Below are 72,089 nucleotides of genomic sequence, written 5' to 3'. Positions count from 1 at the left end.
GAAAGAAGGAGAAGGATAGTATTTACTCTTATTAGCTGATCCTTACTAGACCCTCCAAAGCCCATTTTCCTAATTTCATTTCTGTTTCCTACCTGTATCCTACAGCTCTGGGAAAATGAATGGAATCTTTTTTTTTTTTTTTAATCTTGTTGTGTCCTAGTGTATTTTTACTTATCTATGTCTTCCGTGAAACTGTAAGCTTGAAGACAGGAATGCTGTGTTACGTGACTCTATATCCTCAGTGCTTAACACTGTTCTCAGTATAAACTGTGTTCAATGTATGTCTGTTGAATAAAAGAATGGATGGATACTTCTTAGAGTAGTAGTTTGCCCACTGAACCTGCCATAAATTGCATGTCTTCAGTTTCATCCCTCTGGGTGTATATTCTCCTCTTTGCTTATATCTATCAATTACTTCAAAATTGAAATGGTAATTAATTTCCTCGAGAAATCTTTTCCCAATTAACCTAATCTAAACTAAACAGTTACTTTGCATATTCTCAGTGCATAAATTGTGTATTCAATTTGTATGAATTTAAACTATGCTTAATAAAATTCTGTAAGTATTCTTAGTTCATGATATGTACATAAGTTTTCTGTCCTCAAGTATAACAAGACATTGTACATGCTGAGCAAATATTAACAGGCATACATAAACTTTAAAGTACATCTGAATATGCAAATATCAGAGGTCAGAATCAGAGATCTGCTACCTCTGTGACCAATGGGGTAGAAATTTTCATCAGTGTCACTGTTTTGGATCATGTAAAACAGAATTTCATGAATTAGTGACCTTCAAAATGTTGAAATAACACTCTAAAGATAATACATCATCAGTATATTGTTAGTATTTAGATTTTGTCTGCTGGCAAAAACAAAGTGGCTATTTAATTATGAATGGTGCTGTTTCTTCATTATGGTCATTGAATTTTATAAATTTGGTGCAATTACTCATATCATTTTTATAAACATCTAGCAAGTAAATTATTTGTTTGAGAGTTATTAGAAATTAAAAGCTGAATCTTCCATGATGAGTTCAGGTTAAATTTACAAGAGTGAAGTTGTTTTTCAGAATGTAGATAGGATATAAATTAAACCAGGAAGCCTTAGGTCCCAGACCTGCCTCTTACTAGCCATGGCAACCTACTTGTCGAAGTTGTAATTTAATCGTATGTGAGAAAAGTAAAGAAACAGATCTGCCCTTGTAACATTCTGGGGTTGCTTTGAAGACCAACAGGGGTATGATCTTGGTGTAAAACTTGGGCATTTCTTTTGTTTGTTTTAATATTTACTTTGAGCCCTCTTTCTGTTCCATTGATAGGAAACTTAACCTTGGCTCTTCTGGAGTTTCATGTCCTTGCCCCCAAAAGTTATGCTTGAGTTCTGGCATCTTATGTGGTGTTAAGACTTGGGATTTCCTGGGAGTAGGCGAGTGAGTTATTGGTTGGGAGTCCACAGCTCCCAGTGATGGGACATCCATTCTGCTGCCCTGCATGGCCCCTTCAGAGCCTGAGGCTCTCTCCTGCTTCCAGATAACATTTGAGGTGCTAAGATATTTTGCAAATCTGCCGGTAGCCCTGCCTGCCTATTCATGCCACCATTTCTTTGTCAGTTCTTGCTCACATACAGATGCAGTGTCTAGAATCTGGGCTGGGAACCTCCTTTGCTTTCAGAGTCAATAGATGCCCTCCCTTCAGCTCAGAACTCAGCAGAGTCACTTCCTTTTCTGGGGAAGGAACAGGGAAAGCTTTATTGTCCCCAGTCCTCATCCCTCATTTCGTTGCCAAGACATGTTGTCTCTACCATCGAATCCTCTCCAGCTCTGGGACTCATGGATTTCTTCTCTTTTGCACCTTGTCACAAGACTCTCCCAAGACTATGAGTACAGGGGCTGTACTGATTAAGTGTGAGGGAACAGATATAAAAGGATGAAAACAAAATCCAGAGGTATCTTAAAATATTTTACTGACAGTTATGAAAATGCTCTGATCCTGGGAGACTATGCAGAGTGGACACAGACTAAACAGAAAACACTCTACTAGCCTTCTCAATAGGGTCCTGAGAGGGAATTAAGTGCTAATGTCTTAGACATCCATTGAATGTAATAAATTATCTTATCTCTCTTATACCTAGAATGATATTAGCCATGCTCTCCCCTTGGGGGAAATGAGAAAATAGTTACTTAAACCAGCTCCCAAGAGGACTAATTATTTCCCTGAATTTGTTGAGAAAGACCTACCAGATTGATAACTGTACTGAAATTCAAGTGAGGAGACCCTTAGCTAAAAAAGCAGTACAAAAATTGTAGCAAAAATGCATAGATATCTACTCCAGGAATGAGGGGTCAAGGAAAGTGTTCTCAGGAGTAAGTGACAGGTATGAGATTTAGAGGCGGGAGTCCTGAACTCTAGAGAAAGTGATAATACTAGTGCTGTAGATGCTTTGGCAGTGTGGAGAATAGAAGCTTGGAACGGGGGGAAAATACAAACAGGAAATGGGAATTCTTTTGACACCTGTGCTTGTGTTGCTTGAATATCTTGTGAAGACATGAAAAATATCCTGGACCCCAAATTGTGGCGTGCTACAAAACTAACCCTAATGTCCTGCATCCTTTAAATAGAGGTACATGGGGCTTCCCTGGTGGCGCAGTGGTTGAGAATCTGCCTGCCAATGCAGGGGACACGGGTTCGAGCCCTGGTCTGGGAAGATCCCACATGCCGCGGAGCAACTAAGCCCGTGAGCCACAATTACTGAGCCTGCGCATCTGGAGCCTGTGCTCCGCAACAAGAGAGGCCGAGATAATGAGAGGCCCGCGCACCGCGATGAAGAGTGGCCCCCACTTGCCGCAACTAGAGAAAGCCCTCGCACAGAAACAAAGACCCAACACAGCCATAAATAAAAAAATAAAAAAAAAAAAAAAATAGAGGTACACAGATTAAGGTCCAGATTACAAAGTGGAGAGGGAATATGATCTTTGAAGTCAGACAGGTGACCCAGGTTCATTAACTATCCACCTCCAACATTAATTTAGCTTCAGATGTGATTTGATCATCCATAAAAGTAGAAGCTACCATTTACCTTGTAAGGTTGTGGGGAGATTCAAATGAGATACATATAAAGAGCCTAAGACAGTGTCTGGTATATAATGGATGATCAATAAGTGCTCCACAATTAGACAAGTATACACACTATCTTAAGAAATACATTTTAAAAACTATAAAATGTTTCATCTTTTCCACTTTTCTAGCCTTTTGAGAACTACTCAAATGATAGGCACTGGTGGATGAAAAGAGGGAAAGAAAAACAGGGTTTCAGGATCCATGACTTTCCTGTGAAGTATAAAGAGCTATTTTGTGCCTCTTCCTATTTATTTCTTGGTGAATAGATTGTTTGATTATCTATTTTGTGGGATTAAAGTGGCTGTGTGGGGAATTGTTTTTCTTGTGGGTGTGTATGTTATGTATATAGTTCTATTTTTATAAAGTGCTGATCCTGGTTGATATAGAATACCTTTAATTTTAAATGACTCTGTGTTCTTCTGGAATCCTCTTGTATCCACAAAGTCAGTAATGGAATATCATTTAAATAATGCATCATGGTGAGAACATAAAAAAGTAGTTAAGAGAAGCATTTTGGAGATTGACTTAAAATACATTGACTTTGAAATAAATATACATCTAGTATAAAGAACAGATTTAGCTAAATATACATACTGGCTTTACTAGCAGATACCACTTTGGGAAGATATGTGTTTTGGTTTTTAAAATATTCTAGTTTGAGTTATGTTGTATTATAGCTTACATAATACTAATTAGATGCTGGCTTAGCAATATGTGTTAGTCATAAAATTTTGTCTACATTCACAACAGAAATCTGATAAGGTGAAGAACAAAGTGACAATTCACATGTTTAAAATCTTGGGGAAAACATGCTATGTATCACTTAACACTGCAATTGTTCCATGATGTTGAGGGGAAACAATGAAATTGTTCCATGAAGATACTGAGGACTGCTAGGTTAACAGTGACTAGACTCAGGCTTTATTTCTTGAACTGAGCTGGATGGTGGTCTCTACCCACAGCTCTCTGAGCCATGATTTCTAACAAAACAAAGTGTGGAAAGCATCCAACTCACAAATATTTCTTGCGTTTCTTTTGGTGAAAGGAATGGAGATTCCTTAATGCAATAGACTTCTTTATTGTGTTGAAAAATTAGAAAAACTCTGACTTTATAAACTATAGTACTTGTGTTGAAAAATTAGAAAAACTCTTACTTTATAAACTATTTTATATTGGGTATTTACTACTAGCAGTTAATAGATAGCTAGATATATGATTTGACCTGCTGTATTTAAACTATACCTATTATGTGTTCAAATAATTCAAGTTAATATCCAATATTGAGAAATTATAAAAATTATGGTTTTTTCTTAATCTGTCAAGAATTTCAATGCTAAAGTCACCTTTAAAATAATAAATATAAGGTAGCTTGTTGGCTGTTCAAAATAGTTTAGAATCATAAGAAGTGTGTGTTCTGGGGACTTCCCTGGTGGTGCAGTGGTTAAGAATTCGCCTGCCAATGCAGGGGACATGGGTTTGATCCCTGGTCCGGGAAGATCTCACATGCCGCGGAGTAACTAAGCCCGTGCACCACAACTACTGAGCCTGCGCTCTAGAGCCCACGAGCCACAACGACTGAGCCCATGTACCACAACTACTGAAGCCCATGTGCCTACAGCCCACGCTCCACAGCAAGAGAAGCCACCGCAATGAGAAGCCCACACACCACAACGAAGAGTAGCCCCCATTCACCGCAACTAGAGAAAGCCCGCGTGCAGCAACAAAGACCCAACACAGCCAAAAATAAATAAATAAATAAATAAATTAATTAATTAATTAATTTTTAAAAAAGAAGTGTGTTCTGTTTCCTTGTCTGCACTATATTTGTGGTTTGTTCCGTGTGCTAAAGAGAGAGAAGCAGATGTGGCTGGTGTCAGAAGGTGGGATATGTGTCTGTAATAAGAGAAAAATGCCTTAGGCCATGTCTTATTACCAGCTTCTGTTCCCCTTGAAGTGGTCTTCATTTTTGCTTTTCATCCCCAGCCAACTTGACTTCTGACCTTCCCAAGGGCCTACTCTCTTATTGGTTCTGGGGTGCGCTCTGGGGCTTTACCTATGCCTGAGTCCAGCTGTTCAGAGAAGGTGTGATTTTGTCCATCTGTGGTGCTAGTGCTTATCTTACCTTCCCTCTCTGAGAAACGAAGGAAGTGTCATCTGTCTTCTATTTATTAATAGCTTTGATGCCTTTGTGCATACAAGAAACACAGAGAGGGACAGATCTAGCTGGGCATCTATATGAGACATAGGCCAATGGATTACATCAAGAGAGATGTGAAGATGATGACACCATCAAGGTGGTGACATAGGTTGTTCCTGACTTCAATACCCCTCACGATAAGACCAACTAGCAACTGTCCATAAACAATACACGACTGAGAAAATCCCAAAACCCAGGGGTGAGACTGAAGTACCTCCTGGACAACAGAGACCAAGGACTGCATTAGAGGAGTAAGAGTAGCTGCTATACTCCAACACATTGCCCCTTTCCCAGGCTTGCACAGAGCTGCACCATGAGGGCACCCCTGAGCCTGCACTTTCTCCAGTGGGAAGAGAGACCAAGGTGAGCATCTAGCTCTCCCACTGTTGTGGGATGCTTCCCAGGAGGCTCATTCAGATCTTGTGACATGGAGCTCACTGGGGGAATCTACAGGGCTTGACCCCTGGGGATCAGAGAGACAGAAGGGGGCTGGGGCTTACAGCAACCAGCACTCAGATCTTGGTGGACCACATTCCTCCTTGCAGCATGGCTGAGCATAAATCCCAGCCGGTGGCTCTGCCTATCTGCAGAGTGAACCAGTGATCCTATCTGGCCAGGAAGCTTGGTTGGCAGTTCTGCCTGATTTGGGTCTCTAGCCAGCTAGGAGCTATGGAGCCTGTTCTATAGCCCTGCTCAGGCAGAAAAACAAATTTGCAACCCTGTCCAACTGCTGAGTATAGCCTCCAGTCCTGTCTAACCAGGAAGCATGACCGGAGAATCTGGGCAGTCATGGAGTCCATCCTACAGCTGTGTAAGGGCGGGGAACCAGGCCAGCAGTACTGTCCAACTGTCGAGTACAGTCTCCAGAACTGCATAACATGGGAGCATGAATAGTGATGTGAACAGCCTCAGAACATAGCTTATGGTCCTGCCTAGACATGGAGCACAGCCTACTGCCCCATCTCACAACAGAGGCTAGCCTATGGCCTTGCCTGATTGATGAACATAGTTTGCAATCTCATCCAGGCAGAGAGCCCAGCTAATGAACCTGCCAAATTGTGAAACATAGCCTGTGGCCTTACCTGATTAGGGAGTCTAGACAACAACCCTGCCTGAATGCCCCACCCAACTGTGAGATACAGCTGGAGAACTCTTCTGACCATGACCCAGCCAGCAACTTCGCCCAACAAAGGAGTACAGCCAGTGGCCTACCTGATCCAAAACCCAGCCTACTATCCCACACAACTTGACAGCATAGTCTACATCCCTGCCTAGTGGCATAGCACAATCTGAGGCCTTGTCCATCCGTGAAGCCCTATGTGCAGCCCTGCCTGAACATGGAATCCAGCCAGCAGCATCACCCAGTTGGGGAGCACAGCCTGAGACCACACCCAACCAGAAATGATTGCAGAGCCCAGCTGATAGCCTTGCCCAATTGCTTAGTCCACCCAATGGCATCACCCTGCCAGGAATGCAGCATGAAACTTCTGCAGACCAGAGGTAATTTCAGAGCCAAGCTTGAGGCCCCACCTGACCTTAGAGCACAGCCAGCAGCCCTGTCCAATTAGGGAGCCACCCAGCTGCCCTGTTTGAATGCAGAGCCCAGCTAGTAGGCCTGCACTACTGTAGAGCCCAGACAGTGGGTCTCCCCTCAACCTCAGAGCATGGGAAGTGGTCTTGCCCAGCTGGAGACCCTGATAGCAAGCCCCACATGCCCATGGGTACTACCAGCTGACCTATTTAAAACCTCAAGTGAAGCTGACTCGTAAAGGTCTGTCCCAGCTGAAGCGAACCTGTAAAGTCTGGAAGAGAAGACTGCTTACTCAAATGTGCAGGCCAATGCAAGGAATCAAGGATCACAAAGAATCAGGTAACATAACACCACCAAAGGAAACTAATAAAGCTTCTAATAACTGACCCTTAAGAAGTAGAAATCTATGAGCTGTCTAACAAAGAATTCAGAATAATCTTCCTAAAGAAGTTTAGTGAACTGCAAGAACACACAAACAACTAAATGAAATTAGGAAAACGGTGCATGAACAAATGAGAAGTTCAACAAAGAACTTTACAAAAAAATAAAAAATAAATAAAGAGAAATTCTAAAGCTGAAGAATACAGTGACTGAACTGAGGAATTCAATAGAGAGCTTCAACAAAAGACTCAACCAAGAAGAAAAAAGAATCAGTGAACTAGAAGATAGGTTATTTGAAATTATCCAGTCAAAGGAGGAAAAAGAAAAAGAATAAGAAAAAAGTGAAGAAAGCCTATGGAACTTTTGGGATACCATCAAATGGAATAATATATTCATTATGGGAATCCCAGAAAGGAATGAATAGTAACTGAAGTCTATTTAAAGCAATATGGCTGAAAAAGACCCAAAATATATTGAACCCAGAAGAGCTGCACCAAGACACATTGTAATTAAATTGTCAAAAGTCAAAGAGAAAATTTTGAAAGCAGAAAGAGAAAAGTGACTTGTCACATACAAGGGAACTCCCATAAGACTGTTGGTGGATTTCTCAATGGAAACTGCAGGCTAGAAGACAGTGGGATGATATATTCAAAATATTGAAAAAAAAAAAGTCAGCCAAGACTACTAACCTTCAGAAGTGAAGAAGAGATAAACACTTGCCCAAATCAGCAAAAATTGAGGGAGTTCATGACCATTAGTCCTCCCTTACAAAAAAACGCTAAAGGGTGTTCTTCATGTGGAAAAAAAATGAATTAACACCATAAAAATATATGAATGTGTCAACCTGGTTAAAAAATGGGCAGAAGACCTGAATAGACATCTTTCTAAATAAGATGGCCAAAAGGCACATGAGACAATGCTCAACGTCATTAATCATCAGAGAAATGCAAATTAAAACCACAATGAGATATCACTTCATACTTGTCAGGATGACTATCATAAAAAAAACCCCAAATAACAAGTGTTGGTGAGGATGTGGAGAAATGGGAGCCCTAGTACACTGTTAGTGGGATTGTAAATTGGTCCAGCCACTATGGAAAAAAGTATGGAGGTTTCTTGAAAAACTAAAAATAGAACTACCGTATGACCCAGCAATTCCACTCCAGGGTATTTATCCAAAAAAACAACAAAAACATTAATTCAAAAAGATAAATGCACCTTAGTGTTCATAGCATCATTATTTACAATTGCCAAGATATGGCAATTGTAACACACACACACACACACAATGAAATATTATCCAGCCATAAAATAGACATCTTGCCATTTGTGACAACACGGATGGACCTAGAGGGTTTTATGCTAAGTGAAATAAATTAGACAGAGAAACACAAGTACTGTATGATCTCACTTCTGTGTGGTATCTAAAACAATTGATTTCATAGAAATAGCAGAGTATTGATTACCAGGCACGTGAAATGGGGGAAATAGGTGAAGGTGGTCAAATAGTACAAATTTTAGTTTTAAGATGAAAAATGTCTGAGGATGTAATGTAGTGCATGCTGACTATAGTTAACAATATTGTACTGTATGTTTGAATGTTGCCGGGAAAGTAGATCTTAAAGTTCTTACCACACACACACACAAAGTCAGTATGTGAAGTGATGGATGTGTTAACTAATCTTATTTTGGTAATCATTTCCCAATATATATGTATATCAAATCATTATGTTGTATACAAACTTATAAAGTATTATATGTCAACTATATTGCAATAAATCTGGAAAAATATATTCTGTAATATATATTTCAATAAATAAACAAATTTTATACCCAAACTAAGTGTGGAAAAATTTTGAAAGAGGAAGAGCAAGGTTATGTGTTTCTCTCAATTGTTAAGAGAATTACTTGAAATAAATATTTTATAAGATCATAAAAAAGGAAGAGAGTGAGATGTGAAGATTACCTAGGAGAGTTTGCTTCTGTTATTATCATTTTATTTAGATATATGGTAATATCTATCACAAGGTAATTTCTTGCTTTTTACCCAATCCTTTACAAAATTTTGTTTTTAATGGAACTGGGTCCTATAGTCCTATTGACTTGTATATAGTCAGGCTTAAATTAAAATTAATATTCTCCTTGTTATCTTCAAGAAACTCACAGTTCAGAGCTTTCAGGATAAATACTAGTGAATTTTCATTATATATATTTAGTATTTTCATACTACAGAGTTTTCAGTAGTGTTGACACATGGTGTAATAAAATCATTTGTTGTATTAATTTATGAATAAGTGAATAAAGCACTATCTAAAACTGCTCACAGGTTACAAAGACAATCATTGAAACAATATTTCTGTTCACCAGTGGGAGGTAGCAGTGGAACGATTTCTCATGGATACATTTATATTTATTTGTGTATACAAATAATTTGTGTATATAAACATATGCACATGAATAAGAACTCAAAGCAGATTTAAATAAACAGAAATATTTACAAAATGCTAAAAAAATCAAACCAGAGGTGACTCAGAAATCTACTGAAAACACAATGAAATCGCTCACTTAAAAATGCAAGAAAAGACATTGTCTATTCCATCCTCAGAACTTCATTTATTTTAAAAATGTAAATCCAGTTTTATTGAGATATAATTGTTATAAAGCACTGTATAAGTTTAAGATGTAGGGAATAATGATTTTTTTAAGATTTAAAAAAATTTTTTATACAATTTTTAAAAGTTACTTTCCATTTTCAGTTATTACAAAATATTGGCTGTATTCCCCTTGTTGTACAATACATCATTGAGCCTATCTTACACCCAATAGTTTGTGCTAAGATGTTCAGCATAATGATTTGCTTACATCATGAAATGATTACCACAATAAGTTAGTGAACATCCATCATGTCACATAGATACAACATTAAAGAAATAGGAAAAAATTTTTTTCTCATCCTAAGATGAGAACTCTTAGGCTTTAGTCTCTTAACTACTTTCAATTATATTTATTATGGTGTTGATTACATCTCTAGTACTTAATTATCTTATAACTGGGAGTTTATATTGAATACAGGTCTTTTTTCTCCTTAGTTAAATTTATTCCCTGGCATTTTTATTCTTTTTGATGCAATTGTCAATGGGATTATTTTCTTAATTCCTCTTTTTGATAGTTTGTCAATGTATAGAAATGCAACAGATTGCTGTATATTAATTTTGTATCTTGCAACATTACTGAATTCATTGATGAATTCTAGTAGTTTTGGGTGGCATTTTTAGGATTTTTCTATGCATAGTATCATGTCATCTGCAAACAGTGACCGTTTTACTTCTTCCTTTCCAATTTGGATTCCTTTTGTTTCTTTTTCTTGTCTGATTTCAGTGGCTAGGACTTCCGATACTATGTTGACTAAAAGTGGTGAGAGTGGGCACCCTTGTCTTGTTCCTGATCTTAGAGGAAATGCTTTCAGCTTTTCAACACTGAGTATGATGTTAGCTGTGGGATTATCATACATGGGCTTTGTTATGTTGAGGTATGTTCCTTCTATACCCACTTTGTAGAGAGTTTTTTTTTTATCATAAATGAATGTTGAATTTTGTGAGACGCTTTTCCTGCATCTATTGAGGTGATCATATGATTTTTCTTCTTCAGTTTGTTAGTGTGGTGTATCACATTGTTTGATTTGTGGGAATGGTGGGCAGGGCTAGAGGCCAGGTGGTCCTGGGGCTGATGCCTACCCACTGGTTGCTGACGCTGGTCCTGGGGCTAGTACCAGCCACTGGTGGGTGGGGCCAGGTCCTGGGGTCTCTGGGTGCAGTGCCTGTTGGGTCCTGGAATTGGTGTTTTGGCCCATTGGTGGGCAGGGCCAGGGTGCAGGGGTTCCTGGGTCTGTTGCCTACTGACTGATGTGTGATGCTGGTCCTGGGGCTAGTGCCAGCTCACTGGTGTGTACAGCCATGTCCCAGTGTCTCTGGCTGCAGGGCTCTGGGGGTCCTGGGGCTGGTGCCTGCACAGTGGTATGAGGGGCCTGGTCCTAGGTCCTATGGTGAACAGGGCCAGGTCCTGGGATGGCTGTGGGCTTAGGGGATTTTAAGGCAGCAGGCCTGCTGGTTGGTGGGGCTCTGTATCCTTTCTGCTTGCTGCTTGGCCTGAAGCGTCCGAGGACTTGTGCTGACTGGCTGGTGGTTGGGGCCAGGTCCTGGGGCTAACAAGCTCGAGGGTGGATTCCAAAATGGCGCCTGCCAGCACCAGTGTCCATGTGGTAGAATGAGCCCCCCAAGTGGCTGCTGCCAGCATCTATTTCCCCATTGTGAGTCCCGATTGCTTCCTCCCTCTCCAGGAGGCTCTGCAAGTTTGACAAGTGGGTCTGACCCAGGCTCCTTTCACATTACTGCTTCTGCCCTGGGTGCTGGAACATGTGAGATTTTGTGTGCACCCTTTAAGAGTGGAGTCTCTGTTTCCCACAGCCCACTGGCTTTCCCCAAATTAATCCTCACTGGACTTCAAAGCCAGATGTTCTGTGGGCTCATCTTCCAGGTTCAGGACCCCTGGACATGGGAGCCTGATGCGGGGCTCAGATCCCTCACTCCTTGGAGAGAACCTCTGCAATTGTAATTATCCTCCTTTCTGTGTGTGGGCCGCCAGGTGGTATGGGTCTTGACTATACTGCGTCTCTGCCTCTCCTACTCATCCTGTTGTGTTCCTTCTTTATATCTTTAGTTGTAGAAGATCTTCTGGTCTTCAGGGTGTTCTCATCAATAGTTGCTGTGTAAATATTTGTAACTTTGGTGTGCCCGTGGGAGGAGGTGAGCTCAGGGTCTTCCTACTCTGCCATCTTGGCCACTCCTCCCTAGAACTTAATTTAAAATCGAACAAAATTGAGCAGTTTGGCCTTTTTTAAAGAATTGTAATGCACTTTCCAAACAACTTTTATTTTAATGTGATTCTGGCTGATAGTTCCTAAAATTCTAACATTTGGGTAATGGAAACATGATTTTACTTTCATGGCCCACTGAACAACATCAGAAAAATTTAATTTTGGCAACTAACCTGTAAGGAGAATGAAGTAATTGCCATTTTTCATTTTTCTTTGGATTTCTGACACAAGCCTAGCGATACTGAGTGAAAGCAGTTTGGAAGGTAGTAACTGGGATGTTAGTATAAAGCAATATTATAGCTTTTCCCCTCAAGTTTCCCCAGATACAGTATCTCTGAAAGAAAGGCTTCCACTAACCTATTTTGACTGTGCTCTCTGGTATCAGAATCCTTCGTTTAGGCAGAAAGCCCGTCCTCACCAATTAATATATTTAAATGGATGTGAAAATTTATTCTCAACACATTCAAAGGATATTACCTGAGCTCAATATTATATCCATTCATTCTAGTGTGAAGGTTGATTCAGTATCTTAATAAAATTGTCTGGAAACAATCTGAAAAGCTGCCCAATGGTTAGAAGTTAAGAAGAAGAAGAAAAAAGCATTATTTTATGATCTTTACCCAAATTGCATAGCAAAATGTTTTCCAAACTCTAGGAATCTGACTAAATCCCTTTGGTGTTGAGTTTTAGTCAGCACATGCCCAAGCCGTTTGCATCCTAGGAAACAAATGTAGAGCACATGTTCTGAAACAAGTTTTTGTGAGAGTAGTCTGCACCCTGGAGCCAAGAATCTGAATCTTGGCTGTAAACAGCAGAAGGTTTAAAAAATGTCTACTTATAGAAATATAACATTGGTCTTGAGTGTCTATGCTCTTTCCTTAAAACAATGGGAAATCAGTTTAATGAATGAGAAGAGCGTGCCATACTGCAGTGCTAAGTCATAGCAGTTTGGTGGCATGTGTTCAACCATGTGACAGATTTTGTGAAACAAAATAATGTTGCATTTTCAACAGTAACTAAAACCATGAGGCAAGGTTTTTGGCTTCATTCGTGGCTTAGTGATCAGGTCAGTGGACCAAATGCTTAAAAAAAACAAAACAAAGTAAAACAAAAGGCATTCATATTTATGGGAATGTTAACTGTTCTAATTAACCCCCCAAATAAGAAAACATTAACATTTATTTTGAACGATTTTAAGTATGGTATATCTTTTAAAATTTGGTGGAGGGGACGAAGTTAAGATTAATTCATGACTGAAACAAGATATGCCATTTTGTTTAGATGTTTGAGAAAACATGATGATGCAATAAAGAATACCTTATTGTGTATGTATATTGAAACCACAAAGAATCTCATTGTAGAGGTTCATGGGTAAATGTAAAGTTTGATAAAGATCTTTTTTCTACTTAATTTTACTCTTAAAGAATGCTTAGGTGATCTTGTAGGTAGGATGTCATCGTGCTGACTACTTCACAGCTGTTTATTACTCACCATTTTTCCATTGTATGATTAGGTCTGTTGAAATTTGTGGTTTGGGTAAATTATATTGATCATAAACCAAAAATCACAGCTTTGTTTCCCCTTTGAGTGAATAACATTCACTGTGATCCTGATGGCATCCTTAGTCCTCAATGACCATCTCAAAAATTTCGTAAGCAACAGTTTATAGAGTATAGGTACAGAGTTAAAAAGACCTGAGTGTTAATTCCAGCTGAATCATTTACTACCTCTATGAAGGTAGGCAAGTCATTTGACCCTGAAGCCTCACTTTTCTCCTATGTAAACGGGGAGAATACTACCACTTACCTGGGATTGTAGCGTTGAAGATTAAATTAGATAATGTGCCAAGCATTTAGCACTCAAGGAGTGTAATTCTTCTTCATGGTGAACATGGTAAGAATGGATAATTAAAAACAAAATAACTCAAAGGGCGTGAATTGCTGAGTAAGAATCATTGGCAGGTCTTCACACCTGATGGAGGGCAAACCAACAAGTAGAGTCACGGTCAAGGTTAAGGGTGAACAAAACTGACTTGTGGATTCTTCTTGCATCACGCCAAATCCCCCTTCTTTCTTTCCTGCCAGTTCAAATCTCAGTAGTCCTATTTTATTCTCCTCCAAAATAGCTCAAAGCAAAAATAGAATAAGGGTGGATCAAGAAAGATGAACTTTGGCTCCAAGCCCTGGTGATGTCAGGTCCAATTAATTGTATTGTGCAAATTCAGTATGATTTTTAAAAAATTTGAAATAATTATTTGAAGACATATCATTTGGCTATTTATCCTACAATTGTTTGCGGCCAGGTAAACTATTCACGTTTTCATATTTATTTTTACATGGTAATGATTTGCTATGCAATTCATAGACAGTGTCATTTTTTATTTTCACATGGCATAAGGACAGATGGTTACTCTGACATTTACTCAGTGTAAATGACAGTTTTCCAAGTAATAATACCTAGTGGATTAGATAAAGCAATTTATTGGAAATAAAGAAATGTGGATTATAATAAGAGGTACAATCACATCAAACTCTTTACTAATATTAATACCATTTTCTGAAAAGAAACACATTTTTCCTTCTTCACCTCTTTAATGGTTCATGAGGGACTATTAAACAGACGCCTAGATGCACAAATATGAAATATGTTTATCTAACTTCTAGGATGAGAATGTTGTCCAGCATAAATTGGGTTTTCAGATAACCTCGTGGATAAGTGAAAAACAAAAGTGTGATTTAAAGAATAATCCTTGAAGTTTAGATGCTAGTGATCTGGAAATCCCATAAGGATTAACTGTCTTGAAAAATTTATACCCTTTTCTCCTTTCATCGAATGAAGTGTATTGTGAACAAGCAACCTGTCTCTGAGAATTTTGTCACTTATGTTACCAGCTGGTCCCAATCAATACACAGATGAAAATCCAAAGTTCAGACCATCCACATGTTCATAAAAATGCAAGGCAGTTCTTAAACATTTATTAAGAACTAGCAATGTGTTAGGTGTTAAAGAAATGGGGGTGGGTATCTTAAGACTGTTGGTAATGCCAAAGTTTTCCTCACAGGAACGATACATAAAAATGAAAGCCCTAATGTAGTAGTTCAACTATGACACACCTTCAGTTGGAAGAAAGGTGACAGTTGGATAATTCCTCTGTGCTGACTGGGACACAGGCCATTTGGTTTGCACAGAGAGCCTGATTGAACCAATAATGCAGTTGTCAGAAAGCTTCTCTGGTTTTCCCCTGTTGCTAATTCCTGTATTGTGATAAAACTTGCACCTATGAAAACCTAGCCACAGTCCTTTCTTTACTTGCTCTCTGGACTCACCTACTGTTCAACACTTTGCAAGCATTTCAACCTAAACAAGAAATCTCAGGATATCAGTACTCTGTAGGGAATAAATGCTTATGGTTCCATGGCCTTAAGAGTCCCTGCATCTGTTTCTTTTTGAGATAAAAGAAGAAACTTCAGTTCTCCAACTGTAGTGCAATAACTAGCTTGAGGTTGGGTGTTTGTAATCATTCTCTAATAAAGCTGACTCTATGCAGAATTACATTTTCTTCCTTCACCTTAACCCTAAAACAAATAAACATTTCTGAGAATCTCAATCCATAAAACATACTAAAATGTGTTTCAATCATTTCTCTTTTTATTGACTATTATAAAAACCCGAGAGAGTGATGGACTTGAGAAAATTGCTAGATCCTGAAATGCATAAAAATACACTGAAAGTCTAACAGTGTATGTCTGTATGTCTAATAGTGCAATGCATTTGATAAATCTACATTATTGCTATTATTTGGTCTTTACTTTTCCTACAGGAGGAGAAATGGTCATCAAAAGAGTTCAACAAAAAACAATTTCTTAAAATATATGTACTTTTCTATAGCATATGGATTAAGAACTTGATCTCTGGTCTCCAACAGCCCAGAAATGAATCTCTGTTCCATCATAGAAGAGCCAAATGTCTTTGGGCAAGCTGTTTACTTCCTCTAAGCCTCGGTTTCCTCAACTGTTAAAATACTACAAACTCTCTGGTAGGCAGCCTCTGAGATAGCCCTGATGATCCCTACCTCCTGGTATTTGCACACTTGTGTAATTCTCTCCTCTTGAATGTTGGCTGGGTTGGATGACTCTCTTCTAACGAATAGAATATGGCAAAAGTCGTAGAATGTTATTACCAAGGTTATTATTCCCAAGGTTGAAGTTTCTTTCTTGGGGGTTCATTCTTGTAATTTCTCTGAGGGGAGCAAGTTGCCATGTTGTGAGAAACCCTGTCAAAAGGCACATGTGGCAAGGAACTGATGTCTCCAGGCAATAGCTGGTGAAGACCCGAGGCCTGCCAAGAGCCAGGAACGGGAGCCCGAGGCATCTAGCTAGGCTGTGCCTGACTTCCTAACCCACAGAAACTGTGAGATAATAATGGTCATTGTTTGAAGCTCTAGGGGGTTAATTTGCATACAGCAACAGGTAATGAATCCAAACCAGGATGATAATAACAATCACCTTACAAGAGGGTTGCGATGATTAAGTGTGATATTTGAACAGAGTCTAGCACAGAGCCTGACACAGTGCAGTCTCTGTAAGTGACGGTTGTTGTTCCTGCCATTGAAAGGGAATTGCGATGGTCTGAATATGTTTGTGTCCCCCCAGAATTCACTTGTTGGAAACCTAATCCTCAAGGGGGTGGTATTAGGATTAGTGCCTTTGTGAAGGAGGGCTGACAGTGCTCCCTCGCCCTTCCACTGTGAGGAATCTGTCACCCAGGAGGGGGCGCCTCACATGACCATGCTGGCACCCTGATCTCAGACTTCCAGCCTCCAGGTGTGTGAGAAATTTCAGTTGCTTATAAGCTACTCAGTCTGCAGGATTTTGTTATAGCTGCCTGGACAGACTAAGATAGAAATGAAAACTTCTTAGTTTTAATATTTTAGAACAGAAGAAAGTTAATTATGCAAAACATGTTAAATTATATATATAACTGCTCTTTTTCTGTTTGTAAAGTCTATTTATAAGCCATGTCCTTTACTACTCATTTTCCTTTCTGTAAGAGGGAAACCTTCCTTCTGTGGTTAATCTCACATCATTCTGGGATCAAATTATTCAGAACACTTCCCCAGGAAAGCATCTAGTTATCTATATAACCCACAACCTCCAATCCACAGATACTGTCCAATATTTTGAGTTACCTACACTAAAGTTTACCATCCTGGAGAAAAAAACCACTACTACTCTTTTGTGTTTGTGGCACATGATCATGGAAATATGTGCATCATATTTATTTTAAAATCTGTGTGTGTGTGATTTTGTTACAGTGCATTATCTAAGTGTTTTTGAAATTTTATCTGGAGACTTAGATTAATGAAAATGGCTAGTAACTTTGCAGAATTCATTCCTTTTTCTAGACATCTCTTTTACAGCAAAAGCCCAGCTTTCAGAAGACAGATAGCCCTGGCAATTGAGAATTCTGATGGGGTCATTTGAGTATGTCCAGCATCTCAAGGAGTAGGTCATGTTTCAAGATAGAAAAAGAGACAAAGAGAATTTCCCTTGCCTTTCCTATGCTTCTTCCTGTACCCTTTCATGTAGATAGATGGAAAATATTCCTTTTACATGAAGTGGAAAAACTTGGTATAAGACCAGAATTTTTAAAACCCCCTCACACACTTTAAAGTGCAACATCATCATTCAAGTGCCATAAAAGTCAAGGAGTGTGCCTGGGCTGCGGTTCAGCAAGGATTGTGGCCAACATGTGGATTCCACACACATTAACAGTGCAATTGGGTTCACTATTCAATAGGTCAGGGACTCTTCCTCCAGTAAGATTTTCATGCTTAGCTGACAAAGAGTGAAAGAAAGCCATTAGTGCACTTGACCTTTCCCAAGGAGGGGTAGAAACCATGAAGGACGGACCCTGGAGATGTCTGTCTGCCAAGTCCAAACATAGTGTTTAATTCAATAGATTAGCAATAGCTAAATAATCCCTGGAAATTCCATTTTGTTCTCACAGGTTTGGCTTAGGAGTTCCACACACACCACTTTACAAGAAGCCACTAACTATGTTGCCTTTGGATGTTTTAGGTAAATCAAATTCATGCTTGGAGAGGCTGTGCAGTATAAAAGAAAGATACCACTTGACAGTTTTCAGTTCTGCTTTTGGCCCTGTCTTTCTGTGTGACTTTAGGCAAATTTCTTAATCTTTCAGTGCCTTACTTTTCTTATCCATAAAATATCTGCCCTCCTTCAAAGGGTGTCTGGGGGATCAGGTCTTGTCAATGAGGGGTATATGTACTTTTATAATGTCATTAGTTAAACTCTTTTGACTGCAAGTTATAGATCTCTAAGTCAAATGAGTGTAGCAAAAATGAAAACAAAAAAATATATATGGATTTTTTTTAAGGATATGAAACTCCTCACAGAAGTAAAGACTAGATTATACTCGTGGCTCAGTAACAACTGTATCCAGAGATTCTAATGTTCTTATTTTTACTCTCTTATAGGTCATCTTTAGTCTTTTGTTCTTTACCTTTGGTTTCCATTGCTTGTATTCTTTACAAGGTAGGCAAGAACAGCTAATAGCTCCTAAGTTTTAATGCCTTAGCATGGATCAGATGCCTACCAACCAATAGTGATGAAGGGAGATGGCTATGGTAATTGGGGAGGGGTAGGAGGGGGTGGTAGGAGGAGAGTGCTGGGCAGATAACACTGTAGGGCTGTAGTTTATAGAGGGCCTCAGACCAACTGTTCAAGACACAGAGGAGGGAAAGGATAGCAAAAATGTGGAATGGTTAAAAGTACTGCCAAATCATTTGAAAAGCAGAGAGTACCAAAGCACTGGTTTTTAGCCCTGACCGAATGTTTAAGTCACCTGGGGAGCTTTTTAAAAACCTAAAGCAATAGTCTTTTGTCTACTGTCAACGGAATCACCTGGGGAGCTTGTAAAATTTGTAGACTTCTCAGATCTATGCAGACCTATTTAGTCAAGGGCTGGGTTGCAGGGATGGGGGGTCCAAGACTTTGCAGTTAAAACAAGTTCCCCAAGGATTCTTTTGCACCTGGACATTTGAGAATCATTGCTCTAGATCGGTGATTTCCAAGGGAGGATTCCCAGATCAACAGCTTCAGTTTTACCTGGGAACTTATTAGTAAAGCAAATCCTCAAGTCCCACCTCAGACCTACTTAATTAGAAACCTTAATTGAGGTAGAGCCCAGCAACCTGCGTTTCAAAGATCCTTCCAAGTATTTGTAACACCCACTAAAGTTTGAAAACCGTTGCTCTAGACCTTTTCATTTTTTAAAAATTGTAAGATCTTAGTGGCATGCTAATAATTCTTGCAACAGTTTCAGGCAGGTTTGGGATTTCTTCCAGAGAATACAGTTGAGATTGTTCGCAAAGGGAGATGAGGCTAATTACCGTCCAAGTGCAATTTTGATGGCTTCTAAGAGTTACCAATGGATGCGCTTTGGGTGAGGATATTGCTTGGTGATATATATGGGTATTCAGAGTATTTCAAATATGGATAAAACACGATTTTTTGTTTTTAAACAAATGCTCATGTGGAAAGAGAGAATATATAAACAAACTTCACAGGATATGGTCAGAGAGCTAGTCACAGATGTATTAGCATCGTGTGAGCAGCAGAGAGGAACAATTGATATAGTTAAGCTGACAACACCTCAAACTTCATGAAACATATCATCAGGATGGGATGTAAGAGATTTATTGGGGGAGAGGTAGAGAGATGCCTATAAAGGATAAAGAGGGGGAGCAGGAGAAGGTGGGGAGAGTCTTCAGACCATGATGCAGGTCTGACCCCAGGAAAGGAGAGAGGGAAGGAAGGGGGAATGAACAGGAAGAGTCTTGGGCTGAGACTTCTCCTTGAAAAATTTAGCTAGGCTGATGGGCAGTCCTTGAGCTAATGTCACCCCTTGGAGGAGTCCTGCATCTGGCGGGAATGGGCCTGCATCAGTACCCCTACCATGCTCAGTCATTGTGTGGGGGCAGCCTGGAGGAAGCATGGCCTCAGCACAAACACAGGGATGGATCTAGAGAGGCAGCAGCCACAGCCAGCAGTCAATGATGCTCCCACCAAGAAGACACCTGAGAGGTGTATTTTCATTGCTGCCATACCAGCCTTTAAGAATAAGCTCTGAGGAGAGAAGAAAAGTATAAGAAACACCCCTGGCAAGGCACCAGAAGAAAAAGGCAAAGGAAATAAATTAATAAATTAGCATTTAAAATAAAATAAAAAATTGAACAATCAAATTGATTACGGTTTCAGAGGTGAAAGTGGGCTTCCTAGAATTAATACTTGATAGTTTCTTCTTCAAGGAAGCTCCTCATGGTATACTCATAAAAGTCAGTGAGTTAATGGTACTTACACCTTAAATTTGACAGATCTTCAGTATTTTCTAAACCTAGCTGTGCACAGAAAAAAATTGGGTTGCTAGTTAATAAGTCAGATTAGTAGGCCTCTCTGTGACCTACTGATTAGACTCTTCAGGAGCTATAACTTAAGACTTTTTTCTCTATTGGAGGAAAAGTTTTAATGGTAGAGAAAGGGTAATATAATCAAGAGAAAACTAAGGGAGGAAGGAAGAAAAGAATAAGATGATATAGAAAGATCAACAGAAACATACAAAGGAAAACTACTAAATAACCAAAGGTAAATAGAGGGAGGTGAAAGAAAAGAGTTGGGTAGAGAGAAGAAGCTTAAAGGAAATCTCAAGGTACTCAGTAAACAATCACACGTATGAATAAATCATAATAAAGTAAAAATTTGTGATACCAAAAAGATAGAAACTCAAAGGTTAAACCTTTAATGGGTCTCTGAAAAAAGAGGGACTTGGTATAACATTTTATGAAAGTAGGTAATGTAAAGAGAAAAATCATTTGTCTTGGAAACTCAACTTGGGGCCCTTAGGACAGTCAGAGAGGAAAGTCATATGAATGAAAGTTTTTGGTAAGGAATTCCCTGGCAGTCCAGTGGTTAGGACTCCGCACTCTCACTGCTGAGGGCCCCGGTTCAATCCCTGGTCGGCAGAACTAAAATCCTACAAGCTGCATGGTGTGGCAAAAAAAAAAAAAAAAAAAAAGAAAGTTTTTGGTATAAGAACGACCATGTAGATTTTTAAAAAAGGTTTGTATAGCTTGGGTGGGCCAGTGCATGATCATCATGAATAGATGAAGGAAAATTGGGATAGAAATGAGTGTCTCTCCTTCAAAGAATTAGCGGGAGCAGGGAAGTCCTTTAAGAATTTGGTGGCTTTCCTCTATACTAAAGAGTTGATTCTGAAATTGCATCAGCCTCAGAAAACACATTTCTGGTCATGACACATCCCAGATCCAGTGCTTTCAATAGCCCTCCATTGCCCAAGCCTGCCTTTGAGGTCCTCCATGTTATACCCATTTCTTACCTGTCTAGCCTCATTTACATGACCTCCTCCCACCAAACCTACAAGGGATTTGGAAATAGTAACACAACAGTTTGTGTAACAATAGCCTGGAATTCAGTTTTGGAATTTTTTCTAGGACAATTCAACTCCCATATTACCTATGTGAGAAAATTTTGACATGTGAGTTTCTCTATGATCAAATAGTTAATTTGTCAATAAAATAACCAAAGGCACAGCTATGCCTAGCTATGAGTCACTGTAGTTGAGTTTATACTTCTCTTGTTATTTGTGTCTACAAGTAATTTCATTTCATATACTTCTGTATATCATATAAACCCCATAATACATTATCATTATTACTTTAACCAGCAAAACGATTATTTTAAACTTAAAAATGTCATTGAACACATTTATTTCTGGGGCTCTTTATTCTTTTCTGAAGGTCCAAGTTTCCATCTGGAATAATTTCCTTTTATCTTGAAATTTCTTTAGTATTTCTTGTGGGGCAGGTCTGCTGGTGACAAATTGACTCAGATTTTGTTCATCTGAAGTTCATCTGAAAATGTCTTTAGTTCACTTTCAATTCTGAAGGATGTTTCTGCTAAGTATAGAATTTTAGATTGATTTTTTTCCCCCATACAACACTTTAAGATATCAATCCATTAGCTTCCAGCTTCTGTTATTTTTGATAATTCAGCTTTATTTCTTATTATTGTTCCTCTAAATAAAATGTGAATTTGTGATCTGACTTAAGATTTTTCTATTTACTTTTTGTTTTTGGGAGTGTAGCCAGTATAGGTCTAGATATGGTTTTCATAATATTTATTTATGCTGCTTAGGGTTCCCTGAGCTTCTTAAATCTATGGGCTGATGTCTTCCATTGATTTTGAGAAAAATCTCAGCCATTATCTCTTCAAATAATTCTTCTGCTGTATTTTCTCTGTTTTTTTCCATCTGGAATTCCAATTACAGATGTATTAGACCATTTGTTATTGTCCCACATGTCTCTAAAGTTCTTTTTTCATTCTTTTTTCAACTCTGTGGTTCAGGTTATATTATTTCTATTGACCTATGAGTTATCCAGTTACTTCTTTTACTGAATCTAGGCTACTGTTCAGCCTGTCCAACAAATCCTTAATTCAGATATTGTGTTTTTACTTCTAGAACTTCCATTTGATTCTTTTAAGAGTCTTCATTTCTCTGCTGAAATTCTCCATCTTTTTCTTTAAATTCTTTAAAATTTGTGTTTTAATTTAAAGTCCTTGTATGTTAATTTCTACATCTGAGTCATCTGTGGTTTTGCTTCTATCGATTTAAAAAAACTTTTGCCTTCTCTAGTTTCTTTGCTTATAATTTTTAATTGTATGGTAGATATTGTGTTTAAAAGACCCATAGAGACTAGCATAAATCTTTTTTTCCCCAGAGAGGGCCTGCTCTTTCCTCTGTCAGATATCTAGAGAGGGAATGATCTCTCTGATCCAGTCAGGAGCTGAGCTAGGTCTGAGATGGTGTTGCACATTTATTAAGTTCAGTTCACCTTTTGTGCCAGATGTCTTAAGGGCAATATCTGTTATGTGTAATACAGGCATCTCTCTCTAATGAAACTTTGGAATCTGTGCACCACTAGGACTGCAAGAGATCTTTCTTTGCTTTCTAGCCCAGCACAGAGCATCCTGAACCACCATGAACTTGTGGGAGAGAATCAATAGCAGTTGGACGGAACCAGTTCTGCATTTGGGACTGCTCTAGATTCCAGTCCTTCAAGCAGGCTCATGTGACCAGTAAAAGATTTGCTGATTTCTCCTTCTCTTAGGTACCAGCACTCCCCTCCCCATGGCTTATGGCAGGCAAGATACTCTGCTTACCTGTGCCCAGACTTGGCAATTACTCCTATTGATGAAAGTAGTAACTGACCTTAGACCAACCTGGAAGGGCTCATCCTTCTTTGAAATTCAGTTCCTTTAGATTTCTTTGAGTACATAGCTTTCTGGTGGCTTAAAAAAATATGTCTGTGTGTGTGTGTGTGTGTGTGTGTATATGTATATATATATATATATATATATATATATATATATATATATATACATATACACACACACACACACACAAGTACATGTATGTATGTGTGTGTGTATATATGTATATATATATATATATATATACACACACACACACACATTTTATACCATCTATGTCCTGGAGCTCAGTTTCTTCCTGTTCTACCCAGTTAACATGTGTATCTTTCTTACAGCCTTGGTTGTACAGGAGTCCTTCTGCCAGCTTCCAGTTAGTTTTCAGTGAGAACTGTTCTGCATGTAGATGTAAGTTTATGTGTTTGTGGGGGGAGGTGAGTTCCATGTCCTTGTACTCCACGATCTTGGTCTCTCTCCTGAACTCAGTTTCAATAGAAAAATGATTACTCTAAAACACAGAAAATATTAATGAACTATTTTCTTTTTTTTTTTGGCTGTGCCACGCAGCTTGTGGGATCTTAGTTCCCTGACCAGGGATTGAACCCAGGCCCTTGGCAGTGAAACCATGGAGTCTTAACCACTGGACTGCCAGGGAATTCCCAATGAACTATTTTCAATCTTTCTCATTTTGGGTCCATTTGAATGATTAATGGGAGTGTTCTCATCTCATTTTTATTTTTCTTTGTAGGCTTTGTTTGATTGTCTAAATGAAGTGGAAAAGTACTTTTGGCAACATTTTTAAACTAGGGATTTCAAAGCAGATATTTGCTAGAAGTCACTTTCAAGACTTTGTGCTTTAGTTGCTCCAGTCATCTTTTTTAATCATTGGAGTCCCTATGTTACAAATTCAAATCTGTTTTCAGGAAGAAAAATAATTTAAACTGGACTCTAATTTCAAACATAACTAAAATCTATAAAATTAGAATTAAAAGGAAACAAATTTAGGGAAGTCATAAAAGTATTTGGAATCACTACTAACTTTAGAATTTTACTTAGAAAATATCTAAGCTTATTTAGAAAGTATCTGCTGATAAGTTTCTGTGTGTGTACAAAACCACTGGGTCCCAAACACATTCCATTTTAATCTAATAAGAGAATACATAAAAACCTCACCCTCTTCATGATTTAAACTAACAGACCAAGTCACAGCACTTAGGAGAAGATATATTTATTCCAGTATAGTTAATTTGGAAGATTTGGGGGCTACATCATAGTTTACTTCTCTTAAAATTTTTATTTTCTTTTAGATGAAAATCCCAGTTATAGTTTATAAGTTGTTCACAGCAAGATTATATAGTAAACCCACTGAGTAGCAATCTGAATTCTCGGCAGAGCAAGAGACTGGGAAGTAGCAGCACAGCTTGCAAAGTCCACTTTGTTCCTTTTGCATTATTTAATTATCTTCTGGGCTTTAATACTCTGGCCAGCAATTATTGTTCTGCCCCATATAAAATTGTCCATGGGCCAACCGGAAAAAGCTTCCCGCGTTCCTGAATCTTGCCAAATTACAACAAATCTGTCTCAGAATAAGAACAGCTGAGAAACATATTAATTCTTAGTAGAACAGAGTGCTTGCTCCTACTTCTATTTATCACAATAGCAACTTTATTTTTTTCATATATTTTCTTGATTCCTATATATACACTTGGTATAAAGATTCCAGTTTGACTTTTTCTTGGGTTTGATGCAGAGGTAACTGGTATAGATAAAAACTTAAATAGAGAGTCTTAGGGAGGTACATACAGGATTTGCCCATGAAGTCCTAGAATGCATTGCCTAAGGGCTGTGGATCACCTGAGCAAGAGAAAAGAATTATTGACTTAAGAGCGGGTAAGCAATTGCGTGAATTAATTTAACCTGAGGAAACGGACATTTTCTGTGCACTACTTTTCCAGCTTGATTTCTATTTGATGATCACACTTGGCAGTATTTTAAACAGATACAGATACTGAGTTATACTCCAAATGGATATTCAATATATTCTGATTTTTATCACATGGCTGCATATCATTATCATATGCTCTTCTTTATTAACAAATAGAGAAGATGCCTGGAGGCAAGGAAATGGAGATGTGGTGCTTTTGTATATTGAACAAAAACTTTTATTTCTTACTCACAAATTTCATACACTTGTATGTGTATCTAGTTAGGGCCATGTGGACTTAGGCGACTCTTAGTAAGGAAACCATGGCTATGGCCCCTGGCTTTGGAGTTCCCATGTACTGTACTGTTTTTCATTTGTTTTTTTTTTGTTTGTTTGTTTGTTTTTAATTTATGGCTGTGTTGGGTCTTCGTTTCTGTGCGAGGGCTTTCTTCTAGTTGCGGCAAGTGGGGGCCACTCTTCATTGCGGTGCGTGGGCCTCTCACTATCGCGGCCTCTCTTGTTGCGGAGCACAGGCTCCAGACGCGCAGGCTCAGTAATTGTGGCTCACGGGCCCAGTTGCTCCGTGGCATGTGGGATCTTCCCAGACCAGGGCTCGAACCTGTGTCCCCTGCATTGGCAGGCAGATTCTCAACCACTGCTCCACCAGGGAAGCCCTCATGTGTTTTTAAGACTGCAAATGGCACACCAGAAAAGAGCTTAAAAAGAGAGCACAAAACTCTTTTTTGTTCCCAGTTGGGGAACTAGAGTAAACTGTAATTCAATATTTCATTTTGTCCTAAATGATCTGAACTTGAATAAGTAGTCAGTGTTTCTAATTACTATGAAGTATTTCTGTTAAGTTCTATAGTATAACTGTAACATTTTCCAAAAGTCTAATGTTTCCTAAGAACAAAACTTAAAATGTGTTGCCTGATCAGAGGGGAATAGGAGATTGTACAATAAAATTAGAAGTGACCTCCTTGTACTTTCTAAATTCTGTTTGGAACCAAAAGAATTTTTTCTTCATCTTTTCTTTCTCTTCCTTCTTACTTTTAAAGACTTCTCAGCAAAATAAGGTGTCCTGAAAATAATAACCTAACTTTGCTGAGTACTTAGGAGTCAAGCACTCAGTTAAGAACCTCATATATATTAATTTATTAAATTTTTATGAAACACCATGAAGAGGAAACTATTATTTTCTCTGTTTTCCAGTTGAGGAAACTGAGGCTGAGTTGACCAAGAATTCAAACCTGGCCTAGCTGCTAGAATCATACTTTTGGACTTCCATCTAGTTGTTCTTCTTATTGCATATTTTTTGATATCTGGTATAATAAACAAGAAGGCAAGTTTTGGAAATTCCTTCCCCTAAGGCCCTAGAAAGTCAATACAGGGCAGATTTATGAACATAAAGGCAACTAATAACTGGGGGGGAATCCAGTTACTCGCACAGCAAGTAACTGGAGACTTACTAACTAGCTTCATCTTCAGTTTTCCTCTCTGCCAACCACGCCCATTTAGTTACAAAAATACCTCATTGGGAGCAGTGGCTCAACAGGCAAATATTTATTCAGAAATTAGATGAATAAATGAAATGGTTTTTAGAATAATAGATCTAATAAGAAATTGAGAACCAGGTCAATTGTAGATAAGGCAGCCAAGGGTAGGATTTTGTTTTAAAAATCCTCATTTGAAGGAAGGTTTCAGAAAGTAGCTTTAGATAACCAGACATGCTCTGATGATTGAGATTTGGGGATTCAAAACCTAGCTTCAGAAATCCACTCGGTGTCACTAGGGAAAAGGCATTAAGCTATTTTTGTGGGAGGCAGTTTGAGACATATTGGCTTGGTCTTACTTGTCAGCTTTGCCACAGGACTCCTGTTTCAGGCATTACAGTCAATTGAGAACCTGCCCCATATGAAAACACTTCATAAACATCTTATCTTCTAGGACTGGAGTTGCTCTTAGGATATTTTACACATCCTTAAAAGACTGATAGAGTAGATGATAAATGTGTACCTTGAGAATGTTGCATTTTAATTTTAATTTCACTGAATCAGATTCAATTTAGTAAACAATGTGGGCTGAAAATCATTCCAGTAAAATCCCAGATTTAATGAACAGATAACCCGTCTAGTCAATAAAGCAGGTCTTAACTGTAAATCTTGTGCTGGCAATAAGAGAACTATAGTAAATTCACAGGGCTCAGTAGCTATGGCAACTGCAGATTTCAGTCAATACACTTTGATCTTCAACATTAGATAGTCATGTCTGATTGCTGCACACAGTTCTTTTCCCCAAAGAGGTCAATATGTTCTTGCTGAAATACTTCAAAGTATTCTGGTCCTTGGAAATGCCTAAGGGTGTTTATATTAGTTATTCTCATCTTTGATCAATAGTCCTACTTGAAAAGTTATGTGATGCCCACACAAACACACAAACATACACAACCTACAAAGAAAATATAACTTGTGCATATGTACATGTTCTTTGCTGAGAGGATGACCACTGCTGAGTATTTATACATATGATTCCATATCTAATATATATAGACATATTTATATTAGATGCCTGTATATATTTGATATGTTTTATATAAATGCAACCACTCCTGAAAATAAAAAGCCAAGGAAAATATTAGTAGTAGGTATTTTTCTAGTAATTAAAACACATTTTAAATAATGACCTTAAAATGATTGGAGACAATTCAAATACTACTGTCATTAATATTAATTTAAGATAATGACACTCTTATTTGAATAGGTTTAATTAAAACAATGATAATTAAAAACAGGGCAGTTTAAGAATGTGTCTTAATTTTACTTATTACTCATTCCATTTTTACCTAATTATTCAATGAACATCTTATTGAAATCTCATTTTATGTGAGGTACTTCTAAGCACTGCAGGGAATAAAACAGCAAATAAAATATAATGTCAGGAAACACATAATAGCTCTTTAGGGGACATGAGTCACATAAAAAGGTCACATACAAGAACAGACACACTAAGAAGTGCAGATCAATGCTGTGGGTTCCCAGGAAGAAGAGGTACCTTTTTGCAGGAGAGATCAGAGAAAGCTTCTTGGAGGAAGTAGCATCTGATCTGGGTCACAGAGTACAGGGAGACTTTCAGCATTATGGGTGCGGGAGCAGGGATGATCTCAGTGGAGGGGCCAGAGTGCAGAGAGGTATGCAGGTGGGAAGCTCTAGACATCCACTGGGGCAAGGGTGGAACTTCCAGCAATGCAGAGTGGGCATCTGACAAGGGGATCTTGGCCAATCAAATCACGTAAGAACATTTTAGAAAAGAAAAGGCAAATATTAGACTTAGGGAACTGTAATTCCATTGCAAAAAATTAAAAGGTAGAAATCTAACATGCCTTGGTTAATTTTTTTTTTTAATTAGAATTCTAAACAATTCTAAAAATCTGTTTCTCATCCTGAAATACTAAAACATTCTAATGGGTAATACTGTAGAAAAACAGAAGTTTTACCTATTCTTGGAAATAATTTTTAGTACTAGTCCATTAGAACTCCAGTTCTTTTTTTGAATAAGATGATATTTGAATGCAAACTTGAAGGAGGTGAGGAAGCAGGGTATGTGGGTGTCTGGGGGAAGAACATTCCAGGAGGCATTTCTCCTGTTCAAGAACAGAAGGAAGCTGGGGTGACTGAAGCAGAGACAGTCAGGGAAGGGCGGTAAGAGGTGAGGAGAAGGCAGGGCTTGCAGGGCTTGGTAGGCCATAATAAAGACTTTTTGGTTTTTACTCTGAAAGAGATGCCAGGTTGTCAGAGGATATTGGAAAGAGTGCCATGAGCTGGCTTGTGTTTTAACAGGCTCATTTTGGCTGCTGTGTTGACAAGCAGAGACCAGTTAGGATGCTCCTGCACTAAGCCAGGTGAGAGATGGTGCGAATCAGGGCAGCACTGGAGGGGGAGGTGAGATGTACTTGCAGAAATTCTGGATATACTTTGAAGGAAGAGCTGCCTAGATTTACTGATGAATTAAACAAGGGATATGTAAAGAGCATCCGAGGATAACACCAAGGTGTTTGGCCTGAGCAACTGGAAGGAGGACATTAACAATAATTGAGAAACTCCAGTGAGGAAGAATGTGGGTGGGGCATGTTAGCAGAGGAAATAATAGGGTTTCACTTTTGAGCATGTTAAGTCTGAGATACCTGTTAGTGGGGATGGCCAGAGAGCGACTGGGCATATATATGAGTGTTGCATCTGATCACTAGGTTTAGCAAATGAACGTCACTGGTGACTTTGACTAGAATTTGTCAAGTAAAGTGGTGTGGTCTGATTAGAGTGAACTTAACCTTTATAAAGTTTAAAAGTACTAGTTCAGTTTCTGCCTGGTACTGAAAGATGGGCAAAATCCCCAGTCTTAGGACTTTTTGATAGAAATATGGTACCCAGATTAAGAAAGGGACCCCTCCAACTATACCCTATTGAAGTTGGCCTTCAGCTGAAGCACTGGATTTTAAGAGGCACATCAGCCGACTGGAGCGGATCCCAGGGTTGTGGCCAGCCTGAGAAATGATCCACCAGCTGTTTTCTATGAGAAAGGGGAAGGAATCGGTGTGTTCAGGTTGAAAAAAAGTGAGTGGTCTTTGGTAGCTAGGGTCTGAATGGACTTTCACAAGGAGTAAGTCTTCTCCAGAGGGCACAACTTGAATGAAAGGATGGGAGATAATAAGATGCAGAATTTTTTTAAGAAGAAATATAAAAAGGAGGATTGACCTGGCAGAAGCTGGGATTTCTGGTGAATAACCCAAACAGCAGTTCTTCTGAGTTTTCAATTATATTCATCGATTGAGAAAGGAGTTTAGGATCCTTTGCCTCCTGGATGAGAGAGAGATCAAATACTGTCCAAAACTAAGTTTCAAGCACATTTTAAAATGTATTACTGACAGGAGTGCTTCTGTCAAAGATTGCAAGAGAAGACAAAGGTGGCCTTGAGAGAGAACTCATCATAAAAATAGATCAAGCGTAGCCCAGGCTCAATAATAGGGTTTGCCTTCTGGAAAGCAATGACAGTTGTAGTTATCTGGTGGTGGCTAACCTTGTTTTTTGTCCTGAGCCAACCATCCTGGCTGTGTGTTTATGCCCTGAGGAGAAAGTGACTGTGTGTGTGAATTGAAAGAGCCACCCCGCCTTAACAATTCTGGGTCCAGGCAATCTTGCCACAAGCTCTCTGAGAGGCTGCGAATAATACAGAAGGAGTGTCCTCTGTAAGCAGGACACATGTTGCCAGACTGAGATTCCAGGGAAGGCATTCAGTGCCAGTGGCGACAGTGACAGGACGGAGTTTGAGGTTGGAATAGAGTCTTGGTAGAAATGCCTGGAGTTGCTATGGAAATATCTCAGGCAAGCTGGCTAGAGTGATGAGCAAGGACCACGGTCCATAAGAAACTCTGAGGATTCCCAGGAATTTTCTGTGAAAACTGAAAATTCTTACAGTTGTGCAGGTGAGAGTTTGGAACAATTGAGATTCAGCTGTCGATATCAAAGAATTACATTTGCTCTTACTGGCTGGCACGATTTCTATAAGTAGACAGACTTAAATGTAATGAGACCACACTTATAAATAGTATTTAAGGAGACGCTGAAGGTCTCTGTGTGTCATACACCAGAAAGCCTGCATATGTGTATGTTTTGTAAATTGTAAAACATATTCTGCAATGTAAAGATACTACTATCACTCTGTATGTTACATGAGAAATCTCATTGCACAGATGAATGATGACTTTCAGAGTCTCCTTTTCAACTCTGAAGAGTCTGTGAATCCATCAGAATAAAAAGTAGGAAATTTTAACAAGTAAAAAATTATGTCATGCATGCAGACTCTATGATTGGTCGTAGCTCAAGAGTAAGCAGATTTATTCTGTTAAAGCAGAAGGTTTTGTAGACCTGTCATGTCTGAAAGTGGTTAATAAATGATCTTAAGGAATCCATGGCAAATGACTTTTTGATATAATCTTAGACTGCAAAGGTAAGGAAACTGGGGAAAGATAATTCAGATGAAGGGGAGAAATAGAATAAAGGAGAAATTCATCTACTACCCGCCCATGAGTAGGCACACCGTAGTCAAATCCCTATGCTGCCCCGCCTGACATCTTGACCCCAGTTAGTAATGAGGTAAAAGATATTTTGGTAAAATCTGCAACAGACAGATATATGTGACTTTGTATAACTCAATGCACAGAAGCTTGTATTTGAATGTTAATATTCACATTAAGACTTTCAAAGGAAAATACATTAAGTAACTGAAATAGGCCTTAAAAGCTTTATTAATCTGATGTACAGCAGGGAAAACCTGATGACGAGGTGACTCTTGAATTGAAGCTGGGTGGGAGTTTGATCGGGTAAGGAAGAGAGGGGAATATGTATCTTTGTGGTTTGGCTCAAGTAGTTTTGTGTCTTTAATTGCTGCAAAACTTGCAGTTGGAGATTGTTCTGGTTTTCATGTTTCTGGCTTGGGATTGTTGGTGCCATCCTGTCCGATAACTGTCAGAGCAGTGCTTTGCAAGAGCTGTTTTTGCAAGCCTTGTGGTTTGTCGGTTAGTCAAGGTTCAGAGGTAGGTGAGGTAGCCAAAAAAAAAAAAAAAAAAAGAAGTGTAGTTGGGAGGGGAGAGGAAAAAAGGGGGGAAAGGCCATGGTTGAAGGCAAAGGGGAAATTGAGAATCCTGTACCATGTTTGTTTTAGTCTTTTTACAAGACACACTCTGATTTATATTTTCTGTTAATGTCCAATAAAGAAGCACACATATGCAAGGTTATGTGCAGATTTCTTAGAGATGAAACAAAACTCTACAGTGATCTTAGTAGATATTTAATTTAGATTTCTTGTTATTCTACTGAAAATGCTCTTATAGATGAAATGTCTTAAGGCTAGTAAAAGGGGCACCGCAAATCAAACAGATGGGTTTTCTTTTTTTCCCACTTACTTTAAATGAAAACAATTTATTCTTTTCATGCTGGATTAAAATTCCTGCTATATGGCCTTCATCTTTTTTAAAAGATTTTAAAATCCAGGTTCACTGATTTCTCAAAAAGCCCCATTTACATGCCTTCTCCTGAGTTAACATATGATTTCTTCAGTGCAAATGCACATATGCCTAAGAAGGGTAACAGAGGAAGTTCTTAGAAGTCATAACACCTTGCTAAAAATGTATTTACCAAATTGGTATCTTTTAAAATAGGAAATGTTTACTATCATTTGGCTGGTGGTTACGTGGATCTGGCTTATTTAGGTGAGGGCAGGGGAATGAGGAAGAAGTTGGCTGTAGCAGAGTAGGGAAAAAGGAGTTCAGTGCTGGAAAAGGATGGTAAAAAAGGCCCAGAAAGAGGAAGGAGATCATTTGTAACACTTTCTGCTTACTTTACAGATGGCCAACAATTTGAACTTTGTTACTATGATGAGAAAAAACCCACAAATGCTTTCTCTAAATCTTTACAACATTAACTACCCTTGTTGGCCACATGTCACTGGAGCTTAAGGAATTGTCCTGCTTTGATAGCTGGGAAACATCACAACTCCATCTCTCAGAGGGACCCTGATTTAGTACCACTTGGTGGTTGAAGCTCCTACAATGGCTGGAATCATAAACCATTTTGTGTGTGTGTGTGTGTGTTGTTGTTTTATTCCACACTTGTTTATACTCTTTGAATTTGGCCACCATCCAATTCTACAACAATTTATTAAGCACTTTCTTGTGCTAGGTAGGCATTGTGCCAGGTACTGGAGACATAACGTGAGTGACCTAAACAGTTTCACCACCTTTATGGAGTGATAATCTGACCAATACACGTGAAAAGACAGCTTCATCAGCAGCAGTGCCATATCTAATTTCAGACTGTTAAAAGATCCTCCCTGCTCTGGGACCTGGGCTTCATTACCACCTCTGTCCCACTGCAATTGCTGATTGTGGGAGCCTTGGGTGCTCAGATGTTCTTTGTATGACAACCTTCTGATCCAAGCAAGGAGACCAAGGAACATTTTAACTTTCAGAAGGAGACTGCCAGTGGGAACTGATGAGTGGTACCAAGATTCAGTTATCTCTCAAAAATTTAAATGCAGAGAATTTTGTCAAATATCCTCTTGAACTCCTCCAGGTGGCTGAGTCCCCAAGCCCTCCCCTCTATGAAGGAGATGTTTTAAAACAGTTTGAGTATGCTATCACTATCCTAAAGCTCACATTTTGTTTTATTCTCTGCCTATGTTAGCCAGCCAAAAAGAGGGTTTGATTTGCATTTCCCTGCTCCTATATGTTATCAATCGGAGAATGTCAAAAATATGTGGAGGCAGAGACACAAAAGCAGTGGGGGTTTAGCCTTCAGGTACATGCATGGCAGTTAAGTCCTTGTTTACATATCTGCTCTCCCTCCCTGGAGATAGCATCCATTTCTTTCTCCTTTCACTGCCTGTGTCAACTTGTTGCTGGGGCTTTGAGATACTGTGCTCAAATTAAATTGGATGATAGATGTGTAATAGAAATGTTACTTAAAAACAATTTGTAACCACTTTTGTCCTCTAGGTAGAGAGCTTTGGAATCATTCCTAACAACAGAGAAGTAGATTTATACTGTTTCTTTTCTCTTGTGGTGACTGGTTGGGGGCGGGGGGAATGTAAAACAGATGTTCCCTGGGGTCACGCTGCTCCTAAGCATCAGGATAAGGTCAGGCCAGACTCTGCCACTGTGTTTTATGGCAAGTCCAATGCCCTCAGGATTTCTGCAAATATATTTGTGCTAGCCACTTCTGACTCCAGTTTCCTGCTTTTGTTGAATTCTCATTACTCTGCATCTTGAGGCTGCTTCTTTACCTCTGACCTGGCTTCAAGTCAAATATGGGAGCATTTCCTGTTCCTTTATTCTATCCTTTATTCTATGTCTTCCTTATCCTCGTACTGCTCACAAGAGGCATCTGTGACTACAAGACATGCACTGAGATTTGGGGTTACCCAGCGAAGGGAAGGGGCATTTACAATACAGATAACTTGGAATTGGATATTAGATTTATCTGACCTTATAAAATTCTTTAGCTATTTTTTTTCCAAATCAGGTTCTAGCCTCTGACTTCCCTCCACGTTGCCCTCTCTTTACCTCACTTTCTGTCCCCAACAGCACAAATAATTGTCTCACTTTAATATGCAGAAAAATACACCTCTCTGCAACTTAGAATATATTTTCTCTTGGTACATGTTCTGTGTGCACTTGAAAAGAATGTATATTCTGCTGATGTTGAGTTGAATGCTTTATAAATGTCAATTAGATCAAGTTTGAGGGTTGTTCAAATCCTTCATGTCCTCATTGTCTTTCTGTCTACTTGTTCTATCAGTTACTGAGAGAGGGATAGTCAAATGTCTGACTGAAACGTTGGATTTTTTTCTTTTTGCAGTTCCATCAGTTTTTGCTTTATGTATTTTGAAACTCTGCTATTAGATGTATAAATGTGTAAGATTCTTACACCCTGTTGATTAATTGACCCTTTCATGAAGTGACTTTCTTTAGCATTGCTAATATTGTTTGCTCTGAAATTCATCTTGTCTAATATCAATGTAGTCACTCCATCTTTCTTTTGATTAATGTTAGCATTACATTTTTAAAAAATCTGTTCACTTTTAATCTATTTGCATTTTTATATTTAAAAATGATTTATTATAGACAGCATATATTTTGGGTCTTGCATTTTTATCTAATATGACAATTTCTGCCTTTTAATTAAGGTGCTTAGATTAATTATATTTAATGTAAATGCTGATATGGTTGGGTTTAAATCTGCCATCTTGCTATTTGTTTTTTATTTATGCCATATGTTCTTTGTTCCCTTTTCTCTCTTTTTCTGTCTTCTTTTAGATTAACTGAGGATTTTTAAAAAATGATTTTATTTTAACTTCTTTGTTGGCTCATTAGTGGTAACTGTTTTATTTTAGCTGTTGCTTTTGGGTTTAGAGCATACAATTTTAATTCATCATAGTCTATTTTCAAATGACATTGTACCATTTCATCATACAATAGTATATTTCTGTTTTCCCTTCCTGGTGTATGTGCTCTTGTTATCATATAATTCATTTCATTAACTATTATACAGTTAACTTATACATATATTATAAGCCCTACACATTGTTATTAATTTTGCTTAAATAATTATCTTTAAAAAAAGATATAAATAATAATTAAAATTAGTAAAAATTATTAAAATTATATATATATATCATGTACTTATCAATTCCAGTGTTCTTTATTCTTTTTTGTAGATCCATATCTCCATTTGGTATTGTTTCCTTCTGCATTTAGGACTTCCTTTAACATTTCTCATAGTTAGAGTCTGCTGGTGATTAATTCTCTCAGCACCTTCATTAAAAAAAATTTTTTTTTAACTGAGTATAGAATTCTTGGTTGACAAGCTTTTCTTTAGTACTTTAAAAAGTTGATTCACTGTTGTCTTGCTTTCATTGTTTCTGATGAGAAATCTGCCTTCATCCTCATTTTCTTCTGTGTACAATGTGTCTTTATTCTCCAGCGGCTCTTAAGACTTTATCAGTGGTTTGGTGACATCATTGATTCTGGTATACCTTGGTGTAATTTTCTCATGTTTCTTGTCCTTGGTATTTATTGAGCTTCTTGGGTTTATATTTTTCATTAAATTTGGAAACATTTTTGCCCTTCAGTGAATTTTCTTTCTAGATTTAGCATCTAGATTTAATACCTCCTTAGGAATTAGCTTGATTTGTTTTGTTTTGTTTTGTTTTTTGTAATGACATTATGAATTGTGTAAATAGCCAAATGCCCTTTTTTGGTTTAGAAACACATATTTTTCTTCTTTTTTAAGAGGACTTTGCCTAATTTTTCCTCCTTTTTCTACACATGCTTAGGATTTGTCTGACTTATTTTCCTGCTCTAGGGAATTTGGAAATAAGCAGAGATCTCCCTCCTTGATGTCCCTTGCTTTGCCTCTCCAATCAGAATGGATGTTTTCTTGCCTTTTGCTGTGCTCCCATGGTATCCACTACATGCCTCCCTCATAACATATGTCATCATTTGATTACTTGTCTGCATTTTGTAGTAGCCAATACATTTTTTTAATAGACTTTTTTTAAGGGTAGTTTTAGCTTCACAGCAAAGTTGAGTGGAAAGTATAAAGAATTCCCATATACTCCCTGCCCCCCACACATGCACAAACTCCTCCACTATCAACACTTCCCCCACTAGAGTGGTACATTTGTTATAATCCGTAAATGACAATAACACATTATCATCATCCAATGTCCAGAGTTTACATGAGAGTTGTGAACATTAATAAAGGGAGACCTCATTTAAAATGGAATCAGGAAGCCCTGAAGGGGGAGCTCTCATGCACTACCACTTGTTGCCATCTGCAGCCCCCAAACAGGAAGAGATGTACCTTGCATCTCCAACAGAAAGAAGGAGAAAGAAAGATTTACTTTACGACTCCAACAAGAGAAAGGAAGATTTTCTCCTTGCCCAGAAGCAGACCCAGCCAATGAGAAACTGTCACCACCCTGAACTCATGCTTTCCTCCGATCAACTTTTGTTCAAAGCAGCCTCTCCCAACTTTCTCCTTTCTTTTTTCCCCTATAAAGTGATGTTCCTCTCCTTTGTTTGCTGGACTTGCCTGTGGTTTTCCATAGCTTGCATGTCCTGAATTGCAATTCCTCTGTTATCCCAAGTAAACCCATTTTGCTGCTAAAATAACTGCCTGCTTTATTTTAATGGTTGGCAGAGTTCACTCTTTTTTAAAAAATTAATTAATTAATTAATTTATGGCTGTGTTGGGTCTTCGTTGCTGCACGCGGGCTTTCTCTAGTTGTGGTGAGTGGGGGCTACTCTTTGTTGCGGTGCGTGGGCTTCTCATTGCGGTGGCTTGTCTTGTTGCAGAGCACGGGCTCTAGGTGTGTGGGCTTCAGTAGTTGTGCTGCACGGGTTCAGTTGCTCCATAGCATGTGGAATCTTCCCGGACCAGGGCTCGAACCCGTGTCCCCTGCATTGGCAGGTGGATTCTTAACCACTTCGCCACCAGGGAAGTCCTGGCAGAGTTCCCTCTTGGTGTTTGTACATTTCATGTGTTTTGTCAAGTGTATAATGTCAAATATCCACTATTGCATAGTTGGTGGAATAGTTTCACTGCCCTAAAAGTCATCTGTGCTCTGCCTATTTGTCCTTCCTTCCTCCAACCCCCCGGCAACCACTGATTTTTTACTGTCTCCATAGTTTTGCCTTTTCCAGAATGTCATATTTTGGAATCATATAATATGTATATATTTGAAGCCTTTTTAGTTTGAATGTTTTACTTAGTAATATGCATTTCAGGTTTCTCCATGTCTTTTTACTGGTTCATAACTCATGTATTCCACTGTCTGGATGTAACACAGTTTATTTATCCATTTGCCTACTGAAGGACATCTCAGTTGCCTCTAAGTTTTGACAATTATGAATAAAGATGCTATAAACCTCTATGTGCAGGCTTTTGTGTGGACCCGAGTTTTCAGTTCCTCCATGTAAATACCAAGGAGTGCAATTGCTGAATCATATGGTAAGAATATGATTAGTTCTGTAAGAAACTGCCTAACAGTCTGAGATACTTTGCATTCCAACCAGCAATGAATGAGAGTTTCTGTTGCTTCACATCTTTGCCAGCATTTGGTGTTGTCAGTGTTTTGGATTTCAGCCATTCTCTAGTTGTGTAACGATTGTTTATTGTTGTTCTAATTTGCATTTCCCAAATGACATAGTATGTTGAACATTTTTTCATATGCTTATTTTCCATCTGCATGTCTTCTTTGGTGAGGTATCTGTGCAGGTCTTTTGCTCATTTTTAAATCAGATTGTTCATTTTCTTATTGTTGAGTTTTAAGAATGCTTTGTATGTATTAGATAACAATCTTTTATCAGATTTATTTATTTATCTTCTGGAAATATTTTCTCCAAGTCTGTGGCTTACGTTCTCATTCTCTTGACATCAACTTTTGCAGGGCAGAACCTTTTAATTTTAATGAAGTCCAGCTTATCAACCATTTCTTTCATGGATGACAATACAGCTTTTAAGGGACGAGTGTCATATTCTTATTTATATCTTATGCTTCTGGCACAGTGACTGGCACATTTTAGGCACTTAGTATTGAATGAATGAGTGAATAGATTAGTCCCCGCCCTGCCTGCTCAAATAATTCTCTATTCAAAACAGGATCACCTACATTGTTATATTAATAAAAAAGCTTAATGGACTTAACAAGAAAAGAGTTTATTAACAAGTGATTGACTATTTGCTTATCAAGCTGACTCAGCTCTCTGACTTTTGCTATCTCTTTCCTCCATGAGTTACACTAGAATGCTTATTATGTTTACCAACTGTCCCTGCTTCAGATATGAAAGAACTTTCTGTTATACATGGGAAACCTCTAATCATCTTCTGGTGTGATTGAATTCTGAGAATTTGTCTGTTGTTATTCAGAAATTATCTCATTTTCTATAACCCAGAACCTGCACCTGCATATCAAACTTACAGTCGTATGGCATTCTTATCAACTGAAATCTACTCTCTAACTCTTTATAGTATTTCACTATAGGCATCAAAAAAAAGACAAATGTTTGATAATTAATCAGAAAAATGTTTATTATTTTAATGAAATTAATGATATTCAACTACTGATTTATTTCTGAATAAATCCTAAAGCATGGTTAAATATACTGTGATTGAACCCTAAACCTGAGCATGAGTATTACATAGAGATAATAAAAATATTCTTCAAAACAAATATGTTATAAGATTGGAGTTGTGAACACATTTATATAGATGTCTCTCGAAAGTTTAAAAATTAAATCTTATTTAGCAAATTGCCTTGAAAATAAAATATATAATACAGGCATAACTCGTTTAATTACGCTTTGCTTTATTGTGCTTTGCAGAAATTGTGTTTTTTACAAATTGAAGGTTTTTGGCAATCCTGCCTTGAGCGAATCTATCGGCATCATTTTTCCAACACCATTTTCTCACTTCATGTCTCTGTGTCACATTTTGGTAATTCTCAAAATATTTCTGTGAATTATGGTGATCTGTGACCGGTAATCTTTGTTGCTATTGTAATTTTTTTGTTTGTTTTATATTTTTATAAATTAAAGTATGTACATTGTTTTTTAGATACAAAGCTATTGAACACTTAAGAGACTACAGAATAATGTAAACATAGTTTTTACATGCACTGGGAAATAGAAAAAAATTGTGTGACTAGCTTTATTGCGGTAGTACTTTATTGTGGTGGTCTGGAACCAAACCCAAAATATCTCTGAGGGAAGCCTGTAATAAATTAAATGAAAATTTCCTTAGACTGCCCAAACCTATGGTTTTTGAACATACATAGGGCAAAACTATTTATTTTCGACCCCCCCCCATTAATTAGAAATTTAAAAAGACTTAGTAAAGGAGCGTATTACAGTAAAACTTTGTTTTTAAAATCTTTTCCATGAAATTTAAATTGCAATCTACCTAAAACTGTAAAATTATATGATATATAATTGAATTATAACAAACAATTTCAATCAGTGTGTCCTGGAAATCCACAACATTAGCTTCTGTCTATTCTGTATTCCCTTAAGGATATTCAATAATTCATACTTTCATTCACCCATTTGAACTGACTTTCCTCCCAGCTAATTTGAATTTTTGAGATTAAATCGTATGTAATTATTTCATTATGTAAATTTGCCTTTACAGTGTTATCCAAATGTAGGTTTTGATACTATTAATTATCACTAAAAGTATAAAGGATGTAGATGTGTATATTGTAAGTCATTTTTCTTCACTTATTCAGCACTTTCTACATGTTAGGCAATGCAGAGTGCAGCTGGAGGGTGCATGATACGAAGATGAATTCAAGTGTCTGATATTTATTTATTTCATTTCCTATTCTTTTTTTTTAATTGAAGTATAGTTGATTTACAATAATGCATTAGTTTCAGGTGTACAGCATAATGATTCACTATTTCTGCAGTTTACACTCCATTATAGATTATTACAAGATAATGGGTATAATTCCTGTGCTATACAGTATATCCTTGTTGCTTATCTACTTTATATATAGTAGTTTTTTGTTTGTTTTTTTTATAAATTTATTTATTTATTTATTTTTGCTGTGTTGGGTCTTCGTTTCTGTGCGAGGGCTTTCTCTAGTTGCGGCGAGCGGGGGCCACTCTTCATCGCGGTGCACGGGCCTTTTGCTATCGCGGCCTCTGTTGTTGTGGAGAATAGGCTCCAGACGCGCAGGCTCAGTAGTTGTGGCTCACGGGCCCAGTTGCTCCGCAGCATGTGGGATCTTCCCAGACCAGGGCTCGAACCCTTGTCCCCTGCATTGGCAGGCAGATTCTCAACCACTGTGCCACCAGGGAAGCCCTATATAGTAGTTTTTATCTGTTAATCCCATACTCCTAATTTGTCCTTCCCCTCGTCCCTCTCCCCTTTGGAAACCACAAATTTGCTTTCTGTATGTGTGAGTTTGTTTCTGTTTTACATATACATTCATTTGTATTATTTTCTAGATTCCACATATAAGTGATATCATACATCATTTGTCTTTGTCTGACTTATTTCACTAAGCATAATATTCTCTAGGTCCATCCATATTGCTGCAAATGGCAGTATTTTGTTCTTTTTTATGGCTGAGTAATATTCCATGGTGTGTGTGTGTGTGTGTGTGTGTGTGTGTGTGTATATACACACACACACACACACACACACACACACACCACATCTTCTTAATCCAATCATCTGTTGATAGATACTTAGGTTGCTTCCATATCTTGGCTATTGTAAATCGTGCTACTATGAACATTGGGGTGCATGTATCTTTTTGAATTAGAGTTTTCACTTTTTCAGATATGTACCCAGGGGTGGAATTGCTGGATCATATGTAGTTGTATTTTTTAGTTTTTTGAGGAATCTCTATACTGTTTTCCATAGTGGCTGCACCAATTTACATTCCCACCAACAGTGCACAAGGGTTCCCTTTTCACCACATCTTCTCCAACATTTATTTGTAGACTTTTTATGATAGCCATTCTGACCAGTGTGAGGTGATACCTCATTGTGGTTTTCATTTACATTTCTCTAAGGATTAGTGAAATTGAGCATCTTTTCATGTGTCTGTTGGCCATCTGTATGTCTTCTTTGGATACATGTCTATTCAGATCTAACCATATTTTTGATGGGGTTGTTTTTTTAATATTGAGTTGTATGAGCTATTTGTATATTTTGGAGGTTAACCACTTGTCGGTCACATCATTTGCAAATATTTTCTCCCATTCTTTAGGTAGTCTTTTGTTTTGTTGATGGTTTCTTTGCTGTGAAAAACTTTTTAGTTTAATTAGGTCCTATTTGTTTATTTTTGCTTTTATTTCTTTTACCTTAGGAGACTGATCCAAGATAATATTGCTATGACTTATGTCAAAGAGTGTTCTATTTTCTCTTCTAGGAATTTTATGGTTTCAGGTCTTACATTTAGGTCTTTACACCATTTTGAGTTTATTTTTGTATATGGTGTGAGGGAATGTTCTAATCTCATTGTTTTACATGTAGCTGTCCAATCAAGTGTCTGATATTTAACCTCTATCTTCAAGGAGGTAATCTAACAGGGGCAGGAATAGTTCTACACTATGATACTAGGTGAAAAGTAAGGAGTTCTAAGTGACACAAAGAGGTAAACTTACTGTCAATTAATAAGTAGTTTATATTTGAAGTCATCAATGGTCTTTAAAAAGATTCCTTCTCATGAATGGGTTTTATTTTAAGGCAGAACTTTCATTACTTGAAAATAAACTACTTCACATAAGCAAAACATAAACAATGGAATCATATTGTTAACCAATTTTAGCTCTACTAAAATCTTTTTAAAAATGAACTTCACATAATGTTACTATATTTAACCTTTTGGGAACTATCATATTTATTATTCACTGTATAGTGCAACTATCAGAGCCTAATATATAGCACGTTGCTTACTCTGCACTAAATGGCCATAACTGGTCTACTTGGAGTTCTGATTTCTATTTTCTAAAGCTTCTTTTTAAAAAGAAATTTCTCTTTATCTCTCATAACAGCTTTCTGCTATTAAAGTGCTTGTCTCAAAATGAGGGCCTGTCTACAGATAGCTTATTACTTCTAATTTGCCTTTGGGCAGTAAACCAGTTAACCAAGATAGGGATTTCTAAAATCGGAGTTAATGGAATCTGATTACAACTTTCCAAGGAGTGAAATGTTTGAGCTTTAATAAATGTATTTTTGGTAGTTAATATATAATGGATTATTAATCATTTATTTGCATTTTTATTTTTGATTTTGAGTTTAGCTTTATATATAAGACCAAAATTATAGCTTTCCTGCTCAATATTTATAATATGATCCATGGAAATACCTTTCATGAAAACATAATGGCCACATTTATATGTCTGTCACTTGACTTATTAATTTTTTTAAATTTCAGGGAACATGAAAAATAATCTCAAATCATTATATTGGTTCCAGTCAAAGCTGGTATCAATAATTCCAAGTATGTTACTTAAGTGTAACATGGAATATTATACCAGGTGTGGGCAGGCTAAAAATTAGTAGTAATATGGTTGAAAAATTCTCTCATTTCAAATTGATGAGGCTAAAAATGCCATGTAGAATTCTTCCAGTTTTTCCCCTTAGCAACATGATTTTATCTGCCATAATTAGTATAAAGTCTAAAACAAGAGCCATTTACTGCAGAGTTACTCTAAGTGCAGATGTTATTGTGGGGTTTACTGAATTGTCTGCATGCCTAAATGTCCATTACAGAGTTCTCCTAACTAATAACCAGAGTAGAATGTCTACCAGCTTACAGTGAGCTGCTGTGGACTTCATTTTTTTTTAATCATTTGAAAGTTCTTTGACTCTGAATTATAATTTCTAAGTGTATGTTTTGAGAGTTGGATTATCAAAATAAATTTCTATTTATATTGTTAGATCCTCTGCCCTACCCAACCATAAAATATTGTCTCTTAGGATTTAGACCTCAGCATTTAAATCATATCTTAACTCACTCCTATTAGGTGAGCTAACAAATTAATACTTTGTTTCAGTTGTCATCCATTTGCTGAGGACTTAACGATTCCACCTCACCCTATGGAATTTCAAACCATTACACAAATACCTTTTGGGCACTTCTATATTTGTGTATCTCAAGTTCAACATATTAAAACCTAAATTCATGTTCTCCTGCCAAGTCTTGCCCCTCCACTGGTGTTCCAGCCAGTTAGCAATCCAGACCCAAAACCTGGGATCATTCTTTACTGATCTTTTCACACCACCCCACCGAATACCAACTCCTTATTACTAGACTTCAATAAGTATGTTTTCAAATCTATCTACTTCTCTGCATTCCATCTGCCAAATCCCTAGTACAGTACAGGACGATAATACTTTTAATTTAGATACTGTCACATGTTCGTGTTCTCTCCACTTTGAGACTTAGCCTTCCTTAATAAAATTTTTTCCACTCAGTTTTCTTTTTCTGCTTTTAAGTTTTTAAAAAACTTTTTAAGATAAATATAATAAAAGGAACATGTTTAAAGTGCACAATTTGATAAATCTTGATACATTTATTCACCTGTGGTGATGACCATGATCAAGAAAGTAAACATAGCCATTGTCCACAAAAGTTTCCTTGAATCCCTTTGTAATCCTTCCCTTTTGCCCCACCGACCTCGCTAACACCCAGAGAACCACTAGTCTGCCTCATTTCACTATAGATTACTTTGCAATTTCTAGAATTTTATATAAATGGAATCATACATGATATATACATACTTTTCAATCTGGGTTCTTTTTTCACTACTAATTATTTTGAGATTCATCCATGTCATTGCATATATCAGTAACTCATTCTTTTTGGTTGCTGAGTGATAGTCTATCATATGGATATACCACAGTTTATCTCTTCACCTGTTGATGGACATTTGGGTTGTTTCAGTTTTTTGCTACTACAAAAACAAACAAACAAACAAAACAAAACAAAACAAAAGTTCAGCTGCTATGAACTTTCACGTATAAGTCTTTATATAGATGCTTGCTTTCATCTTTCTTGGGTAAATACCTAAGCATAGGATTACTGGGTCATAAGGTAGGTGTAAATTTAACTTTTTATGAAACTGCCAAATTGTTCTCAGCAGTCAGTAAGAATTCCAGCAGCTTAATGTTTTCACCAACACTTGGTATGGGAAGTCATTTTAATTTTAGATATTATAATAGTGATATTGTAGTTTTAGATTATATGAAAATTTACTTAATGATTAATGATATTGAATATCTTTCATGTGCTTATTTGTCATTGGTACACATTCATTGGTGAAGTGTCTCTTTAGATCTTCTGCCCGCTTTTTATTAGACTTCTGCTTTCTTTTTATTGAAACTTCTTTATATATTATGGATACAAGTGGTTTAGCAGATATTTAGTTTTTAAAAAATTTTTTCTGAGTCAGTGCATTGTCCTGTCATTCTACTAACCTTTTCTCTGGAAGAGCAGAAGTCTCAGTGTTGATGAGATACGTGTGTGTGTATTTTAATGGATTGTGTTTTGGTGTGGTATGTAAGAATACTTTGCCTAACAGAAAGTCACAAAAATTCTCTGTATCTTCCAGAGGTTTATAGTTTTAGGTATTATATTGAAGTCTAGAGTCCACTTTGAGTTGATTTTTATATGTGGTGTGAGGTATGAATCAAGTTCATTTTTTTCTCTTTTCCAGTTTTATTGAAATATAGTTGACTTACAGCACTGTGTAAGTTCAAAGTGTACAGCATAATGATTTCACTTACATACATCATGAAATGATTATCACAGTAAGTTTAGTGAACATCCATCATCTCATATAGATACGAAATCAAAGAAATAGAAAAAAAAATTTGCCTTGTGATGAAAACTCTTAGGATTTACTCTTAACAACTTTCATGTATAACATACAACAGTGTTAATTATATTTCTCATGATGTGTATTACATGCCTAGTACTTATTTAATCTTATAACTGGAAGTTTGTATCTCTTGGCCACCTTCATCCAGTTCCCCCTCCTCCCACCTGCGGCCTCTAGTAACCACAAATCTGATCTTTCTTCTATGAGTTTTTTAGTTTGTTTTTGAAGTATAATTGACCTACAACACTGTGTTAGGTCCTGTTACACAACATAGTGATTTGATATTTCTATACTTTTCAAAATGATCACCACTGTAAGTCTAGTTATGATCTGTCGCCATACAAGATATTACATATTTAATGACTGTATTCCCACGTTGTACATTTCATACCCATGATTCATTTATGTTGCAACTGGAAGTTTGTACCTCTTAATCTCCCTGACCTATTTCTCTCCCTCCCCCTTCCCCTCCCCTCTCCTCTCTGGCAACCACCTGGTATCTGTATCTATGACTCTATTTCTGTTGTTATGTTTGTTCATTTGTTTTGTTTTTTAGATTCCACATAGAAGTGATATCATACAGTATTTGTCTTTCTCTGTCTGACTTATTTCACTTAGCATAATACCCTCTGGGGTCCATCCATATTGTTGCAAATGGCCAGATTTTATTCTTTTTTAATGGCTGAGAAATATTTTGTTGTATATGTATGCCACATCTTTATCCATTCATCTGTGGATGGACATTTAGGTTGTTTCCATATCTTGACTATTGTAAATAATGCTGCAATGAATATAAAGGTGCATGTATCTTTTTAAATTAGTGTTTTTGTTTTCTTTGGGTAAATACCCAGGAATGGAATTGCTGGATCATGTGGTAGTTCTATTTTTAGTTTTTTGAGGTATCTCTGTACTGTTTGCCATAGAGTCTGCACCAATTTACATTCCCACCAACAGTGCGCAAGGGTTTCCTTTCCTCCATATCCTTGACAGTACTTGTTGTTTGTTGTTTTTTGGGTAATAGCCATTCTGACAGGTGTGAGGTGATATCTCCTTGTGGTTTTGATTTGTATTTCCTGGATGATTAGTGATAGTGATCATCTTTTCATATGTCTGTTGGCCATCTGTATGTCTTCTTTGGAAAATGTCTATTTAGATCCTCTGCCCATTTTTTAATTGGGATGTTTGTTTTTTTGATGTTGAGTTGTGTGAGTTATTTGTATATTGATACAATATACTAATTGATGTAGTCCCACTTAATTAAGTTTATTTTTTAATCTGCTTATGAATACATATTTTTTCCAGCACCTTTTATTGAAAAGACTATCCTTTCTCTGTTTATCCTTTATCCTTTGGACTTTTGTCAAAAATCGGTTTCTCCAGCATGATTTGTTCTCCACTGAATTTCCTTTGCACCTTTGTTAAAAATCAACTGTCTGTATCTGTAGTTCTACTCCTGAACTCTATTTTGTTCTATCTTTAAGTCAATACCAAACTGTGTTTGTTACTGTAACTTTACAAATAAGTCTTGAGTTAAGGTAGTGTAGTTCTACAAATATGTTTATCTTTTAAAAGTTGCTTTGGTTATGCTAAGTTCTTTGCTTTTCATTATGAATTTTTGAAGCAGCTTGTCAATTTCAAAAAAAAAAAAAAGGCACCCTGGGATTTTGATGAAATTGCATTGACTCTATAGATCAATTTATCAGAAATTACCATCATAAGAATATTGAGTCTCCTGATCTATGAACACCATTTATCTTAACATTTATTTAGGTGATTTTAAACATTTATCAACATTGTTTTATAGTTCTCAATGTAAAAGTTTTACACATCTTTTATTCTGTTTATCCCTAAGTATTTTATATTTTTTATATTTTATAAATAGTGTTTTTGAAAATTTTCAATTCCTGTTTTTTATTTTTAGTATGTAGAAATACAATAGTTTTTTAAAAAATTTATCTTGTATCATACAACCCTGCCAAACTCACTTATTCATTCTAGTAGCTTTTTTTGTAGGTCCCATAGGATTTTATACATAGGTGATCATGCGATTTTTGAACAAGGACAGTGTTAATTGTTCCTTTCTAATCTGAACACCCTTTTTTTCTGTTACTTAGCTTATTGTGGCTACAATCTCCAGGAAAAAGTTGGGTAGAAGTAGGGAGAGCAGACTGTCTTGTTTTGTTTCTGATCTTGATGAGCAAAGTTTTAGCCTTTCATCACTAGTTATGATGTTAGCTGTAGATTTTCATAGGTGCCCTTTATCAGATTGAGGAAGTTCTCTTCTACTCCTAGTTCGCTGAGAGTTTATATCAGAAAGGTGTTGGATTTTGTTCATTGATATTGTTGCATCTATTGAGATGATCATATGTTTATACTTTTTGTTTGTTACTGTAGTGAATTATATTGATTGATTTTTGAATATTAAATTAACTTTCACTCAGACATGATGTGTTATACTTTTTATATACTGTTGCATTCAATTTGCCAATATTTTTGTTAAGATTTTTTATATCTATGTTCACGAGTGACATATATTAATAGGTAGTTTTCTTTCCAAGTAATGTCTTTGTCTAGTTTTGGCATCAGAGTACTACTGGTTTCATAGAATGAGTTGGGAAAAGTTATCTCTTCTTCAGGTGTCTGGTAGAATTTCTGGTAGAATTTCTGCAGAATTGATATTATTTCTTCCTTCAATGTTTGGTGTATTTGGTAGAATTCCCCAGTGTAGCCATCTGGTCCTGAAGTGTTTTCTTTGTAGGAAGATATTTACTAATTTAATTTCTTTAATAGATGTGGGGCTTTTCAGGTTATCTATTTCTTCTTGAGTGAGTTTTGCTAGTTTGTGTCTTTCAAGGTATTTGTCCATTCCAACTATGTTGTTGAATTTATTAGTGTAAAGTTGTTCATAATATTTCATAATTATCCTAATATCTGTTTTATCTATAGTGATGTCACTCCTGATACTGTTAATTTGTGTCTTCTCTCTCTTTTTCTTGACCAATATGGATAGAGGCTTATCAATTGTATTGATCTTCTCAAAGAATTGGTTTTTGAATTGATTGATTTTCTCTAATAGTCTTCTGTTTTTAATTTCATTGCTTTTGGCTCAATCTTTATTATTTCCTTTCTTCTGCTTCTAGCATTGCTCTTATTTTCTTCCCTAGCTTTATTGAGGTATAATTGTCAAATAAAAATTTGATATTTTTAAGATGTACAACCTAGTGGTGTTTTGATATATGTATACATTGTGAAATGATCAAGTTAATTAACTGTCCATCACCTCACAGAGTTATCTTTTTTTTTCCCTTGTGGTGAGAACATTTAAGATCCACTCTCTTAGCAAATTTCAAGATACAATACAATACAATATTACTAATTGTCGTCACCATGCTGTACAGTAGATCTCTAGAACTTATTCATCCTGCATAACTGAAAATTTGTCTTTGCCTCTATACCCAGTCCCTTGGCAACCACCATTCTGCTCTCTGCTTCTATGACTTCAACTTTTAGATTCCATATATAAGTGAAACGCTACCATTGCTCTTCTTAATCCTTTGTGACTTATTTTTCCTTCTATGGAAGATGTAAGGATTTTTTTTCAATATCTCTGGCATTTTGAAATTTTACAGTAATTTAACTTGCTGTGGGTCTTTTTCAGCTATTTTTCTGAGCATTCCTATAGTGCTTTCAGTCTAGAAATGTATGTTCTTCAGTTCTGGGATGTTATTATATCTCTAATTTAAATCCCTCTGTATTCCATGGTACTCATGTAATTCAAATATAGGATCTACTGGATTTATCCTCTTATTTTTTTCTCTTTCCTTTTTTTTTCATTTTTTTTTTTTTGATGTGTATGTGTTTTCATACTTGGGAGAGTTCTCCAGCTTTACCTTTCAACACTTTTATTCTATTTATTTCTCAGATTTTTTCCTTATGTTCTCTTTCTGTTTCATTCTTCTGTTCTTATTTCATGTATGTAACGTCTCTTATCTTCCTGAGGATATAAATTACGAATCCTGTTTTGAAGAATTTTATGCTCTTATGCTTTCTCCATTAATTCTGTTTCCTCTAATTCCTTTCTTTCTCTCTCTTTCTTTCCCTTTCTTTCTTTGTTTCTTTTTTCTTTTTGGTCTCTACCTTTCTACCTTCTATGTAGGTGGCTTCTTTCATATGTCTGGATGGCTAGTTTTCTTGCCTGTCTATTCATATTTAAGATTCAGGGAATTAAAACCAGATGAAAGAATTGTCATGTGTGTGTTTATACATGTGTGTGTGTGTGTTTGTGTTGGAGACAGATGCTTGTCATTTAGTTGGTTTTATGGTAGGATGACTAAAGGGAACTTGACCAATCCATTGGAAAATTACAACTGTCAAGGCCTGCATTTCTTTTTTCTAGGTTTGATTTCTCTGGAGAGAAGTCTGTTCCCCAGTATTCTGTGACTCAAACAAGAGAATTCTCACCATTCAGGATGTAGAATTTCAGTGAATTTTTCTGTTTTCTGAATGGCATCTCACACTCACCCTTTCCTAAATCTTGTGGGGTTGATTTTAGAGCTTCTCCATTTCCATTTCTCCACAGAATAAACATCTGGTCTTCTCTCAGATTGGGAACAGAGTTGCCTAGTTGTGTGAGCTGGTGAGGAGGGCTGGAATCTGATTACTCCTCATGAAAGCTTTCAGCCAATCTTATTCTAAGCCACACTGTTCCCCCCACCATCTCAGACACCTTGAGTCTCTATTTCTGAGTCTAGTGTTCTCTGTGTGAACCAGTCTGATGCTCATTCACACGCTTGCTTGTAGGCATTTAGATTTCAGTTTGATCTGCACGGCTTAATGACTCTTCCATTGACTTACCACCATTCAAATGTCTGTTTTCTTTCCTTGTTCTTGTTTCTTTCCTGGTTTCTTTCCTTGTTTCCTGCTTTTTTCTGGTCTTTTGGCTTTATACATTTTTATTACATTATTCTTTTTTGTAAGTTTTAAAGAGAGTCAGTATATACCCATATGTTTGGATCTGTTATGTTCGAGGGACAATGTCTCTCATAGATCTTTCATACTGCAGACAGAGTGACCTTCCGAAAGTGGAACTCTGACAGAAAGCACATCACTCCACTGCTTAGACATTACCATGGCCTGCCATTGTCTGCAGTCCAATTCCTCCTCATGTCATTCAGGGCCTTTTGTGCTCTGTTCTGTGCTTTCTTCTGTAGCTCTGTGCTTGTGAGCTGCCATGCTCAGGCTCTAATTGTACCAAAATGCTTGCAGTTTCACTGACAGTGGCACTGTCAGGCTCTTATTTATTTTTAACATGCCATTCCCTCTGCCTGAATGTTTCTTACCCTGTGACCCTATGACTCAGGGATAGATCATCAAAGAATGAGTTATAAGCATGCTTCTTATGTACTTCCTCTATTTGGTATTGAAAGTGTTCAGGTGCTTGTCTTCGCTCTGGCTAAACGATAAGCATTTGTGGTAAAAGACTAACTTTTCACTGATTTATTCCCAGTAGCTACTATAGTACCAGCACAGAGTAGCCAAATCTAAAATTAAAGATTCACTAACAAATAAATTTATTTTTATTTCTATAATAGAATAAAACTGGTGAATGGATAATGGTGATATTTTAAAAGTGTTCCATCTCTAGATGTAAGGCTGAAATAATTCTTAGATGTCCTCAAACTTACTTTCTAAGACTATGTACTGTGGATACTGTTATGATTTCTGGTTTGGCATATCCTAAAACATCCAGTTAATTAATAATATTTAAAGGTTTTCTATAATATGTTTTTTAAACTAGTGCTTTTTTGTAAAGTTTTCTTTTTCATTTTTTTTCCCCTATCTCCCTCAAGTTGTTTTATATATTACTGACAAATTATGAATTGGATCCCAGATAACCTGTTCTGGTTCAAAGATCAAGCTAATAACTTTGCAGTACATTTTTGATATATAACCTAAACTTTTGAAAAAAACAAGACCCTAGGAATGAGCCAAACGTCAGAGAAGGTAACATGTTTGCATGTGAAACTATTCTTCACAAGGGCTTGAGGGAAAAGAAAGCAATAGCATCAGAAGGCAACATAAGGACTCACCCAGTGAAATAGCTTAATGACTTTTTACTTGTTATTTATTTATGCATTTACCCATTTATTATAAAGAATACAAGTCAGGAACAGCCAAATGGAGAGGTGCACAGACTTCCCTGACGGTCCAGTGGTTAAGACTCCATGCTTCCAATGCAGAGGAAGCAGGTTCGATCCCTGGTGGGGAACCAAGATCCCACATGTTGTGCGGTGCGGCCAAAAAAAAAAAGAAAAAAAGCAAATGGAGACGTGCAGAGGATGAGGTATGGGGGTGGGGGGAGGCATGGAACTTCCATGCCCACTCTGGACACGACATCCTCCTAGCACGTTAAATGACATATTTACTTTAGAATAAAGCTAACTCTTCTTCCTCTTTTTTTTTTTTTTTTGCATGCAGTCATTAAAACACAAAACAAGACATTGTTTTAAAGTCAATCCTCAAGTGCTCTTTTTTCAATTGTCCAGAATTAGATGCCAAAGCTATGTTAACATGCATCTATATTAATAAGTTTCAGGATTAGTAGAGAAGATCAGAGAATGTAGGCATTAACTCTTTCATTTGCTAACGTAGCATGACTAGAAAGTATGGTTTAGTGTATTAAGAGGAAGAAGAAACACGGGGTGTCTTTGGGGGCATGGGGTGGGGAGAATGTGGAGGAAGGTACATCAAATTTTACTATAATTGTCTTCTTAGCTTTTAGAAGATTTAGGATAAAATCACAAAAGAGAGCGCCAATCTTATAAAAGAGAACAAGAATTTTTAAGAGAAAAAGAGACAAGGAATGAAAGAAAGAGATAGGAAGAAATGGGTGCAGGGAGAAGTGCTTCTTTTTAAAAACATGAAATGTGTGGTCACTGCAATGGTATGGGAGGTCTCTCCCAGGGCAGATCTATATGGCTCCTTTGACAACTTCAATAAAGTCACAGGTAATTGCTAACAACCATGAAATACCCTTTTCACCTTTTTGTGTGTGGCACTCAGACTGTTCAAAATGTCCAGGTTAATTAGTATGAACTCTGGCTTTTAGGTGGGGAAGGTGGATGGTCCTAATTAGCTTTGCCTGACTGATGAGCAAGTGTGGTCATAAAGGTTGGGAATCTTGCTCAAGGATATTCTGCAGCTCAGCTGCACAATCTGAATTGAACAAGGTCTCTTGACACCCTGTATGTAACCTTTCTTCCTCCTTTCCTCCCTCCCCCTTTCCTCCTATTTCTCTGTCTCCTCTCTTTTCTCTCTCTTTTTCACTTCACTGTATGCAAAACCAAATCCAGAAATACTGGGATAATTTTTACTCTTCAGTTGAGTCATCCATTTTATTTTCAACATTCATTCGTCACAAAGACAGTTGAACAATGTTTTATTCCATTCTCTCCTTTTTACCTGCTAGTTTGACTCGAGATGGACAGTTTCTCTTGAAGCTGCTTAACTGGTCTTTTACATTGGGTGGGGATGGGTGAAATTTTTCTTAAAAACATTTTATGACTCCATTTACTTTTAGCTCTGGGATTAAAAAAAAAAAATCTACTTTGGATCAACTTGCCATTGACTCAGGCCCACTAACTGATTATCAGTGGCCAGCTTGTCAGATTTTGGTCATTGGGTTTGTCCACAATGGCTGTTTGCTCTGACATTTCCACAGGAAGAAAGTTCTGAAGACATGTAATTCTGAAGCATAATTTCTTTCACACACAGAGGGGATATACAGATGGGAATTTCTCCCTCTCTTTGCCTAGATGTTCTCCATTTCTTTAGAGTTATGTTAAGAACTCAACTGGGTAGATTAGTGCCGAGGTTCTTTGGTGAACTATTACATTATAGAGCTGTGTTCTGTGGTTTATAATATGTTCTGGGCCACATCAAAGAAAGAGGAGCCATCTGGAGTGTAACAGCTTAAACGAAAGGCAACAGAGATTGTCAGAAGAAGTTAACCCAAAGGCAACACTGAAAAACAGAGGTCAGTTGAGGGGGCAGGAGATGGAAGCACAGCTGAAGTAGGCATCGGTGGGACAGGCATTGGGTCACAGAATAATATTCTCTGGAGGAGAAAGATACTCTTAAGTCTTTGGAAGGAAATGCAATAAATATTTCAGAAGCCTGCCAAGAAAAGCAAGAGGTAGAGAAGTTATTTATTATCCAGAGACTTCCATACAGTTGCTTTCCTCCTACACCAGGAAAGGCAAAAATCTTTTAGCTTATCTTTATAATATGACCTTTTTTTGTTACAATGAAGTTGGACTGAAATAAGAAGGAACGTGGACTGTCAGAAAGTCCTCATAAATAAATAACGGATGCCTATTTCATTACAGCTTCAGCCTTAAGCATTTGTAAAACAGGTAAATAATATAAACATTATCTGGCAGTCAGTAATTCAAAAAATCAGAGGTATTTAACCACAGTCAGGTGAATGCAGATTTTTTTTTTTTTCCCCGTATGAGACTATGGTAGCTGTAGACATCAGATTTCTCCTTCTCACTATTGGCAGTCCCAGGTTGCCTACCTGACTCCCTCTTCTTCTTTGCACACAGTGAATCATGCATTTCAAGCCAGAGAAAGGGTATCTAACCATGCCATTGGAACAACTGTGGGCAGGGGTGGCTGGCATAATGGCAGCCTTCCCGCAGTGACACTTAAGCTGAATCTTAGTAAAAAAGGAGTTGGCAAAGGTAGGTGCCCTAGGCAGAGAACTGCACGGGCAAAGTGCTGAAGTGAGCCAGTGCCTGTTGGACTATGGCCACCCTGCGCTGTGTTATCAATCTATGAGGCTGAAGGTTGACAAAACCTAGCAGACTACAAACATATAGGGTTCAGAACGCTTGGGTTCCAGACATGGCTCTGCTGCTTACTGGCTGCATAACTCTGGACAATTTACTTGGCCTCTCTAAGCCTCAGTTTCCTAATCTATAAAATGAGAACAGTAATAGTATCTCCTCCTGTGGGTACTATAAAATCAGGCATTTAAAGTGTTCAGAACAGTACCTGTCATATCAGAAGTAATCAGTGTTCACTTTTATTTGATTGTAATTAATAAGTCCCGACTTTACTATTTGATAGTTCACCTCCATAATTATGCAATCACGTTTTGCTTTTAATGGTGATTATTGCTAAATTACCCTGTTACTGCTGCTTGATGGAGCTTCCAGTTCTCTTCTGTTGGCTCCAGAGATTTCTCTACCATTCCAATAAGATTGATGTCTGCATTACATTTGTTACTTGTGGACTAATAAAATAATATTATAGACTTCACTTTGAAAGGGATTCACTGGCTGGAAAGTATAAAATAAAAGGTTTACAAGAGGCCTTTGTTGGTGTTTCTGTGATGTGGTCCAATTAATTTAGCCAAAGAAGGGAGTCATATTTTATGATTTGTGGCCCTCCCAGATGGAGCTATTATTGAGCTTCCTCGATGGGGTTACACTTTCTCTTGGAGTGTTCAACCCTAATGCAGGGTTGGAATGAGAAAAGTAACCTCCTGGACAGGTCTGCACAGCTAGAAGATCAAGAAGCATCACCTTAAAAATATGCCTGCCTCAGTTAGAGCAAAAGAGTTAACATCTTTCTAGATGCAAAAAATAGATGTCACATTAAAAGAAGAGTGGAAATGGCTTGTAGCTGGCAATTCTGTCCCTCATGTGGGGCTACTGAAGAAATAGCCATGTGTACTGAGCTGCCAGCGGCTGCTCACACTTTGCAAAATTTAATAAAACGTGAGTTGTTTCTAGCAGTGGGCAGTATAGGAGAAACTTTCCATAAAATCATACCATCATCAGTTTTAAACAAAGGTTATGATAATAGTCCCTCCACCTCAGGACTTTTGGGAAAATTAGATGATATATTACCTGCAGTGTGCTTTCCATAGTGCCTGGAACAGTGAGAGGGCTTGATAAATGTCACTGGATGCTACCTCTGGTAGTAGGGGTACAAGTGGCAGTTTGGTGGTTAGAGAAAGTATAGCCTGAGTTTGAAACCCAGCTTATCACTGAGAGCTAAGTACGAATGGGCAATGGCTTGACCTTTCTGTGCTTCTGTTTCTTTACCTGTCAAAGGTAGATAGACATCTCTACCTCACAGGGGGTTTTGAGAAGTACATGAGTGAATATACACAGAGCACACACAGTAGTGTTGGGCCCACAGTAAGGGCTAAACAAAATATGAACTCTTAGCAGCAGCAGTTGTATTGCAAAATGATTTATGTCTGCCTGAAAAGCACAGGATTAATCATACTTTTTCATTCAATTGACCTTTTTAGATAATAATTTTTTGATAGTTTACAGATTTGTATTGCTGAAATTCGTTGTTGAAACAAATTTCATTTTTATCTGTAGAAGATTCACGGACTCTGTATTTTTATTCTAATATCAACTAACTGTTCTGCAAACATTACTGAACCACCTTCTGACCTACTTTTTGGACTTCAGAAGTATTATTTGGGATTATAATTTTTCCAAGGAAACAGTACAATAACTCTTTATTATCTCCCCCACTCTGGGGTCTTGGTGGTGTTGTAGAAGGCAATATTTATTATTTACTGTTTTTACATATTATTTCACTTATGGGGAAACAGATGGACTGTTTTCAGGCAACACCAACCTTAGGAGCTAAGAGCACACTTTGAGAGTTTGTTTTCTGCATTAAAACGGTCTAGAAAACTAAGCAGGGCTTTGAGAAAAAATTTTTGAGGCAATTCTGACACCCACTTTCCTCCCTTTATTTAACTCCCCTCAAAAATAAATAAAAATCCGTAGCTAAACTCTACATTGAAACACCACAGCATATAATTACAGGATGTCAAAAAGTGTTGGAACAATAGTTCTATCTTTCCAGTAAACATAGCATTCTTGATGGGACCTGGGGAGAGTCAGTTTAATCTGTCAACTGCTGAGGAATCTGTAGAGGAAAAAGGCCAGGAGAGATGATTGTGCCAAAGAAAAGCATTCCAGGCAGAGAGGCTCTAGGCTTCAGCAGCAGAGAGAAGGGGGCAGTCTTCCCCACACCAGAACAGGAGTTGGGACACAGATCTCTCACTTTGATGACACTAGGTGAGGCATGGAGCAGCTAGTCAGAGCCTGAGACACTAGCTTTGTAAAAAGCCCTGAACACCGGTAACCACCTGGAAATTGAGTCTCCAATTTGGATTCTCCCAGACATGCAGGAAGATAGCCAGGGACAAGCCTGTTTCACATAAAATGGCATAACAACATAAGAAGACTGGCAGTATGGGCTTCTGACAGTGAGTCAAATAATTTGAATTCCAATCATTCATTCATTTGTGAATATTCACCGAGGGACTGCTATGAGCTGGGCACCATTATTGATGCTAGATATAGAGTGGAGAACGAGACAAGATTCCTGCCCTCATGGAGCTTACAGTCTAGTGGTATGAAATAGATAATAAGTATGCAAACAAATTAATGGACCAGGTACTTTCAGAGGGTGATAAGTACCATGAAGGACTGCTTGATACGAGGGAGAGTGGCTGGGGAGTTGAAAGTCCTTCCTGAGGATCTTGGGGGAAGCAGTCATCCATCCATACGTAGATCTGGGAGCAGAATATTCTAGACTGAGGGGTCAGCATGTGCAAAGAGCATGAGGCAGAAGTGAGCCAGTGTGGCTGGAAGGAGTGAGAGGGAATGCGATACGAGAGGTAGGCAGGAGCAAACCATTCAGGGATTGGCAGGGCTTGGGGAGAGGTGTAGATTTTTTTCTAAGTATGATGAGAAGCCACTAGGGCTTTAAGCAGGAGCATGCCATGGCATGATGCACGTCTTACAAAGTTCCCTCTGGCTGCTGTGGGCAGAGTGGCAAGAATGGAGGCTGCTCTCCCTGTTGCGAGGTGATGCTCATTAAGAGATGATTCCCTGGGCAAGGATGGTTTCAGTGGAGATAGAGAGAAATAGATGGATTCAGGATCGATTTTGGAGATAAACCCACAGGACTTGATCAGTTAGATGTGGGGAGGAAGAGGGAGAGAAGAGTCAAGGGAAATTTCTTGGTTTTTGTAGAGTACATGATGATGACATGTGCTGAGGATGGATGACAGAGGAGAGTGGGAACAAAGGGATTTTGGAGGGGAAAAAAAGAGTTCCGTATTAGCCATGTCAAATTTGAGGTGCTAATAGACAACCCAGTGTAGATGTCAAATTTGAAGTTGGATATTTGAATTAGAAGCTCAGGGAAGAGGCCAGAAATAGAGATAGCAATTTGGGAGGCATGGGTGTATTGTTGGTATTTAAAGCCAGGACACTGGGTAAAGTCCCCTGAGGACCATCTGCTTTTGAACAGGCGATCTCTAAACCAAATCAAAACAAAACACCTGAAATATTTCATGTTCATCTCAGTCATTGTTTTGCATTCAGAATCTCAAACAAATACAATCCTCTTTCAAAGCTATCGCTATTAAAATATATTTTTTATTGGATATGTTTACATCCCCTGTTACTGTCACTGGAACTCCTTCACTTCAAGTCTTGATCGGTTTCTCTATCTCTAGTTTGTGTCTGTATCTTCAGAACCCTAGACAAAGGCAGCTGATGACACTCCCCTAGGCCACGAGTGTCTTAATGAGGACCCAGAAGAAGCATCTGAAGAGTTAGACAATAATTTATTTGAGCATGAGCAGGAAGCGCCATATTTAGATAATTCTCTTCCCACAGCATCATTATCTCAGAATACTTCTGCTGACAGCCTTAGAGATAATAGCATTCAATATGTAAATAATGAAACAATACACATGGTAATGAGGGAGACTCAGAAAATATAGTAGTAATGAAAAAATAACAAGACAGCTATTCTAATATTGTAAATACACAAGTTTGCATTAGTGACACATTATCTCTGTAATGCCAAGCTGAAATAAATTAGAAGCCAATGTAACAACTGCTGAACAACATAGGAAGTGTCAATCGAGTGCCAGTTAATACATTTAGAGAATTAGGCAGGCTCTGAACAGTTAGGAGTGTGCATGAATCTGGAGTGAGCAGGTTGCAGTTAAGTATGGGAGTGATGGGGCTGCCCAGCAGTTGACCTAAACAGTGTTTCTAGGCAGAAGCACATAGGAAATCAGAGACAGAAAAATATCTTATCAAAAGCCAGTGACTTGGCTACATATGCAATAAATGTACAAAAAAAAAATCATTGCAACCACTTTGTTGAATAGGCTGAAATCTGTGTTCTACAAATAGGAAAGGGTTTAATTATTTTCCATCCTTACTCTTCACACATGCTCCGTTGGATCTCCTTTTCCCTACCCCTTGGTTGCCTCACAGGCAGAATTCATACTCTTCCAATATTGGAACAATCATGTTTTATTAATGAAGACACATACTGGGTGGTAAAAGTTTTGGTGTTGTCTAAATCAGAATTTCAATCTCACGTTCAATCCATAGCTTCTCATTTCCTGTTGGCTTAGGCCTAACCTCCCACAGAGGGCAGGGCTTGTTTCCTCTCTTGCTCCCTACTCGTCACTTCAACTCCAGTTATCACACCTGGATCTTCCAGGGCCAGCGGAGGAGAAGGTAGACTAAAGGAAGTCTTGACTTACTTGGAGCTGTTGGAATTCAGTGTTGCTGCCTTGTGGGTTAGAGGTCCAGATGTTGGATACTTCATGGGACATGAAGGGCTATGAGAATTCTAGGAGAGTCATTTCTATTTAAAATATGTATATTTCTCCTTAAAATTATTCCACCAGAATCTCTTCCTTTGTGTTAACAACCTACATATTACTCTTTCAAAATGCAGCAAAGTGAGATTACAGATAACTGGGCAAAAGTCTGTCTTTCCTACCACTGTGTTAACTAAGTTTACTGCAGTGATATCTTTCTAGTGTCCAGCACAGTGCCTGGCAAAAAATGGACACTCAGCACGTTTGTTGAGGAACTGAATAAATAAACGAATCTTTATGTCCATTTGTGTATGAATAAATAACTTATGAGCTCCTCTAATGAGGTGTCCTACGTAGCTTGATCTGGAAGGGACTACTTAGGGGGAAGGCTGAACTAACACGTTCCTATAAAGCTAAAGGGAAACCAAAGTCTCTAGAGTACTGGAGGTTGGGAAAAATATGCAGGAGGGAAGTGTGAACCTCTGAGGACAGATTGCTATTTTTGGACTTTTCTACTTGTTTTTACCTCTGGTTGTTATGAATGTGAAAATGTTGATCAACACATTTATTCTACCGTGAGTAGAACAGTAGTGAGAAGACCTTTGATAAAATAGAACACTTTAAAAATAGCTGTGTTATTTTTCCCACCAAACAAAAGATTAAATCTGGGCTCAGTCTTGATATGGGGTATTGGCATCTGGCCACCCAGCCATTTGGGAGTCTCTCGGTAGAAACTGTGTATCATCATAGATGACGGAAATAGAACTCTTGGCTGAGCGTCCAAATACCACTTAGGATCATTTGGAAGCTTTTGTTTTGGTTTAGTGCATGAGGCCCCTTGCTTTATATCAAAAATGAAGCAGCATATATATTTACCCATTTTTTTGACTTTACCTGTATTCTGTCCTTCCATGTCATCTTCCGTCTTACAATTTTTGACACTGAGGTTCTTTGGATGACTGGAGTACACTGAAAATGCAAATTTCTAATAAACTGGGTTATCCAAGGGTATTCTAACCAGTCAACATGTAGACCAAGTTTTTTAATTAGAATCATAAGAATTAAAGTATAGGAGCCAGGCATAGTTATATAAGATTATTTTACTTTTGAGACATTCTTATTTACTTAAGCTATGTTTTGAAGATAGTATCTAATTATGTCTAATAGTTAAAGTAAAAAATTTTTTTTCACTGATATGTTTAGTTGTACCATGGGGAAGATTTTAATATCTGATTATAGTGATGATTTAGTGATTAAAAAACTGAGTTAAATATTTTTGTATTAGATAGAAACATAGATTTAATTTCCTATTTCATGTCATGCCTCTTAAAGTTTGTGAATGATATATTGGTATAATTTCATATTTTGCTAACATAGACTTACCTTAGTCCATGTGTGCATTCCAATTTTAAATTATTCAGATATAATAAAATAAACGTGCTTAAAGTTGAATGTAACGAAAACTTTCTTTGAAAATGGAAAAGGCCTTTAGTCTTTCTTAGGTGTCAGAATTATCTTGTGAACATCTTTTATATTTGTATTTGCACAGCACAGATGTGTTGGTTAATAGACTCTGCTGGATGCTATTACTATAGTGAATGAAATATTGAACTAGTTGAAATGTATCCAGGAAGTTCACATTGTAATCTGCTAAGTTAAAAAAAAATTTTAAACTTGTCAGTTACCCTTGACATGACAGCTACAAGGACTATTTGAATGAGATATTATAGCTCTAAGTTACTAGATGTTTTACCATGCTGGCAAAAAGTAAAATATTAAAGGAGTATTAAATTTGTGCAGCTGTGGGTCAATGAGTGATTCCTAAGTAATAGGTTTTTGTGGAGGGAAGAAAATCAAGGGAAGGAGATGAAAATTTTAAAAAGCTGGGCAGATAGCTTTTTCACCTGTGCTTGCCTCTTATTAGCTATGTGTACCTGGTAATTTATCACTCTCTCATGCCTTAATTTCCACAACTTTAGAAAAGAGAAAACAATTCTTTCATTTGTGAAGACTAAATAAAATAATGTTTATAAAGTAAGTTGCTTACTGCCTGGGACTATACTTTCGGCACAATAGATGGTAATTCCTTTCCTCCCTCTAATAAAAATTGTTCAAACACAAGACTGTCCAAATGGAATCATAAAATTATAGAATTATAGAGATGTGTGGCTCACTTAGAAATTGCCTAATGTAATTCTTTTTAATTTTGAGATGCAAAATAGGATTTGGGGACCAGAAATGCTCTTTAAGAAAGAGAAAGCTATTTTGATTTTATAAGTTTACATTAAAAAATCACTTTTCAATATAATGCTTTAACAGTTCTAGAAAATGGCTGTTTTACAAAGTAAATAATTTTGGTATCCCTGCTGATAATCATAGAATTCTAACACTGAGAGTTGGAAGAGGTCTATAAATTATTCAACTCTATTCTTGAGGCTCAGAAAGACTGGATGACTTGTCCAAATTCACAGTAGTAACTTTATTTGGGAGACAAAAGCCCAGAGCAGTAAAGGTGGAGAGAGGAGAGGGAAATAACATAAAAGGTAATAAACAATGAAATGCAATCATTTTAATGTGTCAGTCACGACATCAACAAGTTACCTATCGGGTATATTTGCTTGGCATATGGAAGATTTGCCAAGAAGAACTGCAACTTGGAAGCAATCCAAGATGAGAGGGAGAGGAGAAATTTATCTACCTAGTTCCATTTCATCTCTCATTTCCCAATGGTGAAATTTACTCCACAGGAAGCTCACACGCTCATATGTCCAGGTAATTTATCTAACACCTTGGTGTTCGTTCAGCAAGCTGGATCCCTAAGGTGCGGCACTTCATCTAGTCATAAAGGGACTATTCTGCATGGATGACATGCTGACCAGCAGAAAGAAAAAAGGAGGGCAGTCAAGGGAAACTGCAAAGAAGAGCAATATTTTTACCTAATACATATGCATTGTCAGGTGGAATCCTTACAACAATCTTAGGAGAGAATATTATTGCTCATTGTCGTATTCCAACAGTGGTACCCTGCGGGCAGTCATCTGAATGACTGAATGATTAAATGAATGGATAAATGAAACTGTGTTTCCTGTTTCCCAAATCAAGACACTTCCCATTATATTACAACTTCCGAAGTTAGATGAATCCAGCATTTGTATTTTGTCAGACTCTGACATGGCAGCTAAGGAAATGATTCAGAGTCACATTTACACGCCTGGTCCATTTGTCTTAAGGAAGCATTTGGCCTCTCAAATAGATCATTTAGAACTCGAGTCTGAAGCTCAAATACCATCAGGGACCAGTCAGATAATGTAAATGAATAAATCAATATAAAAGCAATAGGCTGTGGACATTACAAATGCCATCTAATGTCATTCAAATTTAAATTTTAGCCAAGTAAAACAGATCTGAGGCCAAAGTAGGCTCTCACCAATCTGCTCTTCAATTTGCATTAATTTTTCCTTTCTTATTGTAGTACATAAAACAGATGCCTATATACAAAACAGAAAGATTTTTGGTTTTTTATGATAATGAATCAAGATCACCTGACCTGATGTTAACACTGAATTAGTATATGCAGTCACCAAAAATATCTTTTCTAAAATGTTATAAAGTCTTATTTAAGACATATACTGGCGTTCCTGCCTGGACCTCTTTCCATTCTCACTGGACTTTGTCAGAACAGTCTTGGAGTTTGGGACCTAACATTACCACTAAGAGGTGTTGGTATGCATATTAGGAATGTGTAATGAATCTTAATAGCATTACCTTATTATCCCAGAATGCTCAGTCATACTAATGCAGGTTTGCACTGGCATACACATGCTCATAATTAAGGAAGGGATATTTCTTTACTCTTGTATCTGGGCTTCTCTGATAAGTTGTTATGCAGCTGGCATTCAATGCAAATTGGAGTTTGCTGGCTTCTGATATGCATACTCGCACTAATCAGCAGATTACTTGTGTGGAGGCTGCCCATCTCTAAAGCTATGCTGTCACAGTTAGAATAAATAATAGAGTCTAGCTTTGAACTTATAAAATACTAAATGGCCTAGTTCAGACTCATGAAGTATAGCTTGGTGAGTATGGTTTCTCTGTGTAAAAAAAAAAAAAATTGCTGGACCTTGTATACAAAGCCTGGAAAATGAACACTATCATTTCATTATAACAGTGATTATTACTGAACAAAATTTGGCCTAAAGTTCTTACAGGAGCTAAAACACAGAAAAGTTATTAATATAATGTGGTACCTCTGGTCTGGACTAATAAAACCCCTACAGAAAATGTAAATATCCCCCATTAACAACTAGGGGATTGAGTTTAAAATACCTTTTCGGACCTACTTTAAGCTACTAAGCCTTCATTACACATAGCATCCTTAACTCAGACTGGTGACTTTAGTAGTACTAATTCCTTGATGATGAGTGAAGAACTATTGACAAAAAAGTAACAGGGTTCTGAATAAATGATAACATTGAGAGCAAAGTTTCAGTAAGTACAATTGAGGAATTTTTTTGGTGAAATTTGGAATGAGCTGAGAGATCAAAACAATTAGATTTCAGAGTAAATATTAATAAAAATATGTACTACAAATTGGGTCAGAACAGTGATAAACTCTAGACTTACTTTGTTGAAATAATCCTCATAATGGTTCTGCAAGGAAATTCTTCTTAGATGAGAAAACTGAGACTCATAGATGCTGTTATTTACTCAACTAATAAATGGTAAATTTATACCTTTAACTGCTGGACTCCTGATGTTTTCCTTGTCCTTAACCATAATCACTAAACTGTCTTGGCCCCAGGTTTAGTGAGAACAGTGTTAGCTGAACAGAGAAATGTGAAGCAAGGCTCTGAAGACCACAGTGTTTTTCAGACCGCTGTTTACATGCTACAGCTTAATGTTGAAAGAAAATGTGCTTTCAAAACTTTTTTTTAAAAAATGACTCTTCATACTCCTGGGTTTTCAATAAGAATCTTCGAAAGCAATTTAGCTAAAACCAGAAAGTTGTTCAACACAAGTGAAGGCAGATGTTGAATTTACAATACTGAGACACCTGTGCATAATACATATGTACTAGCAGAAGTCAACTTTATCCCTAAGAACCAGATTTTTAATCTTTTAGGAAAGAGATTTAGTTTCTATGAGTGGACTTCTAATAAGTTACCATCATGTAGTAACATGTAAGTTTACATGTAGTAAAAGTAAGACACTTTTAGTGTCTTCAACTACTAAGGGACAATTCCCACAACTCTGGTTTCAATACCCTTTATTTATTTATTTAAATGAATTAATTTATTTTTGGCTGCGCTGGGTCCTCGTCACTGCGTGCGGGCCCCCTCCAGCCGCGGCCAGCGGGAGCCACTCCCCGCCGCGGTGCACGGGCCTCCCATCGCGGTGGCTTCTCCCGTTGCGGAGCACGGGCTCTAGGCACGCGGGCCTCAGTAGTTGTGGCTCGCGGGCTCCAGAGAGCAGGCTCAGCAGCTGCGGCGCACAGGGCCAGCTGCTCCGTGGCATGTGGGATCCTCCCTGACCAGGGCTCGAACCTGTGTCCCCTGCATCAGCAGGCGGACTCTCAACCACTGCCCCACCAGGGAAGCCCTCAATACCCTTTAAATAGCTAGTGTCACTCTAGATCGTTGACACATTTATGCTGCTGATTATAAATTTAAATGTACATGTGTCAGAATAAAGAAAAACAGGTAGAGATTTGTGAGAAGCCTTTTTTAGACAACATATGGTCTTAATACTTTTTGGCTCATCCTATTGGGTGAATTTTGAATAGTAAAAGAGAGAAATTAGTCTTTTCTGAAATGTGGAATTTTTAGCGCTGCATGTATTCAGATACCAAGGCAGGTGGCCATTACCAGAAACTACCTTTAGCTTTAATAGTATAGCTCATCTTTGTCTTGGTTATATTTGTTTTCTATGCTGCATAACAAATTGCCACACACTCAGTGGCTTGAAACAACACCCATTTATTAGCTCAGAGTCTTTTATGTCAGAACCTCAGAATAGCAAAGCTGAGAGTCTCACAAGACCAAAATCAAGATGTTGGCAGAGGTGAGTTCTTGTTCAGAGACTTGGGGGGAAATATCTGCTTCAAAGCTTATCTTGTTGGCAGAATTAAGTTGCCTGTGGCTATTTGAACCAAAGTTCTCATTTCCTTGCTAGTTGTCAGCTGATGGCTGTTCTCAGTGTCTAGAAGATGCTCTCGGGTCCTTTGTGTGTGCCCCCCTTCATCTTCAAGCCAGAAACCTGGTTTCAGCTCCTCATCACTTAAATACATCTGACTTCCTCCTCTGCTAATCTCCGCTCGCTAGAGAAAACTCTGCTTTTAAAGGGTTCATGTGATTAGGTTAGGCCCACACAGATAATTTGATAATTTGATTTCCTTTTTTTTTTTCTGGCCTCACTGCACGGCATGCAAGATCTTAGTTAACAGGGATGGAACCTGTGCCCCCTGCAGTGGAAGTGCGTAGTCTTAACCACTGGACTGCCAGAGAAGTCCCAATTTGATTTCCTTTTTGATTAACCAAAGTCAACTGATTGATAAACTGAATTACATCTGCAAAAATCCCTTTTGCCATTTTATTAGAGTTCTTCAGAGAAACAGAACCAATAGGATATTGAAACCAAACGTGGACGAAAGCCACTTGAAACTTTGGCCCACCCCCCCCCACCCCGTTTAGCTCAAATGCTACCAGGAAAAAAGTGGTCAGCCCTTAGCAGTGAGTGGTGGTATAGAAGGGTGCAGAGGAGTTAACCAGAGGTGAACTCAATCTAATTAATACTCTGGCTCAGTCCCAGCTCACTTTGATTTTTGAAAAACTCTAAAGCATCATCCTTGTGCTCTAATTGCTGAACAGAGAAAAGGGCTTAAATTCTCTAGAATATAAACAAAATAAAACCAAAAAATAATTTTACAAGAGAGAGGAACCAAGATGGCAGAGTAGAAGGACGTGCTCTCACTCCCTCTTGCGAGAACACCAGAATCACAACTAGCTGCTGGACAGTCATCGACAGGAAGACACTGGAACTCACCAAAAGAGATACCCCACATCCAAAGACAAAGGAGAAGCCACAATTAGACGGTAGGAGGGGCGCAATCACAGTAAAATCAAATCCCATAACTGCTGGGTGGGTGACTCACAGACTGGAGAACACTTATACCACAGAAGTCCACCCACTGGAGTGAAGGTTCTGAGCTCCACGTCAGGCTTCCCAACCAGGGGGTCTGGCAATGGGAGGAGGAATTCCTAGAAAATCAGACTTTGAAGCCTAGTGGGAATTGATTGCAAGACTTCAACAGGACTGGGAGAAACAGAGACCCCACTCTTGGAGGGCACACACAAAATTGTGTGTGCATTGGGACCCAGGGGAAGGAGCAGTGACCCCAGGAGAGACTGAACCAGACCTACCTGCTAGTGTTGGAGCGTCTCCTGCAGAGGCGGGGGGTGGCTGGGGCTCAATGTGGGGACAAGGACACTGGCAGCAGAAGTTCTGGGAAATACTCCTTGGCGTGAGCCCTCCCAGAGTCTGTCATTAGCCCCACCAAAGAGCCCAGGTAGGCTCCAGTGTTGGGTTGCCTCAGGCCAAACAACCAACAGGGAGGGAACCCAGCCCCATCCATCAACAATCAAGCAGATTAAAGTTTTACTGAGCTCTGCCCATCAGAGCAACAGTCAGCTCTACCCACCACCAGTCCCTCCCATCAGGAAACTTAAACAAGCCTCTTAGATAGCCATATCCACCAGAGGGCAGACACCAGAAGCAAGAAGAACTACAATCTTGCAGCCTGTGGAACAAAAACCACATTCACAGAAAGATAGACAAGAGGAAAAGGCAGAGGGCTATGTACCAGATGAAGGAACAAGATAAAACCCCAGAGAAACAACTGAATGAAGTGGAGATAGGCAACCTTCCAGAAAAAGAATTCAGAATAATGATAGTGAAGATGATCCAGGACCTCGGAAAAAGAATGGAGGCAAAGATCGAGAAGATGCAAGAAATGTTTAACAAAGACCTAGAAGAATGAAAGAACAAACAAACAGAGATGAACAATACAATAACTGAAATGAAAACTACACTAGAAGGAATCAATAGCAGAATAACTGAGGCAGAAAAACGGATAAGTGACCTGGAAGACAGAATGCTGGAATTCACTGCTGCGGAGCAGAATAAAGAAAAAAGAATGAAAAGAAATGAAGACAGCCTAAGAGACCTCTGGGACAACATTAAACGCAACAACATTCGCATTATAGGGGTCCCAGAAGGAGAAGAGAGAGAGAAAGGACCTGAGAAAATATTTGAAGAGATTTTAGTCGAAAACTTCCCTAACATGGGAAAGGAAATAGCCACCCAAGTCCAGGAAGCACAACGAGTCCCATACAGGATAAACCCAAGGAGAAACATGCCGAGACACATAGTAATCAAATTGGCAAAAATTAAAGACAAAGAAAAATTGAAAGCAGCAAGGGGAAAATGACAAATAACATACAAGGGAACTCCCATAAGGTTAACAGCTGATTTCTCAGCAGGAACTCTACAAGCCAGAAGGGAGTGGCCTGATATACTTAAAGTAATGAAAGGGAAGAACCTACAACCAAGATTACTCTACCCAGCAAGGATCTCATTCAGATTCGATGGAGAAATCAAAAGCTTTACAGACAAGCAAAAGCTAAGAGAATTCAGCACCACCAAACCAGCTCTACAACAAATGCTAAAGGAACTTCTCTAAGTGGGAAACACAAGAGAATAAAAGGATCTACAAAAACAAACACAAAACAATTAAGAAAATGGTAACAGGAACATACATATCGATAATTACCTTAAACGCGAATGGATTAAATGCTCCAACCAAAAGACCACAGGCTTGCTGAATGGATACAAAAACAAGACCCATATATATGCTGTCTACAAGAGACCCACTTCAGACGTAGGGACACCTACAGACTGAAAGTGAGGGGATGAAAAAAGATATTCCATGCAAATGGAAATCAAAAGAGAGCTGGAGTAGCAATACTCATATCAGATAAACTAGACTTTATAATAAAGAATGTTACAAGAGACAAGGAAGGACACTACATAATGATCAAGAGATCAATCCAAGAAGAAGATGTAACAATTATAAATATATATGCACCCAACATAGGAGCACCTCAATACATAAGGCAACTGCTAACAGCTCTAAAAGAGGAAATCGACAGTAACACAATAATAGTGGGGGACTTTAACACCTCACTTACACCAATGGACAGATATCACCCAAAATGAAAATAAAAAAGGAAACAAGCTTTAAATGACACAATAGACCAGATAGATTTAATTGATATTTATAGGACATTCCATCCAAAAACAGCAGATTACACTTTCTTCTCAATTGCACATGGAACATTCTCCAGGATAGATCACATCTTGGGTCACAAATCAAGCCTTAGTAAGTTTAAGAAAATTGAAATCATATCAATCATCTTTTCTGACCACAGCGCTATGAGATTAGAAATGAGTTACAGGGAAAAAAACATAAAAAACACAAACACATGGAGGCTAAACAATACGTTACTAAATAACCAAGAGATCACTGAAGAAATCAAAGAGGAAATCAAAAAATACCTAGAGACAAATGACAATTAAAACACGATGATTCAAAACCTATGGGATGCAGCAAAAGCAGTTCTACGAGGGAAGTTTATAGCTATACAAGCCTACCTCAAGAAACAAGAAAAATCTCAAATAAACAATCTAACCTTACACCTAAAGGAACTAGAGAAAGAAGAACAAACAAAACCCAAAGTTTGTGAAGGAAAGAAATCATAAAGATCAGAGCAGAAATAAATAAAATAGAAACAAAGACAACAATAGCAAAGATTAGTAAAACTAAAAGCTTGTTCTTTGAGATGAGAAGATAAACAAAATTGATAAACCATTAGCCAAACTCATCAAGAAAAAGAGGGAGAGGACTCAAATCAATAAAATTAGAAATGAAAAAGGAGAAGTTACAACAGACACCGCAGAAATACAAAGCATCCTAAGAGACTACTACAAGCAACTCTATGCTAATAAAGTGGGCAACCTGGAAGAAGTGGACAAATTCTTACAAAGGTATAACCTTCCAAGACTGAACCAGGAAGAAATAGAAAATGTGAACAGACCAATCACAAGTAATGAAATTGAAACTGTGATTAAAAATCTTCCAACAAACAAAATTCCAGGACCAGATGGCTTCACAGGTGAATTCTATCAAACATTTAGAGAAGAGCTAACATCCATCCTTCTCAAACTCTTCCAAAAAATTGTGGAGGAAGGAACACTCCCAGACTCATTCTATGAGGCCACCATCACCCTGATACCAAAACCAGACAAAGATACTACAAAAAAAGAAAATTCCAGACCAATATCACTGATGAATATAGATGCAAAAATCCTCAACAAAATACTAGCAAACAGAATCCAACAACACATTAAAAGGATCATACACCATAATCAAGTGGGGTTTATCCCAGGGATGCATGGATTCTTCAATATATGCAAATCAATGTGATACACCATATTAACAAATTGAAGAATAAAATCCATGTGATCATCTCAATAGATGCAGAAAAAGCTTTTGACAAAATTCAACACCCATTTATGTTAAAAACTCTCCAGAAAGTGGGCATAGAGGGAACCTACCTCAACATAATAAAGGCCATATATGACAAACCCAGAGCAAACATCATTCTCAATGGTGAAAAACTGAAAGCATTTCCTCTAAGATCAGACACAAGACAAGGTTGTCCACTCTCACCACTATTATTCAACATAGTTTTGGAAGTCTTAGCCATGACAATCAGAGAAGAAAAAGAAATAAAAGGAATACAAATTGGAAAAGAAGAAGTAAAACTGTCACTGTTTGCAAATGACATGATACTATACATAGAGAATCCTAAAGATGCCACCAGAAAACTACTAGAGCTAATCAATGTATTTGGTAAAGTAGCAGGATACAAAATTAATGCACAGAAATCTCTTGCATTCCTAGACACTAATGATGAAAAATCTGAAAGAGAAATTAAGGAAACACTCCCATTTACCATTGCAACAAAAGGAATAAAATACCTAGGAATAAACCTACCTAGGGAGACAAAAGACTGGTATGCAGAAAACTATAAGACACTGATGAAAGAAATTAAAGATGATACCAACAGATGGAGAGATATACCATGTTCTTGGATTGGAAGAATCAACATTGTGAAAATGACTATACTACCCAAAGCAATCTACAGATTCAGTGGAATCCCTGTCAAATTACCAATGGCATTTTTTATGGAACCTAGAACAAATCATCTTAAAATTTGTATGGAGACACAAAAGACCCCGAATAGCCAAAGCAGTCTTGAGGGAAGAAAACGGAGCTGGAGGAATCAGACTCCCTGACTTCAGACTATACTACAAAGCTACAGTAATCAAGACAATATGGTACTGGCACAAAAACAGAAACATAGATCAATGGAACAAGATAGAAAGCCCAGAGATAAACCCACGCAGCTATGGTCAACTAATCTATGACAAAGGAGGCAAGGATATACAATGGAGAAAAGACAGTCTCTTCAATAAGTGGTACTGGGAAAACTGGACAGCTACATGTAAAAGAAGGAAATTAGAACAGTCCCTAACACCATACACAAAAATAAACTCAAAATGGATTTGAGACCTAAATGTAAGACCGGACACTATAAAACTCTTAGAAGAAAACAGGAAGAACCCTCTTGGACATAAATCACAGCAAGATCTTTTTTTGATCCACCTCCTAGAGTAATGCAAATAAAAACAAAAATAAACAAATGGGACCTAATGAAACTTAAAAGCTTTTGCACAGCAAAGGAAACCATAAACAAGACGAAAAGACAACCCTCAGAATGGGAGAAAATATTTGCAAATGAATCACCGGACAAAGGATTAATCTCCAAAATATATAAACAGCTCATGCAGGTCAATATTAAAGAAACAAACAACCCAATCCAAAAATGGGCAGAAGACCTAAATAGACATTTCTCCAAAGAAGACATACAGATGGCCAGGAAGGACATGAAAAGCTGCTCAACATCACTAATTATTAGAGAAATGCAAATCAAAAGTACAATGAGGTATCACCTCACACCAGTTAGAATGGGCATCATCAGAAAATCTACAAACAACAAATGCTGGAGAGGGTGTGGAGAAAAGGGAACCCTCTTGCACTGTTGGTGGGAATGTAAATTGATACAGCCACTATGGAGAACAGTATGAAGGTTCCTTAAAAAACTAAAAATAGAATTACCATATGATCCAGCAATCCCACTACTGGGCATATACCCAGAGAAAACCGTAATTCAAAGAGACACATGCACCCCAATGTTCATTGCAGCACTATTTACAATAGCCAGGTCATGGAAGCAACCTAAATGCCCATCAACAGACGAATGGATAAAGAAGATGTGGTACATATGTACAACGGAATATTACTCAGCCATAAAAAGGAACGAAATGGAGTCATTTGTTGAGACGTGGATGGATCTAGAGACTGTCATACAGAGTGAAGTAAGTCAGAAAGAGAAGAACAAATATCGTATATTAACGCATGTATGTGTAACCTAGAAAAATGGTACAGATGAACTTTTGCAGGGCAGAAGTTGAGACACAGATGTAGAGAACAAATGTATGGACACCAAGGGGGGAAAGCCATGGGGCGTTGGGGATGGTGGTGTGCTGAATTGGGCGATTGGGATTGACTTGTATACACTAATGTGTATAAAATTGATGACTAATAAGAACCTGCTGTATAAAAAAATTAAATTAAATTAAAAAATTAAAAAAAAAGAAAAAACAAAGCAAAAATAATTTTACCTTCAGCCTCTATTATTTCTTTTGCACAATGCCTGGAACTCAATTATAACATATGAAACATGCAAAGAAGCAGAAACAAGTGACCCAAAATCAATAGAAAAAGAAGTCAATAAGAGCAGACCAACAAACAATTGGAGTCCCAGAAGAAAAAGAAAGTCATGTAAAGAACATTTCAATAAATAATGATCAAAATTTTTTCAAATATAATAAAAAATATTGACCCACAGGTCTCAGAAGCTCAGTAAATGCTTCTCATAAGGTG

The sequence above is a fragment of the Balaenoptera musculus genome, chromosome 7 (genome assembly GCF_009873245.2).
Source record: "Balaenoptera musculus isolate JJ_BM4_2016_0621 chromosome 7, mBalMus1.pri.v3, whole genome shotgun sequence".
NCBI lineage: Eukaryota > Metazoa > Chordata > Mammalia > Artiodactyla > Balaenopteridae > Balaenoptera > Balaenoptera musculus.
The sequence above is the reverse complement of the archived record's forward strand: the minus strand, read 5'-3'. Positions refer to the sequence as shown.